Source organism: Amia ocellicauda, chromosome 1 (assembly GCF_036373705.1).
Source record: "Amia ocellicauda isolate fAmiCal2 chromosome 1, fAmiCal2.hap1, whole genome shotgun sequence".
Classification (NCBI taxonomy): domain Eukaryota; kingdom Metazoa; phylum Chordata; class Actinopteri; order Amiiformes; family Amiidae; genus Amia; species Amia ocellicauda.
This window is the reverse complement of record NC_089850.1, coordinates 22,789,586-22,861,674: the sequence shown is the minus strand read 5'-3', so window position 1 is coordinate 22,861,674 and position 72,089 is coordinate 22,789,586. Positions and strand designations below refer to the sequence as shown.

General features: G+C 42.2%; 2 long non-coding RNA genes across 2 annotated transcripts; one reads left to right on the top strand and one right to left on the bottom strand.

Moving 5' to 3' along the window:
* Positions 1-36,183: 36,183 nt before the first annotated feature.
* Positions 36,184-37,463, bottom strand: LOC136759870 (uncharacterized). Its single transcript, XR_010820121.1, has 2 exons — positions 37,113-37,463; positions 36,184-36,901 (listed from the first exon to the last, which is right to left on the bottom strand). It is a non-coding gene; the product is annotated as an uncharacterized LOC136759870 (long non-coding RNA).
* A 29,969-nt stretch (positions 37,464-67,432) lies between these two features.
* Positions 67,433-69,270, top strand: LOC136759865 (uncharacterized). The gene is made up of 3 exons (XR_010820119.1): positions 67,433-68,329; positions 68,643-68,840; positions 69,058-69,270. It is a non-coding gene; the product is annotated as an uncharacterized LOC136759865 (long non-coding RNA).
* Positions 69,271-72,089: the final 2,819 nt, after the last annotated feature.

Sequence of the window (72,089 nt, the reverse complement as noted above, 5' to 3'; positions counted from 1 at the left end):
TCTTGAACATGACAATGAGTTCACTGTACTAAACTGGCCCCCACAGTCACCAGATCTCAACCCAATAGAGCATCTTTGGGATGTGGTGGAACGGGAGCTTCGTGCCCTGGATGTGCATCCCACAAATCTCCATCAACTGCAAGATGCTATCCTATCAATATGGGCCAACATTTCTAAAGAATGCTTTCAGCACCTTGTTGAATAAATGCCACGTAGAATTAAGGCAGTTCTGAAGGCGAAAGGGGGTCAAACACAGTATTAGTATGGTGTTCCTAATAATCCTTTAGGTGAGTGTATATGGGATATCTCATTCCCACCATTATACATTCTTTAAAACTGCCTGGGAAACCTACATCACACCTACACATGAGATAAATATCAGAGACCGCTTGATTCTTTATGATTTTGTTTCCTAATTTTGGAGTGGCTTGAAACACTCAATAATTCAAAACAATTGCACCCATTCTAGAAGCCACAGAAAACCACACTGCCGAGGCCTTGTCCAATATCACCACTGAAATGATCGCCATCCGAACTGTAACCCTCCAGAATCCAATGGCTCTGGACTACCTGCTGGCTGTGCAGGGAGGAACATGAGCTCTCATAGGCTAGGAATGCTGCACCTATATACCAGACAATTCGGAGCACATCCTGAACCTAGCAGCTCACATCCGCAGTGAAGCCACAAAGCTTCAGAACCCTGGGGAGGATTGGGGGGTGTTTGGGTGGTTAAAAAGGATAATGGGACATTGGCGATATTTGATGTTTCAAGGGATTGTGTTATAATAGTAATAATAATAATAGTAATCTGTGCTTTGCTGATATGCCTGAAATGCATTATAATTAGTGCTATAAAATCCCTCACTTCCCTGTCTACCTCCACTGTCTCTGACTGCCAGTCTGTCCCTCTCATGTCAAGAAGTCTGCATGAGGAGGACATCGACTACCTTTAAAATCACACTAACAAAAATATATACACCGATCAGCCACAACATTATGACCACTGACAGGTGAATTGAATAACACTGATAATTTCTGTTAAACCGTCTCGGAAATAAGTGGAGAAGTCGCGGAGATAAAGCAAATAGAACTTTAATCAAGCCGCTCGGAAGCGTCACGTCAGGAATAATTCCTTCAGTGAGACTTAATGTTTACAAACATGAGTACAACCATTTCTAGGGTTTACAAAGAATGGTGTGAAAAGGGAAAAACATCCAGTATGCGGCAGTCCTGTGGGCGAAAATGCCTTGTTGATGCTAGAGGTCAGAGGAGAATGGGCCGACTGATTCAAGCTGATAGAAGAGCAACTTTGACTGAAATAACCACTCGTTACAACCGAGGTATGCAGCAAAGCATTTGTGGTGGTTAAAAGGGATAATGGGACATTGGCGATATTTGATGTTTCAAGGGATTGTGTTATAATAGTAATAATAATAATAGTAATCTGTGCTTTGCTGATATGCCTGAAATGCATAATAATTAGTGCTATAAAATCCCTCACTTCCCTGTCTACCTCCACTGTCTCTGACTGCCAGTCTGTCCCTCTTAAGTCAAGAAGTCTGCATGAGGAGGACATCGACTACCTTTAAAATCACACTAACAAAAATATATACACCGATCAGCCACAACATTATGACCACTGACAGGTGAATTGAATAACACTGATAATTTCTGTAGAACCATCTCGGAAATAAGTGGAGAAGTCGCGGAGATAAAGCAAATAGAACTTTAATCAAGCCGCTCGGAAGCGCCACGTCAGGAATAATTCCTTCAGTGAGACTTAATGTTTACAAACATGAGTACAGCTTTATAGGAAAAATGACGTAACATCTTATGGCCGTTCATCCAATGAGAAGATACAGGTCCGGGTCCGTTTTACGATCTGTCCTCCCGTGAAGAGGTGATGGATCCAAAGCAGATGTCCGTCTTTGATGTGCACTAGGAAGATGCGATCCCATGGTCGTCATTTACCTAGTGTCAATCGCTCATTAACAGAAACAATTTCTGCCTATCTTGAGAAACGATTAAGTCATAAACAAATTCTCAGCAGACATCTGTAGGCTATTTCAGCACTGTGTAATCTTTCATTACTGACAGGAGTCTCTAACAAATCGACCTTGTTGACCCTTTACTTGTCCTGCTAAATCTAATCTGCTCAGTCTGTATACAAACTACTTCTAATGCTAGTATTAATATAAAACATTATATAATTATCACAAAACACTTTCTTCAACATCCTATACAGAGTCTTCAATCTCGTTATCATGGCACCTGTCAGTGGGTGGGATATATTAGGTATAAAGTTAACATTTTGTCCTCAAAGTTGATGTGTTAGATGCAGGAAAAATGGGCAAGCGTAAGGATCTGAGCGACTTTGACAAGGGCCAAATTGTGATGGCTAGACGACTGAGTCAGAGCATCTCCAAAACTGCAGCTCTTGTGGGGTGTTCCCGGTCTGCAGTGGTCAGTACCTATCAAAAGTGGTCCAAGGAAGGAAAAGCGGTGAACCGACGACAGGGTCATGGGCGGCCAAGGCTTACTGATGCATGTGGGGAGTGAAGGCTGGCCTGTGTGGTCCCATCCAACAGACGAGCTACTGTAGCTCAAATTGCTGAAAAAGTGAATGCTGGTTCTGATAGAAAGGTGTCAGAACACACAGTGCATCGCAGTTTGTTGCGTAGGGGGCTGCGTAGCCACAGACCAGTCAGAGTGCCCATGCCGACCCCCGTCCACTGCCGAAAGCTCCTACAATGGGCACGTGAGCATCAGAACTGGATTACAGAGCAATGGAAGAAGGTGGCCTGGTCTGATGAATCACGAGTTCAAGGTGTTGACTTGGCCTCCGAATTCCCTAGATCTCAATCCAATCGAGCATCTATGGGATGTGCTGGACAAACAAGTCCGATCCATGGAGGCCCCACCTCACAACTTACAGGACTTAAAGGATCTGCTGCTAACGTCTTGGTGCCAGATACCACAGCACACCTTCAGAGGTCTAGTGGAGTCCATGCCACGACGGGTCATGGCTGTTTTGGCGGCAAAAGGGGGACCTACACAATGTTAGGCAGGTGGTCATAATATTATGGCTGATCGGTGTATATATTCCCCTAGCGGCACTTAATACCAGTGGGATGCCACAGCACATTGTGAGTCATCAATGGAATGACAGCACTGAGTACAATATCACTCTGCCTCAGAGCATAAGGTGGTGTCCACGTAGGGGATGAATGCACACAGCCGCATACAGCCATCCGCACAAATTAGATTCTTACTTCTTGCATAAGGTCATATTTTCCTTTTACCTTTTCTGCGGTTCCTCTACCGCTTGCTCTCGCAGGACCGACAGGAGGGCCTGAAAGACCTGCGGTCTTGTCAGAAATTTAAATACAATAAATTACATATCAGCTCTGCATAAATATTCTATCTATATATATTTATTTGAATGGAATATATAACATGTTGTTGTATAGTTCTGTCTGTCTGTCTCTCTCCCCCTTGCACACCCAGTTTTCTGATTCTATGTGTAAAACACATGCAACAACTCTTCCCTCCCCCTGCACACCCTCTTTTCAGAGAACCATACAGCTCCATCAAGCAACACAAAACTAGACCCCCTAATGACTGAAATTTTATCACCGGAAATCCTGTACAAATCCAGCAGTCAGGCACTTCTACCCTGTCTGAGTAACGTAATTCAGTAACATCTCTAAATGATATTCTGTATAAATTCTATGAAGTTCTTATCTGGGTGTTTGACTTTAAGTCTTCCTTTTTACAATTTTACACATTTTTTGCAAATAAGTGTCTCTTGTAGTACAAGTGAGAGAAACACTTCTGATTTTCCAATTCTTCAAAAGACCCTTTTCGAACATTCAAATTAAGAGTAAAAAATGCAAGTCTTCATTAATCACGCGCAGTAGATAGAAACGGGTGATATTGTACAGATATGCGAGACACTAGCTGTACATCAAATGTTCAGTTTTGCAAACTGCTTTATAAGACTCATTGTCTATATCTAAGTAATTTACAATTGTGTTAAATTATACACAGTGCACTGAAATACATGACATTATATCGATGTGATAGATTTGACTATTTTGCTACAAATGTTGAAATTTGAGATATGCTTTATAAAATGTAATTTCTATATCCAAGTCAATTCCAGTTGTAACAAAACATACACAGAAAACAGAAATTGGTTCTGCATTATATTCATTTTTCACAATCCTTAATTAATTGTGTAAAATAGTTTGTGGGCTTATTGCATATATCAGAGGCATTTTATTACTCCTAGGTTTCCTCAAAAGGAGTTTAAGTGGCTCTGTATGGGTTGGGGGTCTGAGCTCAGGCATCTCCAGAAGCCTCTTAATGCCCTTCTCTGTTTCAACAGCCAAGTTTAGGCATTTGGTCTACCATTTTAAGTGTATGCAGTCTGTTGATAACATAAAGGTTTTTTTTTTTTAAAACATATAGTGAAGGTCAAATCAAAAGCTAGGACATAACAGCATAACAGGGCGTAGTCATCTAGGGTTTAAAACTGCATTACAGATTCTCATTCACCCATTCTGCCGAGACCAGCCTGTCGAGACCAAAAGGTTAAAAGCTGCAAGGAATCCGGCCCCGCACATTCACAGCCGCTCTATTATCTTAACACCATGACACAGATCCTTCAGAGTTGACTGGAAAGTAAAATGTAACACTAAAACAGTAAAAATGCAGGGTGTCTGTCTAGTTAGTTAGACAGTTGTATTAATTCTCAGCATTAACACTGTTAAGGCTGTACAGAAACATGTGAGAACTGTAAGGTCTTGATGTTTTTATTTTTGTTTTATAAAGTATTATCATTTATATACAGGATCAGTAAACTAAAGGAAAATAAAATAAAATGTTTGTGCTTTAAAAGATTAATTTCAGTTTACATTTTTATTACAAATAACTTAAAGAGGACCTAAACTGATGACCACCCACCACCTGTTCAGGAAGAAAGGTTTCTGTGAGTGTAAAGTGGCATTTAAGTGGGGTTTAAAATTAAATGACTATGAGATTTAACAGATTAGTAATTGTAACAATAAGTAGCATCTTAATGGTTAGCTTGAATTCATGGCGATACAGTTAATGAACGGACATGGCTATTAAGCCTGGTTGAACATTATTCAAAATACAACACCAGGCATTGTCTGGAGTGTTTCACAACATTTCTCAGGCTTTTAGAAGAATGAGCTATCATCACACATTACACATCATAGTAAACTTACTTACCCAATCATCTATCTGCATTACCCCTTAAATTAAAAGTTCAGCCTCAACAATATAAGTTTTTATGGTCTCTCAAGAAGTATGGTGCCATATGTATTGCTTTTTAACAACATGTTTAATTAAAACTTAATGATTTGTTGTTTAATTCAGCTCATGTATTTTAAACAATATGACCACCAATTTTAAACTGTTGGGATATATAGGGCTTTTGGGCCCGATGTAAAAGCTATTTTTTAAGCGGGATTTGACTTACCAGTAAAATACATGCTAAAGACAAAGGTTAATTTTAACAAAGATCAAAAATTTATTTTTATTTTTTATTTTGTATTATTCAACCTTAATCAGATGCATTATTAGTAGGCAGCACTGTGGAGTAGTGGTTAGTGCTCTGGACTCATACCTGGAAGGTTGTGGGTTCAAGTTGTGGGTAGGCAGTGCTATTGTACCCTTGAGCCAAGGTACTTCACTTAGATTGCTCCAGTAAAATACCCAGCTGTATAAATGGGTACAAATAATGTAAGTGTGATTTCCTCAAGGACCAAAGGAAAGTATCCAAGTGCAGGCTTAGATATGAAGCAGATAATCCAATAAGGGCAAAACAAGAGACTGTGACGGTAAGTTGCCCTGGATAAGAGCATCTGCTAAATGACAAATAATGTAATTATTATAAATCATGATGCTGAATAACAACACATCAGAGGGTACACATCAGAAATAAAGGTTTACAAAGATTTTCAGTCCGGGTGACCACAGCCCAGGTGGAAGTGATCTAACTGTGTCTGTGTGTTAAAAAGTCACAAAACATGATTGTGAAAACTCTGTCTCATTACATAAGCTTAACCTACGATTTATTTATTATTTTTTTTGTTTTAAAGTTTTCTTTGTGGTTTAGCATCCTGAAAAAGGTCTGTACATGCATATCAGATCAGGGGTTTGATATGAGAGAGCTCTGAACACAGCGATCGGTAATAAGCATCAGTCGCGGATAGGGCCCCAACCCCAAGTCTAGCCGCCTATCAAAACCCCTTCAGAGGGCAGAGCAGGCGCCTCTAAGAGCACCTCTGGTTTGTATCACAGACCAAGGCCCTAGGCAATAAGGAGTGCATTTTTGTTTAGCTGTATTATTGGCTATATACGTAATTTAAAATATCCTTAGTGTCAAATATTAGTATTTTGCACTTTATTATTTCAAAGGGATCTTGTGTAATGGGTGTTTGGGGTTGTCTTTCCACCTCTATACAAACAAAACATGTATTTAGTTATTTCAACTACAGGGGGCCTATTTATAGCTTCAAACACCTTAAACATGTTTACATATTTCAACCATCATGTTTATATTGAGGTATCCACAGAAAGATCTAGCTTAGGCACATTTATTCCTTTGAACCCATAAACAGGTTCTGAAAACGAATAACACCATACGATGTATGGATAGAATAGAGCAGAGTCTCTTCAGAAGCAGCTGGATCACTGTGGTACCATTACAAAATCAAATAAGAAGTAGGACTCAATGTGCTGTGTGCTAAATCATCCCAATCGTATAACACAATCACACTATTAGTACACTTTTTTGTGGAGTAACATACTCTATGAAATTAAAACAGAGGTTAAATAAATCACTACAGTTCTCTTTGTTTCTCACATATTTTCCTTTAACTGAAACAATTGTCTCCATATGAAACATGTCAGCTGCTGGCATTTGATGCACACAGTAATCAACATGAATTGGAAGGAATTGATGATGATTATTGTTTAGACGGGCATGGCAACTAACTTCACAACTTTTAAAGTCCAAGCCACTGCAAATCTAGGCAGACAGGCCTACACAGACAGCTCTCCCATACTAACAGGATAATATAAAATCTCATTGATGACTTTTAGTTCTACTCATAAAATGAAGCCTGAGGTCAGGTGAAATCCGGTGTTACAGAGGTTGGGTAAAAATGTACTACATATTGGATCATTAAAAAATACAACCTACACATTAACCCTGTTGTTTACCCATACAATGGGGACTGGACATGGTGTTCATCTCCCCCCAAGAATGAATTAACTTACAACAATAAATTGGAATAGTTAATTAGCAAAAATAGACAAGATCTTGCAACCATGGAGAGGTAAAAAAATAACAATGTATGGTAAAATTACACTTCTAAATTCTTTAATATTATCAGAGTTTACTTATTTTATTATGTCATTGCCTACTCCAGGTGAATCTTTCTTTAAATATGAGCAGAACATATTTTTTTAAAGTGGAACAGTAAACCTGATAGAATTCAATGGGCTGATCTGTACAACAAAGCTGAGTCTGGAGGCTGAAATTACTGAATCTTAAAGCACAAAATCTTACACTAAAAGCTTCAGTAACACAAACATTATTTCATAACCGAGATAGGTTCTCCAGCACATTAAAAAGAAAGGCCCAGCCCTTATTTAAAAATGGCCTGCTTGCCTTTATACAGACTGCAAATGACCATTTTCAGTGCATTTGAAGAGTTTTTTGTTAAGTTATCTCCTTTTTGTAAACAGAGTTGGTTGCCTTGAACTGCACTGTGTTTTTGCACCGTGGATAAGGGCGTCTGCTAAGAAATTAATAATAATAATTTCAATTTCACCTGCCCAAAAAGCCAGAACAGATATCACAACACATTATATGGTTCAACTCAAATATACTAATACATACAGTGAGGGAAAAAAGTATTTGATCCCCTGCTGATTTTGTACATTTGCCCACTGACAAAGAAATGATCAGTCTATAATTTTAATGGTAGGTGTATTTTAACAGTAAGAAACAGAATAACAACAACACAATCTAGAAAAACACATTTCAAAAAAGTTATAAATTGATTAGCAAGTTAATGAGGGAAATAAGTATTTGATCCCCTATCAATCAGCAAGATTTCTGGCTCCCAGGTGTCTTTTATACAGGTAACGAGCTGAGATTAGGAGCACTCTCTTAAAGGGAGTGCTCCTAATCTCAGCTCGTTACCTGTGTAAAAGACACCTGTCCACAGAATTAATTAATCAATCAATCAGATTCCAAACTCTCCACCATGGCCAAGACCAAAGAGCTGTCCAAGGATGTCAGGGAGAAGATTGTAGACCTACACAAGGCTGGAATGGGCTAAAAGACCATCGCCAAGCAGCTTGGTGAGAAGGTGACAACAGTTGGTGTGATTATTCGCAAATGGAAGAAACACAAAATAACTGTCAGTCTCCCTCGGTCTGGGGCTCCATGCAAGATCTCACCTCGTGGAGTTTCAATGATCATGAGGAATCAGCCCAGAGGATCTTGTTAATGATCTCAAGGCAGCTGGGACCATAGTCACTAAGAAAACAATTGGTAACACACTATGCCGTGAAGGACTGAAATCCTGCAGTGCCCGCAAGGTCCCCCTGCTCAAGAATCTGAAGTTTGCCAATGAACATCTGAATAATTCAGAGGAGAACTGGGTGAAAGTGTTGTGGTCAGATGAGACCAAAATCAAGCTCTTTGGCATCAACTCAACTTGTTTGGAGGAGGAGGAATGCTGCCTATGACCCCAAGAACACCATCCCCACCGTCAAACATGGAGGTGGAAACATTATGCTTTGGGGGTGTTTTTCTGCTAAGGGGACAGGACAACTGCACCGCATCAAAGGGACGATGGACGGGGCCATGTACCATCAAATCTTGGGTGAGAACCTCCTTCCCTCAGCCAGGGCATTGAAAATGGGTCTTGGATGGGTATTCCAGCATGACAATGACCCAAAACGTTAACACATCGATGCACTTCAACATAAATTTGTGACCATTGTTATGTTTTGATAAATTTGACATATCGACTAGATCCATCTTCCATTGTGAGTCTATGTCAGTCACATAGACGCGATTTCTTTTAAAGTTAACTCTGAGTGGTTTATGTAGGGTATAGGCATCTTGTGCCCTTAGCCATTCTGAAACAACCTCATCCTTAGCCTTAACCGCGGCTTCAGTTAGTCCTCTTTGAAAACCTTTCTTACCAGCCAAACCACTGACCTTGGCTGGGTTGTAGAACAGATCCTTCATCTGGGGAGCTTGCCGAGTCATTCTGTCAGATCACACGACACAATGAGCAAAGTTATTTATACATGTTTTTTTAATTCCATTTCAAGTGAACAAACACCTCTTTTTAGACAATTGAGAAAAGTATAACATACACAACAATTTCTTCTATGGTCCAAACAAAAATAAATCAGATGATTGGTTACTTGTTCTATATCGACAACAACATGTTTTTTTATCTTGTAGGCACACACATCGGTTACATACACAAATAAAACAACAATATGGGCTATTTTAAAAGTAAACAAAGGTTTGTTAAACATAATCAGTAAAAGTTCATACAGATGATGATGAAAAGGACTAACATCCTTCTGGGCGCCCTCCACAATCTCACTCCAGTTTTCGTACCCCCTAGTATCTGTTACGGCGGCCATTAACTTTTCCAGGTTTGAAAGTTGGTCATCATCTACGGTTAAATCTGTAGAGAAAAGGCTCGCATTGGCTACTTTTTTGTCAAGAACGTGGTGTAATAGAGCTCTCAGGCTATCCACCGAGTGTTGATGGCAGAGCCAGTTGCAGAAGCAGTCCAGAACATTTCCCATCTTCCAGGTCCCTCAGTTCAGGTCAGAGTCTGAATCGGTGGCATAGAGATCAAATTCTTTGCAGGTCTCAGCTTCAACTTCTTTACGGAAGAAATACTCTTTTAGCTTCCTGGCGTTTTTTCTACTCGGCTCATCCAGGTCATTGAACAGCTGATTAAGTTTCTCTTTTATATACGGCTCATTTTTCAACTCCAGCAAAATCTCATCTATGATTTTCTGGACTTGCCCGGGGGTGGCCCGCAGGTGGGAGTAAGATAGTGCCTTGATTAGCACCAGCTTCAGCCACGGTTTGTTCATAATAGGCATCTGGGTCAAACAGACAGCTGTGCCTCAACTGGCTGGGGTGATTCACTTCACAACCCTGACAGACTGATTTCCAGGTTCGGGTGATGAGAGCTGGCAGAATATACACCAGGGCGCTTTTAACAACTCTGCTTACATCGACCCGGATGCCGGGCATAAAGCCATCATCTTCATCACGCCCCTGGGGCGGTTCACTGCTCATTGGGTCGCTTGGCGGGCTGTGGGTTGTTTCTACAGCTGCTGGAACGCCCCCTATCTGAGACGAGTCCGCGATAGATAGATAGATAGATAGCAAACGCAGAACCGTTCAGGATCTCCTGAGCCTGTGCATCCCAGAGACTAGCTTTGACGTCCATCACAAAGTGTCCTGTTTCGTCTTGCGGAATCGGGGGTTGAGGTCCCAGAGGGTGGCCGCAGTCAGAGGTTTCAGGCATGTATACAAAATCGGGTGAATAGAACCAAGGGTGATCCTGGGATTGGAGAGGGGTGTAGAGCCTGTCGACATCCATAGCTTTTGGGTAAGACATTCTCTTTAAACATTGATCGGGGGGTGATGCGCTTTTTACACTGTCTCTTCACCACGTCACGATAACCCGCCCTCTTAGATGAGAGTGGCCCCTGTGGCTCCGGACCCACTACCAAACCCCCGAGCATTCATTTTAAACTCAGACTTCATGTTATGCATTTCGTGAGAGAGAGAGAGAGAGAGGGAGAGAGCGAGAGAGAGAGTTAAAATAAATGAAAAAAAACTTTCCCCCAAAGCACTTTACTTAGAGGGCTAGAGTAATTTAATGAGTTCTAAAGATTAAGAAAATAATGTGGTATATCGTAACACTTGTAAGCCAGGATAAGGGACTGTTAAGAAATTGAACAATATCTTAAGTTTAAATCTTATGAACTTTTAAGACAGTTAGAAGGCCTTTACCAGAAGGTGTTTAAATAAAAAAAGAATGAATTCACTACAAGATAAATAGAGAGAGAGAGAGAGAGAGATAACTATTACTGAAACAATGGAGCTATTCTAACTTAATAGGGGGGTCACAACCCCCAGGACCTGAAACATTCAAACTCTGAACATTCACACTCTCTGGCAAGAACCTGCCTGAGAGGCCTGCAGAACTAATCAGTGTGGGTGGAGGGAGGGGGACTAGGGGCGAGAGAAGGACAGTAGGATAAGAGAGGTCATCGGGGTCATCGTGGGGGGTTAGGGCGCTATGGGTGTACACTTCCGTCAGGATATGACGTAGGTATAATAAACAAGTGACGTAACATGCCATAAAATATCTGGAAACACCTATGGAGCCCCCATTCTACTTGCAGTCAAGTCACAGATGTGCAATAATCATTTCTTTTGACAAAAATAGGAAACTAATATAATTCAATTATATTAATGAAAATAAGTAATATTAAGCTTCTGCTGGATTACAGTAAGAAACAGATAATATCCGATTTCTCCTTTCTCCTCTCACAGGGCAGCATTAGGTCAGTCTGGGTCAGTCAGTGGTGTGTCTCTCTCTCTCTGTCCCTCCTCCTGCTCTTTCTTGTTGTTGTCTCGTTGAAGAATGAAGAGAAATAAACTACTCTTTGTTTTCCTTTTATAAGGTTTCCTTCCAACCAATCGCATTTTTCCACCACCATGACTTGGGTGCTTTATGCTAATGTAATTTAGAAGTCTGGGGGCTCTTTGGAATTTGGCTAGGAGCCAATCAGAAGACAGGTACCCTTTTGGTCTCTGGACATATAGATAAGGTTACCAGGGGCTACCAGTGGCTACCAGGGAACTAGCTAAAAGGAAGGAAGTTTGTTTCCTCTACCAAACCAGATGGTATAGAATTTCCCATAGAAAAATATATTCTAACAAATAATATCTTACAATGCTTTAAATTTATAAAGTAAACAATATACCAAGTTCTTCTCCCTGTAGCACCCCAGTATCACACAGACCCAGTTGATAGCAGTATTTAAAAACAAAATACCCCTTTCTTTTGTTACAAAAGAAACAAGCCGAGAGTCAGGAGTCTGAATGACATGTTGGCTGTGAGGGTAAGAGCCGAAAAACAAAGCTAAGTATTCTGGATATACTGGATAGGATACTTGGATCACTTAGTTATTAATGGACACCAACCAAGCACGATGGGTCGAATGGCCTCCTGTCGTTTGTAAACAAAATTCTGTTCATATCCATGCTTCAGTTAAATTGACAAGCCTTCTGCAGCTATGTGAGTCCGGCCCCCAAAACCTGTCTTCCACTTGCGCTGAACCCTAACAACCAATTCAAGGCGGGGGATTACTTGGATGAAAGCGAGAGAGAATTAATACATTGACATATGCAATTAAGGATTAATTGATACTTACTTCACAGGGTTGGTGAGACAGGGTCCCTCTGTAGTGATTGGTGCTTTGGATTCTGGACTCGGGCAGCATTAGGAGAGAGAGAAGTGCATTGAAAGGTTGAGAAAAGAATGTGAGCAGTCTATCTTCATTGCATGGTTGAGAAGTGTACTTACCTGTGGTGAAGTGTGTTCTTTGCCTGAGGCTTGCCCAGACAGCACACTGATTCCAGCCCAGTACTGTCCTAATTCTGTCAGCGAGTTGGCCCGATGCCGGTTTCTGCAAATTGGCTCGGTGTCAAATTGTATTACAGCCCTGAATCAGCCCGGACCCGGTCACTGGCATCAGGACAGGTCTCGTTGGTCCGATTCTAGAATGTAAAACATAAGCTACTTTTACAACAGTATGTTCACCAAGGATTAAAAAAAAAAAAAAACATTTTTACCGCATAAAGTATACCTAGGAAACCCACCAAAACCATGCAGTGCAACTCAAATTTTGTTAACCACTACATAAGAACATAAAGTTTACAAATGAGAGGAGGGCATTCGACCCATCGTGCTCGTTTGGTGTCCATTCATAACTAAGTGATTCAAGGATCCTATCCAGTCTATTTTTAAATGTTCCCAAACCTTCAGCTTCTACCACATCGCTGGGGAGTTTGTTCCAGATTGTGATTACTCTCTGTGTGAAGAAGTGTCTCCTGTTTTTCTGTTTTGAATGTCTTGAAGACCAATTTCCATTTGTGTCCCCGGGTTCATGTGTCCCTGCTGATCTGGAAAAGCTCCCTGGTTTCATGTGGTTGATGCCTTTCATGATTTTGAAGACTTGAATCAAGTCCCCACGTAGTCTCCTCTGTTCCAGGGTGAAAAGGTTCAGTTCCCTCAATCTCTCCGAGTAGGACATTCCCTTCAGACCTGGAATAAGTCTGGTTGCTCTCCTCTGAACTGCCTCTAGAGCAGCGATATCTTTCTTGAAGTGTGGAGCCCAGAACTGTACACAGTATCCAGATGAGCTCTAACTAGTGCATTGTACAGTCTGAACATCACTGCCCTTGTTCTCAATTCTACACTTTTGACAATATACCCTAACACTCTGTTTGCCTTTTTTATTGCTTCCCCACATTGTTTGGATGGAGAAAGTGAGTCCACATAAACTCCTAGGTCTTTCTCATGCGTTACTTCATCTAGTTCTATTTCTCCCATATTGTAATTATAGTGGACATTTTTGTTACCTGCATGTATTACCTTGCACTTGTCCACATTGAATTTCATCTGCCAGGTGTCTGGCCACAACTGAATATTATCTAAGTCCCTTTGAATAGCCTGTGCTGCCAAGATTGTATCTGCTGAGCCACCTATTTTAGTATCATCTGCAAATGTGACAAGTTTGCTAACTATCCCAGAGTCCAGATCATTAATATAGATTAGAAAAAGCAAAGGCTCTACTACTGATCCCTGTGGAACTCCACTAATAACCTCACTCCAGTTAGAAGCAACTCCTCTAATCGACACCCTCTGTTTCCTATACATCAACCAGTTCATAATCCATCTACTTACATTACCCTGAATGCCTACAGCTTCCAATTTGAGGATCAGTCTTTGGTATCAAAGGCTTTTTGAAAATCTGAATATATCATATTATATGCTTTCACATGATCTACAGCTGCAGTTGCATGTTCGAAAAACTCCAATAAATTAGTAAACATGATCTGCCTTATCTAAACCCATGTTGACTATCTCCAAGAATATGGTTTTCATTAAGATGCTCCTCTATTTTCTGTCTAATCATTGTTTCCAACATTTTACAGGTGATGCAGGTGAGACTGATTGGTCTGTAATTTCCTGGCTCAGTTTTGTCCCCTTTCTTGTGGATTGGTATGACATTTGCTGTCTTCCAGTCAGTTGGCACATCCCCTGTTCTAAGTGTCATTTGGAATATTTGAGTTAGTGGCCTAAAAATATTCCCCTCATTTCTTTAAGTAAGTGGAAGTGGAAATATACCATCTCGCACAGGTGATTTGTTTGTTTTTAATTCTGCTAGTCCCTTTAGTACCTCCTCCTCATTTATCCTGATCTCTCTTAGGGTTTGACTGGACTGATTGTTAACCTGTGGCATGTTATCCGTTTTTTCTTCTGTAAAAACCTCTGTGAAATACTCATTTACAACATTTGCCACATCTTGCTCATTTTCCAAGATACTTCCATTTTCACCTGTTTTAGCAGTTTCACCTCCTCCTTTATTGACCCCTTGCTGTTGTAGTATTGAAAAAAGCTCTTTGCATTAGTTTTAGCTCCAAGAGCTATGTTTCTTTCTATTTCCCTTTTTGCTTTCTTGATCTCTTTCTTAAGATCGCTTTGCAGCTCAACATATTCTTTGTATTTTGTTTAATCTATATCCCTTCTGTATGCGCTATACAACATTGTCTTTCTCTTGATATTTTTTTTGCATACTTCTATTAAACCATTTTGCCCAATGTTTTTTGGTCCTCAATTTGCTAAGTGTTGGTACCAATTTCTCCTGAGCCTCAAGTACAATATTCTTAAAATATTCATCCATCCATTTTCAACTGAATCTGTAGCCAGTGTGCTCCATTCTACCTCTTCTAAGTTGTTTTAGATGTGCTCCTTATTTTTTTTTTAAATGCCTCAAAGCTCACCATGTTGTGATCACAGTTTGCCATTGGTTCTCTAACTAGGTGTCCCTCTGACTCTATCTTGGTCATTTGAAAAGATCAAGTCAATGCATGCACTCTCCCTGGTTGGTTCCCTGACAAATTGAGTTAGAAAGCAGTCATTTACCATCTCAACCATTTCTATTTCTGCTTCTGTAGTCCCAACTGGGCTTTCCCAGTCTATGTTTGGGAAATTGAAATCCCCCATTATAACAACCATATCCTTGCTACATGCAGTCCTGATTACACTGTACAATGCAGCATCTTTCTGAATAGTTGAGTTGGGTGGTCTGTAACACACTCCTACCACTAATCCTCCTGACCACAAAGATTCTGTTTCGTTACTAGGATCTAATTTGAGTTTTTCTGCCTCAATGTCATTTCTGACATATAATGCTACCCCACCCCCTCTTCAATTTTGCCTGTCTCTCCTAAACTGTGTGTATCCTTTCAACTTGTATTCATCCCCATCGTTTCCTGAAAGCCATGTTTCCGTCAATCCTACAACATCATAGTCACCCACCAGCACTGTGACTTCTAAGTCTAACATCTTGTTCCTTATACTCCTGGCATTGAGGTACAAACACTTCAGGACTTTACTACTAGCAGTTTCCCTTTATTTTCTTTCCTTAGTGGAACATCTCCCATTGTCAGAACTCCCTACCCCCCTTGGTCCCTAGTTTAAAAGATTGTCAATTACTCTGCACATATGCTCTCCCAATGCATTAGCCCCCCTTCTGTTTATATGTAGACCATATGGATTGTACAGGTCCAATCTATCCCAGAAGAAAGACCAATGCTCCATAAACCTAAAACCCTCTTCCCTACACCAGGAGTTCAACCACGTGTTAAACTTTCTAATCTCAGCCTGTCTCCCTGGCCATGCACGTGGTACCGGAAGTATTTCAGAGAAAACTATCGTGGAAGTTCTGCTCTTTAGTTTTGTTCCTAACTCTTTAAATTTGTCTTGCAGAACCTCTGTCCTACCTTTTCCTATGTCATTGTTTCCAATGTGGACCATAACCAGTGGATTCCCGACCATCTTTGGCCAGTAGCCCGTCTACTAGTTTAAGGAGATCTGCAACCTGAGCACCAAGCAGGCAAGATACCATGCGGGTCTCCTCATCACTATAATCTTGGATGAGTTCATCCTGGAAGGCAATCATTCTGCAATCCTGACACTGTAGTGGCCACATGCTTCTAAATGTTTTTTTTTTCTTTTTTGTTTGTTTTGTTTTTTGGTTATTGGTTCCCGATCCCTAGTCAACTGCTCAACTTTGTCACTGAGAAACAGCGCAGCTCTAAGTTGCTTTTGTCTACCTGCCCCCAATTCACCTAACTGTCCCCACGTGGCTCCTCCTGCAACAGAATTCTTGCAAGTCCTTGACTAAATCACCTTTTTACAACCTATTTATTTTCAACCAACTCAGCAGCTGAACTGAATTGACTTCAATTAAGGCAAAGTTAAAACAAAATGAGGAATGCTAAGACTTGTCTGAAACTAGTCAATCAACTAGATGGCTGCCTGTCACCTGTACTCTCCTGTGTCTGTCTGTGGCAACTTGTTCCTTGTTTTGTCATGATTGGGATACATGCTCACATTTGCACTTTTGCCAGAAACCAAGCAAGACTATTAAAAATAATGGAAGACAGAACATTTAAACTTGAAGACAGTGAACCCTTGCTCCTTGATCCTTTGCAATACGGCTTCTGCACAGCTCACTCTACTGAGACGGCTCTCCTGGCAGTCAATGACTCCCTCAGCTGTGCTCGGGCGGCCTCCCTCTCCTCAGTCCTCATCCTCCTTGATCTCTCTGCAGCATTTGACACCGTCGATCACTCCATCCTCCTCTCCTGCCTCGCTCACCTTGGAATCTCTGTGACTGCTCTCACCTGGTTCTCCTCCTACCTCAGCGACCGGACCTACCAAGTGACATGGCGAGGTTCCTCATCCACCCCCCAGCCTCTCCTCACAGGCGTACCCCAAGGCTCCATCCTGGGCCCCCTCCTGTTCTCTCTCTACACTTGCTCCCTGGGCCCCCTCATCACATCCCTTAGGTTTCTCCTACCACTTCTATGCTGATGATGCCTAGATCTTCCAGTCTTTTCCCTCTTCTGACCATCACATCCCCTCTCACATCTCTTCCTGTTTGTCTGCTATCTCTGCCTGGATGCACTCCCCTTGGAATCCACCATACTCTCTCCTTCTTCTTCTGCTAAAAATCTAGAAGTCACCCTCGATCCTGCACTCTCCTACACCCAGCACATCACCATGCTGACATGCACCTGTAGATTCTTCCTGATCAACATACGCCAAATCCAACCCTTCCTCACCGACTACTGGAACACTGGCCTCTGCTGAAATCTGATTGACCCCTTGAGTGCCACCCCCAGTCACTCTAAAATGTTTGTATAATTCATAGTCAGTTCCCCATGTTCATATTCTGGACAATCGGGTACATTAGTTTATTTTACCAAAGTTGTCCTTTTTGTGAATAGGCTGTGAAGACTAAATCCCACAGAGCCCCGATACCATACTTGCCTAGTGGTGGTGGTGTGTGGTGTTTCTGGCTGTGGGGGCAGGCTAAAATATTTTAGCACCCTTTTAGTTAAGATCCTTATTATTTTTTCCTTATTTTGGCTTTTGTGTATCATTGGGGTAGGGGTTTTATAGTGCCCGGGCTGAGCCATGCCTATGCAGGGGAAACCGTCCTCGTTAAATCAGAGTGGTGTAGGCGATTGTGTTCACACACTATTGCCAACCTTAGCATGTGACATTAGTATTTTCTTCAAATAAATATTTTCTCTCTTGCCTCCCATGCTACTAATTTTATTTTAAAACCAGATTCCCTATCAGAAAGTTCTAACATCCTCTTCTCAAATTCAGGAAGAGCTTACTGGAGAACTACCCAACTTGGTGCTGTGGGCCCTGCTCTCCCTGTATTTGAGATGCTTGCACTGGCACTCTCCACCTCAGGACCCCTGTTTACTAGTGTTTTCAGGCCTGATGGATCTTCACTCTCTGCTGGGAAGGAAGAAATGTTTTCCTGTCTGTTGCCTTGAAGTGTTGGTGTTACCTGTCACGGGTGGTCTTCTGACAGCAAGCACCACAGCTATGCCACACCAGTATTTTAAAGAGGAGGGGCACTCACATTAACCTCTATTCCCAATTCCCCCAAGCAGGTTCGGACACAGATCTCAGTACACCCACCATAGACACTAGGGAATTGGTACAAATCAATTCTATTTTTTACAGAATACACACAGGGCAGGAAGTCCATTTGAAAAACAATAGAAGTTATTCAAATCAACTTTAATATAATGCGGTCGAATAAAAGTATTGTGGTGACTGTGGAATATTGGGGTTTTACCAGTTTAACAAAGTTCTTAGGAGAATGTCAAAGGACAAAAGGCTTAAGGGGGGCAGGGAAAAAGGAGGAATGAAAAGGAGTAAAATGATGGTGTTTGCAGTTTGCAGTTACTAAATACAACGGTTGTGAGTAGCATACTTTACACTGGTGATGAGGATAAAACTGTTCGGTAGCTACTAAAAAAAAAATCTGCTTACGGTAAAATCGAGGAATATAATGCAGAACAAGAGGACTGGGTTCAGTATACGAAGAGACTGTCTCAATATTTCATTGCTAATGATATCACCGAAACGGAGAAGCAACAAGCAATTTTCCTTAGTGTATGCGGGGCAAAAACTTACAGCCTTCTGAGAAGTTTAGTGGCTCCATTTAAACCAAGTGAAAAAACCTTTGACGAGCTAGTGGCAGCTCTTACAGCACATTATAACCCGAAAAATGTATCCATAGTACATGCATTTTAATTTGATAACTACTCTCACAAGCCAAGGGTATCAGTAGCTGCTTTCGTGGCTGAACTCTTGCACTTTCAGAGCATTGCGAGTTCGGAGACACATTGAATGACTGACTGAGAGACAGACTAGTATGTGGAATTAATGATGAACGCATACAACACCAATTTCTGTAAGAATCTACTTTGGATTATAAAAAAGCATTGGATATTGCGCAAGGAATGGAAATCGCTGAAAAAAATACATCAGGTCTGCAGACAACAAGCGGCATGAAACAGGAAAATGCAGGTACTGTTAATCAGGAAATCAGGAAAACAGACAAGTACTTCGCAAGGGGGTAGGCATCCCAGGCAATTGCCTGGGACCCCAGGCTGGGAGGGGGGCCCAAATGGGAGGAAACTCCATCAACCACCCCCACCCCCCCCCCCACCCGCTCTCATGGGAGAAAATACCAACACCAGTAGTAATATAGGGCACTGTTTCGAAAGGGGGGCTGCGGAGGATTTGACCTTTGACCTGAACTTGAGTTGAATTCGGGGGGGCCTTCCTAGGGGGTGGGGGGGGCCTTCCTAGGGGGTGCGGGGTGCTTGTACCGCGTCACAGAATAATTACCATATTGATGGGTTCCGAAGGAATGTGCAGGGTGGTGGGGGTCTTCAACTGTTTTTCAAACCCTCCAAAAGATTTGTCTTTAAGCCAGACTGATTCTTTAGTAAAATAGCTATGTTTCTCTATACGTGTGAAGCTCCAAAAGAGCGCTATGTATACCCTTCAGATTCTTTAGAAAACATAGATATTTTTCCCTACGTGAGTGAAGCTCCAAAAGAGTTCTATTAAAGCCCTCCCGATTCTTTAGTAACATAGATACTTCTACTTAAGCAAGATCCGCGAGGCTGTCTCTTCAACAGGGCCAAAGCTGTTACCTCTTTCAAATGGACAAGGGTTATGTCAGTCTGGAGCTTTTTGAGCAAGTGGGGGTGGGGAGGAGCTGTCTACGTCTTTAGTAACCTCGGATCGGTGAAGAATTAGTATATTTGGGGGCGGAGTTGACAGGGCACTGAAGAAATAGCCTATCACGTTAGAGTTTGGTCTGAATAATTTAAATATGTGGGGGGGGCTAACAGGGCACCAGAGGAATGTACAAGGGGGTGGGGGGTCTTCAACTGTTTTTCAAGCCCTCCAAAAGATTTGTATTTAAGCCAGACTGATTCTTTAGTAAAATAGATATTTTTCTCTTTACACGTGTGAAGTGATTCTGGGACTTCAGCATGTCCGACTGTATTTACGAGAAAACACCCGAGAGGAAAACCCGGGCTAGGGTTCCTTCACGATATGACGTGAGGCTCAACCGAATCTGGGTTCTGGAGGATGATGAGACAAGGCGTGGATACCGTTTTAAAATGGACAAGAGATATGTCGGTCTGGAGCTTTTTGAGTTAAGAGCTGGTGAGGAGATGTCTACGCCTTTTGTAACAAGAATTGAGTACACTTACGAGGATTGGATGCATGTAAAGGACTGGACAAGGGAAGGCGTTGAAACAGGGGAATAGAGATCGTCTATCGTCACTACTGGGAAAGCGCTCTATCTGTGAATCATAGTAGAACTGTAATGACTCTAACTATGACAGGGTACAACAGAATAGTGTTTAGGAAAACACGCTATGCCAAACAAATTAGCTTTTTTTACGATGCTGAACCTATTTTTATGGATCCTGAGGATGAAAATGAATATGTTACCGAAAATGATTTCTACGCCCAGGATTGGTCGAAAATGAAAATGGTCATAAAAGAAATTAATGAGGGTTTTGAGGTCTTGAGGAAATATGTAGAGTTTGACTCTGTTAAAAATAGACTTTATTTCAACAGCGAGGACGGGCAAAAATGTGGCGGGGGTTGGTTGCATGCTGCCAAAGACATCGACAAGGACTTTGTCGACATTACCCCCACGCCCCCACCCGTCTAACTGTGATGTAATACATGACGTAGTAAAAATATTGTATAAAAGTAGCCACCCCCCTTGCTCTTGGTTTAGATTAAAAGAGCATGTCTGTTACGAGACTCTACAGTCCTCTTACGAACGAGGACCTCCCTTGGTCCTACAATCCTGACATTTTATACCAGCCTGAGCGCTCTTACCGCGGCTACCCGCCCTACCTCAAGACGAAACAGCCCGCTGTTCAATGGAAGTAACGACTAACAACACCGACTCCCCGGCTCAAGAGACCCCGAACATCGCTGCTTTTGCGGCGGCGTCTCAGGAGAGATGTACTATGGCTCTAGAAACACCTCAACCTGCGCTGAGCGAACCAATGATCATCAAACCTGCCGGGGGGCGTGACAAAGGCGACGGTTTTAGACCAGAGGTCCGTGCTGAAGTAAGTAGAATTATTAAGAACGCCCTGGTGTATATACTGAATGCTCTCATCGATCGAGCCCTGAAAGAAGTCTGCCTGGGGTGTGAAGTGAATCATCCTAGCCAGATGAGACACAGCTGTCTGTTTGAACCAGAAACATATTATTTCCATTTCTATTTCAAGGATATTTACAAAAAACTGAACAAACCTTGGTTGAAACCAGTGCTAGTCAAAGCATTATCTTATCATCATCTGCATGTTTGTCCCATGCAGGTCCAGAAAATTATAGATGAAATTTTGTTGGAGCTGAAAAAGGAGCCGTACATCAGAGAGAAACTCAACCAGCTGTTCGACGAGTTGGATGAGAGCAGCAGAAAAACCTCCGGCAAGCTGAAGGAATATTTCTTCCGTAAAGAAAGTAAAGCAGAGTACAAGGACAAGGAATTTGATCTGTACGAAACCGACTCAGAGGCTGAAAGCAACTGAAAGCACCTGAAGATGGGGAATGTTCAGGATTGTTTCTGTAACCAGATTTGTCGCCAACAAACCGCGACAAATCTGAGGGCCCTATTGTACAAAGTATTGGAAAAGAAAGTGGCCGACGAGTGCCTTTTCTCTACAGATTTGACTGTCGACGATGCTCAACTTTCAAACCTGGAGCATTTAATGGATGATGTGAAAAAGACTGAGGGGTATGAAAACTGGGCGGCTATGATCGCTGTTGCAAGGAACGATGTTAGACCATTTCATCAACATTTATATAATCTTTTACAAGTCATGTTTAATGAACGGTTGTTTATTTTTAAAATAGCACATATTATTGTTTTATACATGTATGTAATCGATGTGTGTACTTATAAAATAAAAGCCGGTGTAGTAGTGGATATAGAGCAAGTAACCAATCAGTTGATATCTTTTTGTTTAAATAATGGGAAAAATTGCTGTATGTGTTATACTTTTCTCAATTGCTTAAAAATGGGTTTGTACTCTGAAAATGAATAAAAGAGCCATTTTCGAAATACTTTGGTCATTGTTTTTGTGTGCTCTTACAGAATGTCTCGACAAGCTCCTAGGATGAAGGATTTGTACTACAACCCCGCCAAAGTAGGGAGTTTGGGGGATCGGAAGGGATTCCGGAGAGGGTTGTCAGAGCAGGGTATTAAGGCAGATAAGATAAGTGTGGCCGAGTGGTTGTCTGCGCAAGATGCTTACACCCTACATAAACCGGCTAGAATTAACTTTAAAAGAAATCGTGTGTATGTTTCAGACATAGATTCACAATGGCAGGTGGATCTAGTGGATATGTCAAATTTATCAAAACATAATAAAGGGCACACATTCATGTTGACGTGTATAGATATATTATCAAAATATGCGTTGGTGCGAGTGTTGAGGAATAAAACCGGCGTTGTTGTTACGCAGGCCTTTAAAGATATACTCTTGCAGGGGCGCTGTCCAAAAAAACTAGTCTGATAAAGGTAAAGAGTTTCTCAATAGAGAATTCCAGAATCTTTTGAAAAGACACAAAATACATCATTTCACCACAGGAAACGAGCTTAAGGCGTCGATTGTGGAGAGATTTAACAGAACTATAAAGACAAAAATGTGGAGATACTTCACAGCTAACAATACTCGAACGTATCTCGATAGAGTTCAAGAGTTTGTGAATGCTTACAACCACAGTTATCATTAAAATGAGACCTGTAGATGTGGATAAGAGTAATTCTTTTAAGGTCTTTAAAAATGTCTATGGTCCATTTAAAGCCTCAAAGAAACAGGTTTACAAGTTCAAAGTAGGAGATGTTGTAAGAGTTTCAAAGCTACGGAGACCCTTTGTAAAAGGTTATGAGCAAACTTTTTTGGATGAATATTTCACCATTACCGAACATGTGCCTCGAACCCCGCCGGTGTACAGGTTAAAAGACTACGACAGGGAGTCTATAGAAGGTACTTTTTATGAGGAGGAGTTACAAAATATTGTAGTGGGGAATAATAGCATATTCAGAGTAGAAAAGATTTTAGGGAAAAAAACTGAAAACAGGAAAAAATATCTGCTGGTAAAATGGGTGGGGTGGCCTGAAAAGTTCAATAGCTGGGTTTTGGATAGTGCGGTGCGGGATATACAGCCGGTATACAAGTGAAAGCTCATGGGGGATCTTTCATTATGGGTCATGAAGATGGAAGAGGTAGGATTCTATGTGACGCTGCCTAGTAACGCGTCCCTCGACATTTATCCTAACAACACCATTTCTAGTTTTACAGTCAAATTTGTAAAACCTATAGAACTGCGGGGGCCCTGGGAGGTGGGGTTGTCGGAAATACAGTACCCCCACACTTGGGCTGTAGTACATGATCTTTTCAATTTTGGACGTCGGAGTTAAAAAACAGTGGACTTTCACATTACAAGACGGTTATTATGAAAATATTGAAAAATTATTAGAAGAGATGAACAAACAGATCTCTGGAGGGAAACAACCTGTCAGATTACATTACAGTTCGATTAAAAATAAAGTTTACATGGAGTCCGCATCTACGATAAGAATTAAAACCAGCGGTAACCTAGGCCGGATTTTAGGGTTTTACGCCAACAAGGAGGATGAATTTAAGGATATAATAACTCCATACCCTGCGGATATCCGCGGAGGATTTTACACCCTTTATATCTACACGGACATAATTTCACACCAGAGGGTGGGGGATAGTTACGTCCCCCTTTTAAGAAATGTACATATTAAGGGTAAAAACAACGATGTGGTCACAATTACTTATGACAAGCCACACTACGTACCTGTCTCCAAGACTCATTTTGACAATATTACGATCGAAGTGAAATCGGATCAGAATATTTACCCTTCCGTTTTGGTAAGGTTATAAGCAAACTACATTTTCGACCTGTGAAACATTGTGTACACGGCTAAAATGACTATCATGAGGGGTTATGTCGATCCTAAAGACTATGTGAACTATTACAAAATGCAGGCCGGTAACGGTTTGCCAGGGTTCGCTGGGGCTAATGTGATGTATGGGAGTGGAATAGGTGGTCTCTTTCGAGGACTTTTCAGGATGGCTATGCCTCTTCTCAGGAGAGGTTTTGATATAGTGAAACCGCATCTTAAATCAGCCGCCAAACACATCGTAAGCGATGTGATCAGCAGCGCTATGGCCAGATCCAACAACAACGATAATCAGGAGGGTTCAGGTCTAATGGTCCTGGCCAGAGGCTCTCGTAAAAGACGACGCCCACCCGGAGGGCAGAGAGTGGTAGCTAACAAAAGACAGAGACTTACTTATTCAGCGACAGACCGTAGCAGAACTCGTAAGAGTAGGCAGCCAAAAAAGAAGAAGAAGAAGAAGAAGAAGACAGTTAAAAGAAAACCTAAAAGAAAGTCAAGAACCTGTTCGGGATATATATTTTAATAATGGCTTTTGTACACAACATGTCGGAAGAATGTGTGAAATCGGAACTGGATCTGTTTACGGTCCCTTACACACAAACGAGTATCGATAAAAGCATCTATGTGGAGATTCCGCCTCTTTCTGCCATTTCAGAATCCGCCCCTCTGGAAATTTTCATAACCGGTAATGGTGAAGATTATTTAGATTTGAATAATACCCTTATTTTACTCACTTGTAAAATTGTGACTGAAGAAGGACAGGTTATCGAGAGGGAGGCCAAAGTGGGGGTTATCAACTACCCGGTGGCCACCATCTTCTCGCAAGTGGATGTAACCCTGGGGGATAGACTGATAAGTCAAAGCAGTAATACATACCCCTATAGAGCACTGATGGAGTGTATTCTTAATTATAGCGAGGAGACTCTAAACAAACAGTTCAGCCCCGGGCTGTTTGCCAAAGACACACCGGCCGCCATGGATGTCAAGGATCCACCAATGCGGGTCTGAAAAAAAGAGCAACATTTTCTACAGCAAGTAAAACAATTTTGACCAATTTTGGTCATGTTCATTCAGACATATTTTTTCAAGAGAAACTGATGCTCAATTGGGTTGATATTAAGATAAAAATGATTTGGAACAAAAATGAATTTTGTATGATGATGAAAAATATAAACTCATTATTTTATCGGCCTCTCTGTTTGTTAAAAAGGTGTCTGTTTCACCGGCTGTTAAACTAGGCCACGCTCAGGCTCTAATGACCACTAACGCCAAGTACCCCATTGAAAGAGTCTATATGAAAGTGCACAGCATCGCGGCAGGAACTCACATTATGAATCAGGATAACCTCTTCCTCGGACAGCTCCCAAAACATGTCATTATCGGGCTGGTGGATAATTTTAACGCATTTACAGGGTCATATACAAAGAATCCATTTAATTTTAAACATTATAATGCAGAATTTATAGCTTTGTACGTTGATGGCACGCAGGTCCCCGCCAAACCTTTTCAACCCGATTTTGAAAATGGTTGCGCGGTCCGTGAATATTACAGTCTAGTTCTCGCTACAGGGAGACATCTGAAGGACCAGCCTCTGCTGATAAACCGCGCTGAATAAATCAACGGCTACACTTTGTACGCCTTCAACCTAACCCCCGATGAAGAGTGCGGGCAACATTTCTCCCTGGTGAAAACAGGAAACATAAGACTGGAAATATGTTTTAAGCAACCCCTAGCCGGTACTGTAAATATGGTTGTGTACGCCGTGTTTGACAATATTATAGAAGTGAATCAGAGAAGGAATGTGCTCTATGATTATTATTAACCATGAACACCAGAGAGCTCACGGCTGTCATGAACTGTAACCCCTACACTAAGAAGCTGTTTCACGGAGTCTATGCCTGCGATCAATTACCTGAATTGAAGCTAAAGAACTTACCCGCCATGTTTATAATTAACACTCACCCTGAAACCATGCCTGGAGAGCACTGGCTGGCTATTTATCTGACGGAAGATCATCGCGGCAAATTTTTTGATTCTTACGGAAACCCTCCAGATTTTATTCATTTTCCAGCTACGATCAACAACTTTTTAATAAACAATTGTAAAGAACCGGTTTATAACTGTCGCCAAGTGCAAAGTCTACAGACTACAACCTGCGGTCAACACTGTGTGTTTTTCTTATATCATAGAGCTAAAGGTCTCCCCTACACAAATGTTATGACGCTGTATGGCCCTGATTTAGGAAAAAACAATAAAACTGTGTCCTGGTTTGTTCAAACATTGTGTCCTAATAATAACTATGTTAAATACCTAACATGTATACAGAATGTCTGTTCTTGTAAATATTTTAAAAAATGTCATGCATGTTAAATAAAAGAAAAGCTTTAATACAAAAGCATTTTTATTTGACATAATCCTATATAATCATTACATTATACAATGTTAAAAAAAAACATTACAGAATAAGAATATATCATGTTGTAAAAATGGTGTAATACATGTCAAAATATGGATATACAACGTAATAAAAGTATCAAATGTTACATACAAAGACCGTTAATAAGGTATCCATCTATGTTTTGATGCAGGTTTCATTCTTTTCTTTCTGGCGGGGGGTTCAACCCAATCACTCTCACCGGCCTTATAGAGGCAGATTTTGTTACGGGTGGTTTGGTTAGGGATTGTTGATTGAGGCATGTTCAGACACGCCAAAGCTTGGAGGAAATCTCTCCACCCCGTAGGCCTCCTACTATCCAGAATCTTATTAGAACTCGTTACATTCTTGAACAGATCAAACATGTGCGATCCTTTAATCACCCGACCTTTAAAAATAAATTCACCTTGGTTATTCCAGGAGGTCACCCGAGGGGTGTTAAACATTTTATGTAGAATATATTTTGCATTTCTTTGACTTCTTACAGGCATGCTTTTCAATACATCTGATAAAACCACATCTGCCTCTACAGGGTGTTCTTCTTCTTCTGTTTCAATAACCGCACTACTTTCAGAAAGCTGCTCTTTCTCCGAAGGCAACATTAAAGTTAGAGTACTCTGGCTTTTTGCACCCTGTTTAACGATACTCAGATATCTCTGTAAGGCGGCTGTATAAAGCTGTACTTTTTCATTCTTTTTTTTTTTAAATCGCATCGCGATAATATAGACTTCATTTCAGAGTCTAGATTATTTTCCACAGTCTGTCGGAGGGATTCTGGAGGCGGCAGGGTTTTTGTTAGTTTGTCAAGTTGTTCTTGAGGTACCTAAAACATTTTTTGGGTGTATTCCATCGCTACTATACAGATCTGGAAGCTAGAAGGTTGGTTAAGAAAGGCAAGGCTATGCTCAAGAGGGGGCCGATAAAACCACCTTTCTGGTTAATAGCCTTTCTCTTCTTTTTAACGGATAACTTCTTGTTAGTTCACCCAGTTGAAAAGCTGTTAAAGGTATATTGCCCCATAGAACGTTTAAGGCGATTTCACATAAAGTTTCTATCAGATCAGAAGGGGCGGCCAACAACACAGCTTTCCTCTGACGAGGATTACCCTCATATAATATCTTTAAAAGCGGTAGGTTTCTACTTATCCTAGCCGACATTCTATTTTTTATTTCTTCTCTTTAGCACGTAGACTACAGGCCAATCTGGGGGCAGCAAACCCGCTCTGAGTCGATAGTCTTCGGGAGTTTGCGCTTTTAAATCCACTAGCAAGTATCCATAAGCGTTTTTAGTCGCGTCTTCGAACGATTCCAAAAAGAATTTAGATTGTCTGGGGTACATTTGCCGGGCCAAAGTGTTCACCTGCAGCTTTTCTCTAGGATTTTTGAAAAGAATAATATAATTAGCATTTAAATTGATCGTTCGACTCTTTTTACCTTGAAAAAATAAATTTTGAACTAGATAGACGATGCTCAAATTTCTATGGTGTGTATATTTTGTAAAAGCTTTCTCCACTTCGCTATTGTCACTAGCCGTTTCCATGAGATCGTCTATCACTATTAAATTGCATTTGTCACTGGGTAACAAATCATCATCACAAAGCGATGCGGGGACACCTTCCACAAATTTAAGATTTTTAATTTTAACCATTAGCTCATCGTACAGAGGTTGCCAACATGAGTAACACCAAACTATGTTATCAAGAGTTTGTGTTATAGCCATTGCAGAATTCTCTAAAAGCCTTTTAAGAAAAAAACTTTTACCAGAATTGGAAGGACCTGATATAATACATGAAAAGGGGTGTTGAAGTCTGTTATCGAATCCCCCGTCAATATCCATAGGGTAGCGTATTATAGTCTGGCAAAATAACTCTTTTGTTGTACACTACCCAAAACCTTTTCTGTAGTGGCCTGTTTTCGAGAGTGTACACCTTATTATTTCGGACGATCTGATTTCCGGAAGTAATCACCTCTTGAGGTTGAATTCCTTGATCTAGGCCTGCAACATAATTTTGAACCAAAGTAGTTAGAGACTTGATATTGATCAGTTTCTTGTTAGTGTGATTCAAAGTTATACCTTTCACCTTCATACAGCTCTTTCCTGAAGCTGTTTTATAAGCATATGTCTTTGGACCCCCAGAAACAAACTCTACGATGTGATGGGGTCTAGCTCATTTGTTAACTCGCCCAGATAATCTCCAAGCGGCGGCATCCAATCGCCCGGTCTGCTGACAAAGACTACAGAGTCCGTATCGTGATATAAAGTTCGCTCCTGCAGACGCTCCATTAAACTATACAACTCTAATCTAGCATAAGCTGTTGTAAAAACAGCTATAAAAATGTTGACATTCCCTGGCTTGGTCGGGAAATCTTGAGGTTGTCGCCACTGAACCTGAGCTACTCTGTCAGTTACAAAGCTAAAGTGTGACACATCATACTCTTTGGAAAACAGAAATTGAAGAAACTGCGACAGATCTTTAATCAAGGTAGTGTTTATTCTATTAGTCCGCTCTCCAAATTCGCGTTCACACGCTTGAAAAAATGTCTTTGACAATCCGTAGGGTGGCGCTCGAGGATAAGTAATCTAAGTTTGTTCATGAAAATATCGGGCTTATTAGATTTATTTAACCTTAATATCTTTAAATGTTCTGTAAATTACACGTATCTATCGTATGTTGTACATCATGTACAACGCTTGTTGTTGACATATGTTTAATAAAGTTTTCTGTAGGTCTTTCCATTTATTTTCATATATAATATATATATATATATCCCTACGTGTTTAAAACTGTGTAAAGAATATATTTATATAATCAGTCGAGCCTAAACATTGTGACATCAACATTAAATACACACGTTTAAAATGAAATAAATAAAGTTGTCTTTTCTAGGTTTGTATACATCTCTTATTATATTTTATTACATTTTAGAACCAAAATACCTATTTAGACAAGGGGGCTTATTAAGTGCTCTCTCTCTCTCTCTCTCTCTCTCTACGCGTGATTGATGTTACAACATCCCCCACCACTGCCACACGTGTTATCTTTTAACACATAGCGGCTGTATGTACCACCAGATTCCTAAATGTTTTGTGGTAACCATCATTCATTAATTAAATAGTTATCATGTTTCTATATCTTCATACGGCCTAATGGTTAAGAATAACTCTTATATTTTGATTATAGTTACAGGTTTCCAACATTGTTTCGGGTAGGATTCTTTATCACATTATTGTATTAAGTTAAACTTTTTTTTTTTTTAATACAAGCGTCTAGATAACAGCTCGTTCTCATCAGAATCTGAGCCCTTGAGATAAGCGTTCCAGCCTGCACTCGGTATATGTGTAAACACACACACACACACACACACACACACACAGAGAATGTTCTGAGATCGTATTGAGTGTATTTACTTAATCTTAACGCGTGAATGGTTTATATTACATAATAATTTGATGTTTGATTACTAATATTATTACAAATGCTGCTTTTATTGAGTTGTATTGAAATGTCCCAGTTTCTACATATACACTCACCTAAAGGATTATTAGGAACACCTGTTCAATTTCTCATTCATGCAATTATCTAACCAACCAATCACATGGCAGTTGCTTCAGTGCATTTAGGGGTGTGGTCCTGGTCAAGACAATCTCCTGAACTCCAAACTGAATGTCTGAATGGGAAAGAAAGGTGATTTAAGCAATTTTGAGCGTGGCATGGTTGTTGGTGCCAGACGGGCCGGTCTGAGTATTTCACAATCTGCTCAGTTACTGGGATTTTCACGCACAACCATTTCTAGGGTTTACAAAGAATGGTGTGAAAAGGGAAAAACATCCAGTATGCGGCAGTCCTGTGGGCGAAAATGCCTTGTTGATGCTAGAGGTCAGAGGAGAATGGGCCGACTGATTCAAGCTGATAGAAGAGCAACTTTGACTGAAATAACCACTCGTTACAACCAAGGTATGCAGCAAAGCATTTGTGAAGCCACAACACGTACAACCTTGAGGCGGATGGGCTACAACAGCAGAAGACCCCACCGGGTACCACTCATCTCCACTACAAATAGGAAAAAGAGGCTACAATTTGCACAAGCTCACCAAAATTGGACAGTTGAAGACTGGAAAAATGTTGCCTGGTCTGATGAGTCTCGATTTCTGTTGAGACATTCAGATGGTAGAGTCAGAATTTGGCGTAAACAGAATGAGAACATGGATCCATCATGCCTTGTTACCACTGTGCAGGCTGGTGGTGGTGGTGTAATGGTGTGGGGGATGTTTTCTTGGCACACTTTAGGCCCCTTAGTGCCAATTGGGCATCGTTTAAATGCCACGGCCTACCTGAGCATTGTTTCTGACCATGTCCATCCCTTTATGACCACCATGTACCCATCCTCTGATGGCTACTTCCAGCAGGATAATGCACCATGTCACAAAGGTCGAATCATTTCAAATTGGTTTCTTGAACATGACAATGAGTTCACTGTACTAAACTGGCCCCCACAGTCACCAGATCTCAACCCAATAGAGCATCTTTGGGATGTGGTGGAACGGGAGCTTCGTGCCCTGGATGTGCATCCCACAAATCTCCATCAACTGCAAGATGCTATCCTATCAATATGGGCCAACATTTCTAAAGAATGCTTTCAGCACCTTGTTGAATCAATGCCACGTAGAATTAAGGCAGTTCTGAAGGCGAAAGGGGGTCAAACACAGTATTAGTATGGTGTTCCTAATAATCCTTTAGGTGAGTGTATAGTCTATGCTTCTTATATAACATATATATTCTATAACTCTTCTATATTTAAGGATTTCTTAACTTAGTAACGTTACATTGCTTTTACATCACACACACACACACACCTTTAAAACTTCATAATTGAATTTATTCAATCTTTACATTGTACCTGTTCTTTAAATAATACGTTTGATATATATTCTGAAATGTAAGAAAATATTGGTCTTGGGTTGGTGTAGTATTTACTGAGATTATGCTGATTACTGAAAGTTTTAATTTACATTTTCTGTATTACATTTCTTTTCATTTTGCTCATATTCAGGATTTTCTAAAGTTCAGTCCATCTTGTGTCTCTCAAGCTGTCCACAGCCCCCACCGCTTCTACAGATCGCTATCTCTCAACACATTCCATTATCCGGGGCTAGGGGGGCCCATCGCCTCAAATGTAAACAGAGCCGCTTCTTAAATTGAAAACAGACCCCACCTGTCACCAGTGCCCTGTTAGCTCCGCCCCCAAATATTTAAATTCTTCAGACCAAACTCTAACGTAATAGGCTATTTCTTCAGTGCCCTGTCAACTCCGCCCCCAAATATACTAATTCTTCACCGATCCGAGGTTACTAAAGACGTAGACAGCTCCTCCCCACCCCCACTTGCTCAAAAAGCTCCAGACTGACATAACCCTTGTCCATTTGAAAGAGGTAACAGCTTTGGCCCTGTTGAAGAGACAGCCTCGCGGATCTCGCTTAAGTAAAAGTATCTATGTTACTAAAGAATCGGGAGGGCTTTAATAGAACTCTTTTGGAGCTTCACTCGCATAGGGAAAAATAGCTATTCTACTAAATAAATCAGGAGGACTTAAATACAACTCTTTTGGAGCTTCACTACTGTAGGGAAAAATATCTATGTTTTCTAAAGAATCTGAAGGGTATATATATAGCGCTCTTTTGGAGCTTCACACGTATAGAGAAAAATAGCTATTTTACTAAAGAATCAGTCTGGCTTAAAGACAAATCTTTTGGTGGGTTTGAAAAACAGTTGAAGACCCCCACCACCCTGCACATTCCTTCGGAACCCATCAATATGGTAATTATTCTGTGACGCGGTACAAGCACCCTGCACCCCCCTAGGAAGGCCCCCACCCCCTAGGAAGGGCCCCCCCACCCCCTAGGAAGCCCCCCCCACCCAGAGTTCAACTCAAGTTTGGGTCAAAGGTCAAATCCCCCGCAGCCCCCCCTTTCGAAAAAGTGCCCTATATTACTACTAACACCGTCAGGAATTATTTTTACTGGGGCCCCCACATACACTAGAATCGCCACTGGGGAGGAGTCTACACACTTAGTAGAGGAAAGTGAAGTGTATACAATGTTCAATGTGAGAAGCCAACAACAGAGGGAAAAGCCTTGGAGGTTATTTTTATTGACCAGGAAATCACTAAGGAGATTGATACAGGTGTTTCAGTATCAATAATTGGTGAAGCTACCTTTAGCAGAAAATGTCCCTTGGATAGCACACCTGCGTTTAACACATCGGATGTGGTTCTGCGCAGTTATACAGGAGAACAATACTGGGGTCCATTAGCATTGTGGTTGAATTCCAAGGACAAGAGATACATTAACCACTCACTGTAGTAAAGGGGGAAGGCCTCAGTTTGCTGGGTTGGGACTGTTTAAAGTAGTTGAAATTAAACTGGGCAGAGTTATTCTGGACACTAGGTACAGGGTACCAAGCGCTATTGCAGAAACGGTTGCAGAAACAGGTCAGATGGCAGTGGGGTCGGGAACAGACAAAGGCTTTGCTTCAGTCCTCAGATGTACTGGTGCATTATGATTGTAGAAAAGCCCTGTTGTTATCCTGTGATGCTTCTCCATATGGATTGGGAGCGGTATTGGCACACAGGATGGTTCAGAGCGACCCATCAGCTATGCATCATGCACCAGCAGAGAACATGTTTTCCCAACTGGAGAAGGAAGGGGTTGCTGTGATTTTTGGTGTGAAGCGGTTCCATTGCTATCTACTGGACCGGCATTTTACAATAAATTCAGATCACATGCCCCTCCAAAGCTTGTTTAATGAAAATAAACCAATACCCCCAATGGCCTTAGCCATAATTCAGTACTGGGCCCTAACATTGGCTGCATATGATTAGTTTTCAATATAAACCAGTGGGGGACCTTGGCAATGCTAATGCACTGAGCAGACTACCCTTACCGGAATGCCCATTAAAAGTGCCCATGCCAACCAAAACAGTCATTTTAATGGAATGGCTTTCAATGTCCCCATTAGATGCAAAACAAGTCAGCCTGGCTACTGAAAGAGACCCTGTGTTATCAAAAATACGCAGGCTACTTACAAATGGTTGGGCGGGGGTGCCAAATAAAGAAACCAGGCCTTATGATTGAAGGAAAGAAGAAATAAGCCTCATGGAGGGATGTCTTATGTGGGGAGCTTGTGTCATTATTCCACCTACAATGAGACCGCAAGTTTTAAAATTGCTGCAAGAGGCACATCCAGGTATAGTGCACATGAAGTGTTTGGCATGGAGCTATGTGTAGTGGCCTAAAATGGATCAGCAGTTTTATTCATGAACTTCAAATCCAACATTTGCATAGCACAAATTGAAATATGACCATAAAACATTAATATTATTTCTATTAATAACAACGCACATTTTTCTAAACTCACACACTGCAGTCAAAACATAAATAACTATATAGCCTACAATAAGCAAAAAGCTCATAAACGGCATACAATAAGATAATGAAACAAGTGTGAACGTAAATATTGGAATAATGCTCAAAAGCAATTTTATAGTTCAAAAATAAGTATTGCATTTATCAAAACATAATTGTACACTAAAGTCAACATTTTCAACACCGTAAACTTTGTTTTCAGCATACAGTGCTTGTATTCACTGTAGCTTTGTATTTCAATAAAATATTTACTATATATTTAGCCTGCATACCTGACAGCTTGGTACAGTCTGAATATATAGCATCGCAATAAATTAATATATAGCATCGCAATAAATGCTCCTCCGCTGATAATGTCCATGAATCATTATTTTGGTGGATGTGCCTGTGCTATTGCACTCTGTACTGTGCATAGCAATTGCGTATTGATCAGTAGAGTAAAAGCACTCTGTGCCATTTGTACCTGGCGTTTCACTCGCAGTGTTTTCACACCACTGGCACAAACCCACGAATGATCTGTCATTGCCAGTATCACTGATTCCCCTGAATCAGTCATGTTCATATACACAGCATGTCCAAAACTTGCTCTCTTCAAACTTCGTTTCCAATTCATGTTTATTTGTGGGTAATCACTGTATCCACTCAATCTGACTACAGCTGTAAGAAAACACCTGTAATGCTGTACAATGCGTGTGTTTAAGCACATGAAAGACTGTAGACAGGTAGAGATCGCCACTTGAGTGGCGGACTGACTGTATTTGTAAAGGGTAGGCAGGATTGTGCGTTATATTTGATTTATTATGTATTTAAATGACCAGTCAAAATAACCCAATTTTGTCTATTCTAGGTAAATGTGTTTATAACTTATTTATTTTCACGTTTAGCCAGCTAAAACACTGTAGGCATGTTTAATACATATATTTAGGAAAAGTCACGAACGGGTATGCGCAGTGTATTTAGGAACACAGAGTAATTCAAATTTTAATAACCAAATCGGTCAAATTGACCGGATCAGCGCTTCTAGTGTTAAAGAACATGGAAAAGGGAAATATGGAGTCAAAACTGAGTACAGTTATACCATACAGTTTCAAAAGTACAGTTACACCCCAAGCCACCACTGGTAAATCACCAGCCGAGCCCTCTACCCAGATGAAAGAACCAGGGTTGAACGGAAACAAGAGCTACAGAAGGAATATCATGACAGACATGCCAGACAATGGTCCTATACAGTGGGGGACAGAATGTTTGCTCACAATTTTGGCACAGGACCGCCGTGGTTACTAGGTATCTTAATCAAAAAGACAGGATCAGTATCATACGTGGTACAATTGCATGATGGCAGAGCCTGCCGGAGACATGTGGACCATATCAGGTGGTGTTCATCTAAAATACTCGAGTCAAACATGCCACAGCCTGAAGGAGAGGACACAGTTGCTGATCAACCCCAGTTGAGCCAGGAAGGCCTGGGAGATTCAAAGACAAATGCACAGGATCAGCTGGTAACACAGAAGAACAGGGGAGTGTCAACAACAGTCCAGAGCATCGGGACAGTATGACGGAAGTCCAAACTGAAGACAGTCTTTTTGCACCGCTCTAGCCGCACTCCGAAGCCTCGGGTACTGATGGATAGTTAAACGTTAAAACATTATAGTTAAAGGTAGTTAAAGGAAGAGAGGGCAGAATAATCCCTCATAATTGCCTGGAGGTACAGGGTAGTCCACCCCTGTCCTTAGAGTAAGAGAGTGAGTTGTTTGCGTTTTTGTTTTATATGTAAAAAAAAAAAAATAGAATGGGAGATTAATTAAAGGGAGAGGAATGTGGAATATTGGGGTTTTACCACTTTAACACAGTTCTTAGGAGAACGTCAAATGACAAAAGGCTTAAGGGGGGTGGGGAAAAAGGAGGAACGAAAAGGAGTAAAAAGATGGCATTTGTAGTACAGCATGTTCCAATGGCGAGTTAAATAAAAGCCAGTTTGCAGTTACTAAATACAACAGTTATGAGTAGCATACTTTACAGCAACCTTGCCTGTTTTGGTCGCTGTGGAAATTAAGTCACTCGAAGCAGAGTTTTCCAAAACAAAACTGTCATTTATTAAATCTTCTCTCAGAGGTACTTCCACTTTCCCCCTTTTTCCATTCAGATTATAACACATACAGGTCTGACTCCTTAGTAAACTCCAACTTGACTCCCTGAGCGGCGTGGCACCACACCTCTATATATCCCCGTCAGGTGACTCCCACATGTCCAATTATCACTCTCCAGCTATACCACCCGGAAACAGGGGAGCCACACAAACACTGTTAACCCACTAACATCCCTCCCTAGCCCAACACAATAACACCACACATGCAACACACATACACACTCATGCACACCCACACAGACAAACAGGGTCCCCGAACTGACCCGCCCACCCACAATACACATTTTTACTGCCTTTGACTGCCCTACTGGCATAGACACACACAGTATTATAAAAAATCCTGAAATATCCTAAAACTATTTTCCCTAATCTAACAATAACAAAGATAACTAAAAACGAATCTAATAAAACCTATGCTTCATTTGTCGATTAGTATAACACAGAACAAATCCTGCAATTATTTGGTTGCTCATGTCTGTGGAATCTTCTCCCTGTGGAGTTCTGCTTAGGGAAATCCGTTTATTGTCTCTCTCTTTCAGCCCTACAGTCCAGCAGGTCAGCACTCTTTCCCTCCAGGTATGCTCGAAACACCTTCACTGGGACCAGGGGTTGAGGCTCCTGCACCACCACTCCCAATAGATCTGCAGGTAAATGTTGCAGTTACTGATGTGCTATTACTGTGATTCAATTCAGCTGAATATTTCCTTTCCTTTCTGGTTTATTTCAGATCTCCAGGCTAGTGCACCAAATGGCAGGTTACAGCAGGGACTGCAGGGCAGCAGGTAATACAGTATAATCAACAGATTCTTAATAAACAATGCATGTTATGCTCTCATAGCATTTATCATATACTTATGTCAGGTTATGGAGTCTGTCTCCCCATCTCTGGCACTGCTTGTCTTCGGATACATCCTTATCCCCCTTAGCAGTCTCTGACACACTCCACGCTGGGATCTTCCGTCCGCGGCTTTGAAAATCGCCTTAATACGAGTCCACAAAATCTTTCTCAAAAGACTCAGCCTTCTGTGTCTCTCCACACTCCTCCTTGTAACTAACATGAATCCCACGATTGAATCCCTCCTCTCTGGCTCAGGCAGTCTTTTAATTCCCCTCACCCCTCATTAGAGCTGGGAGCTCGGGTGATAGAGATTTGATTTGAGCAGCGATTCTCTTTGATCTGAGGCAGGTGTGCAACATTTGGCAATTTAGCTAAATTAAAAAGGAAAACAATGTGATTAAACAGCAAGCAGTGAATAATAATGAACCAATAAACCAATCAATTAAAACCACACGTGAATAGTGATAATCAATGAGAACAATGGCAATAATAATAATAATAAATAAAATCACATCAATCAACGCGGGTACTCATCACAAATGTGGCTATAATGATCTGCATTTAAATAATAATCAGAGGAAGATCTACAGCGGCATAGCGAGGGGGGAAAGGGAAAAGTTTGATTAAGTTGTTTATATCTGTAACCGTTTTATATACATATACATCCAAGTCGTACCTATTGCGCTCCGTTCGTTCTTGAATTTGAACGGAGAGGAAGATCGGGGATTGCAGTTTGAGGGGAAGTGTAAATGCGTGTTGAAATGTTATTGAAGGTTTAGTGATTCCTTGGTTTGAATACAATGCTAATATCACTGTGTATTTGTCCAGTGCTAACTGGTATAAAGTAATTACATGCATTTGTTTGTGTAATTGAAGTAAGCGCTATGCAGTATCTTTGTGTGCGTGCGTGTGCGTGCGTGTGTTGGCACTCATGGCAGCTGCGTGATGTCACCTTATAGGACAGGCAGCAGCGCACTAAACACTCTTATGAAGGTATCACCTACATAACATGAAAGTAAGGTTTTCTTTTCTGTGTTTAAAGTATTAAGAGATGTTGTGATATGATAAATATGTAATTGTGGAAAATTAATTTTGATAACTTTATTTAAAGTGTTTGTTTGTATGTTTATTTCTGGCCAGAAAATATCTGTTTGTTTATTTAGAGTGATGGTGAACCCAAAGTGGGAGGACCTGCACAGGAGGACTATGCACTATGTCACTTTTTAAATATCTCCAATTCAAAGGAAGTCCATTTTTTAGGACAAGACTATTTATTTTGTTGTTGTTATTTTCTACTGCGTTCATCTTCCTGTGTGGAGTGCTGCACTGTTTGTAAGAACTCTTTGCACATTAACAAAGGATTTATTGGACGGCTTTTATTCCATCCACCTTGCCTTCAGATCTCTCTACCTTTTCCACAAAGGAAAAAAAAGAAACCACTTTATAAATAAAATTATAATACAGAGCCTTGTCACCCCACGTGACATTACCGTTTGCTGCATGTGAAATGTGGTCAATGTTTTAGACAGTGGATGAAGCTACAGTATGTTGTGAAACGGTGTGTTGTGAACCTGTGTTGTAGAGATGTGGTTGTAGAATGGTATAATTCCTCATATGCCATCTCTTGAAAGGCATGTTAGAATCTGTGGGTGTGAAAGGATGGGCCTGTTGTCCTTGTGATGATGTTGCTGTCACAGTGGAGGAGAGTGAGTGAGTGGATCTGGGGAGACAATGGAGGGCACTGGATTTCCTAGAAAAAAATGTCACTGTTGGTAATATGGTAGATATGTAGAAAGAGTGATTGTATTAGAAAAATTAGGCTATCAGCAGAACTGTTTCTCGTTCTCTCCTGACCTTCTCCAGGACCACTGGGAGAAGGGGGAATGGTGGGAACATGTAAAGGAGACAGCGCGGCCACATGTGGGCTAATGCATCGATCCCTAGGGTTCCTGAGGGGTCTTGGATGGAGAACCATAGTGGGCAGAGTGTGGAGTGTGCCGAGGCAGAGATCCACGTCCGCCCTGCCGAACCAGCTCCACAGTTGCTGTACCACAGATGGGTGGAGGCGCCATTCCAAGACTGGGGGGCCTCCACGAGAGAGGAGGTCCGCTATTGTGTTGGCTAGGCTCCGTCCATCTGTCTCGGACTCCACGTCCATCGCAGACTGCTCCCCAACCCTGCTTGGAGGCATCTGTCATCATAACTGCTCGGTGGTAGACTGGCCACATGGGCACACCGAGGGTCAAATTGTGAGGGCTCCACCACCAACGGAGCGCCTTCCAGCACGCCGGAGTGACTGTGACTCGGCGTGCATAATCGCGGTGAAGATTCATCTGTAAAGACTCGAACCACCGCGGCAGCATCCTCAATCGGAGGAGGTTGAGGAGGAGGGTCTGTGATGCTATCGCTAGGAGGCCCAGCAGCCTCTGGCAAGGGGACACCCTGAGGTGAGCTCTCAGTCAGAAGAGGGAGAGACACACGTGTATAGAGACAACTCTTTCTGGCGCCAGCGCATAATTGAAGACATGGAGCCCCTGGCAACACAAGGGGTTCGAACAGGCTGAAGGCTGCCTGCAAGGCTGGGCCAAGGGTGTAACCAGGTAGACCCTGGCTCGCTGCAGGGACTGTTCCCTCTCCTGGGAATTTCCTGTCAGCATCTCCTTCATGGAGGGGCCTAAAGTAAAGCCCGGCGATATGGGCGCATCTACTCGTCTTGCCTGTGACAGCCAGAGCTGGCGGTGTGCAGCCACAATAGCTGCCAAGGAGTGTCCAGTTGCCCTTGCGCTGTGATGCATCAAATTGACCAGCAGGTCGGCCGCCACCGCTGTCTCTCTTTGAACCTGGAGTGTGAGGGGGCAGGGTCAGAGGGCCAGAGGATCTGCAAGCAGTCCACGGCCCTCTGGATCACTGTCCAAAACTTCCGGTCCTGACTTACAGGAACAGGGGAAGTGTTTTTGCTCAATGGAGTAGGGGGGACAAGGCTGGTTCCCCCTCCATGAGCTCCGCCTCTGACTTCAAACCCACGAGTAACAGGTGGTCCTCCTCCCAGATTACCTGTCTGCTGTCCTTGTCCATAGACAGGGCAGAGAGGCTCTCGTCAACATCCCATGGTACATGGGCCAGCAGTGGAGACTTGAGATGTGGGGGGGTCAGGGTCTTGGCTGCTGTTTGCGCTGCCTGTGCAGACAGGAGGGCGCAGGTGTGGTCCATCCAGCTATTCAGGGCAAGGATTGCCTCATCTCTGCCTCATCTCTGCCTAGCGGCGCGTACTGCAGGGACGTCAGGCAGGGGGGGCAGGCTCCAGTGGGGGGGAGCAGTTGCTATGGCATTAACATGCAAATCAATGTATAACTTTTTTGAAATGCGTTTTTCAGGATTTTTTTGTTGTTATTCTGTCTCTCACTGTTAAAATACACCTACCATTAAAATTATAGACTGATCATTTCTTTGTCAGTGGGCAAACGTACAAAATCAGCAGGGGACCAAATACTTTTTTCCCCTCACTGTAGGTCATGTTGTGATAAACAAACTATATACACTGTGGGGTGCAGAAGTCAGCTCTCATGCAACACATGAACAGTTGACACCTGCTGATTAGCAGAGCAATGACAGCTCTGCAATGTTGTAACAAATTAAATATGTACACAGCGATACACGAGAGGCAGCTCGAGTGCCCGCCGCTATGGACAGCATCAGTGGTTCACTGCTCTACTAGCTCACAGCTAGAGCGGGGTCACAGACCTGGTGTCCAATAAACTATCCACACAGCGAGCTAGCGAGAATCAGCTTGAGTGCCATGCATTGGGGACAGCGGCAACAGCCCTCTGTTCCACTAGCCCAGCTAGGACACGGCCACAGACCAGCCTTCTGCACAATGTATATACTGGACACGCGGGCAAGCCAGCTGAGGAGTCGCTTAAGTCACCACAGTTAAGTATCGCTTTTTTCTCTCGTGTTTCCTAGTTTAGTTAAGAGTTACATTGATTGTTTACGTGGTTACTTGTTTAGCTATGAATTATATATCTTGCAACTGTATTGTAGTAAGAGCAGCGACTGTTTGTTAGTTAATTTAGCAACTTACTTAGCACACTCGACACACACTTTCTGTAAACCAGAAGCGTTAAACTGCAGACTGTAATTATTTAGCATTTATTTAGCATTAATTTAGCATTACTACGAGCTATTGTTCAGTGTAACTGCAGAGGGCCATCCTGACCAGCCTTGTGTCATTCAACGCAACACAGGTGTGCACTGTCCTAATTAGTTACAGGTGTCGTATTTAACCACCCCCCACACCTCTGTGCCAGCAGTCAGCGCCAGCAGCCTTCAGTGTCCCCCTTCCGAAGGGCCCCATCTCCAAAGGGCAGGGACTCGAGCTGCGGGGACTCCAGCGAGGAGACGCTGCTCAGCAACAACAGACAACCATGACGATCTCTCCGATTCCCGTCCTGCTCTCTCCGTCTTTTCGGCATGCACCTGTGCGCCATTGTTTCCCTAATCCCTCCAACCTCATCTCTCTGCCTCTCCCCTCCTCCTCCCTCCCCTCTATTCCACTCTCTGGGGGCCTGTGGAACTGACACTCAGCTTCCAACAAGGCCGACATGGCCGAGACATGGATCTCCCCAGAAAACTCTACCACCCCTGCTGCATTATCCTCTCTGTTCGTCCTGTCTCACTCCCCTCGTTTTACTGGGCAGGGAGGAGGAACAGGGCTCCTGCTCTCCCCTTCTCTCCTCTTCTCTGTCCCCCCCTCTCTCTCCTCTATCTCAACCCACAGCTTTGAATTCCATGCAGTGGAAATCACCTCTCCCTCTAACCTCTTCCTTCTAGTTCTCTACCGTCCACCTGGTCCACTCACCTCCTTCCTGGATGAACTCGACTTTCTTCTCTCCTCCCTCCCCTCGCTGTCCTCACCTACCATCCTCCTGGGAGACTTCAACATCCACCTCTCCAACCCTTCCCACTGTGCCGGATTTCTTCCTCTCCTTCACTTTTTCAACTTCTCTCTCTCCCCATCTCCCCCCACTCACAGGGCAGGCCCCCAGCTAGACCTCATCTTCTCTAGAGGCTGCTCCCCTTCAATGCTCTCCGTGACACCCATGGACATCTCGGACCACCACTGCATTTCCTTCTCTCTTTCCCTCCCCTCCCTCCCCACTCCACCCACTCCCTCTGTCACCTTCCACCGTAATCTCCGCTCTGTCTCCCCCTCCACCCTTGCCTCCACTGCCCTCACCCTCTTACCTTCCATTGACTGTTTTTCCCATCTATCTGTCAACTGTGCTACCTCCTCTTTGTTCTCCTCCCTCACCTCCTCCCTTGACTCCCTCTGTCCTCTCATGTCTCGTCCTGCCCGTCCCTCCCCTCCTCAGCCTTGGCTCTCTGCTGTTCTCCGCTCAACCCAAACTAGTCTGCGCGCCGCCGAACAGAAGTGGAAAAGGACCAAACTCCCAGCTGCCCTCGAAGTCTACCACTCTCTACTGTCCACATTCTCCTCCTCACTCACCTCAGCCAAGAAGTCTTACTTCCAATCTCTCTTCAAATCCACTGTCAACAACCCCCACAAACTCTTCTTCACTTTCTCCTCCCTGCTTGCCCCCCCCTCCACCTCCCTCATCTCTCACTGCTGATGATTTCGCCTCCTTCTTCTCCTCCAAGATTGCAGACATCCACAGGCTCAACAATACTCCACCCTCCTCTCCCATTATACCCAAACCTCCCACCAATCAAGCTTCCTTTTCTTCATTCTCACCTCTCTAAGATGCTGAAGTTTCTGCTCTCCTCCTACGTCACAAACCTACAACGTGTGCCCTGGACCCTCTCCCTTCTCGCCTCTTCCAAGCGACCGCTCCTGATCTTCTCCCTTTCATCTCTTCCCTCCTCAACTCCTCACTCCTCTCTGGCTGTTTCCCCTCTACATTTAAACAAGCTGCTGTCATCCCACTGCTCAAGAAACCAACCCTTGACGCTACCTCTCCTCAGAACTATCGCCCTGTCTCCCTACTCCCCTTCCTCTCAAAGACTCTTGAGCGGGGGGTCCACGGGACTGCTCCCACCTGGTTCTCCTCCTACCTCAGTGACTGGTCCTACCAAGTGACATGGTGAGGCTCCTCATCCACCCCCCAACCTCTCCTCACAGGCGTTCCCCAAGGCTCCGTCCTGGGCCCCCTCCTGTTCTCTCTCTACACTCACTCCCTGGGCCCCCTCATCGCATCCCATGGTTTCTCCTACCACTACTACACTGATGATGCCCAGATCTTCCTGTCTTTTCCCTCTTCCGACCCTCTCATCCCCTCTCGCATCTCTTCCTGCTTGTCTGCTATTTCCACCTGGATGCACTCACACCACCTCAAGCTCAACCTCTCCAAATCGGATCTCCTGTTTTTCCCCCACTCTTCCTCACCTTCTGCTGACCTCCCCATCTCGATCCCCTTGGAATCCACCACATCTCTCCTTCTTCTTCCGCTAAAAATCTAGGAGTCACCCTCGATCCCGCGCTATCCTACACCCAGCACATCACCACGCTGGCACGCACCTGCAGATTCTTCCTGAGCAACATACGCCGGATCCACCCCTTCCTCACTGACTACTCGACTCAGCTGCTTGTCCAGTCACTGGTCCTCTCCCGCCTGGACTACTGCAACTCCCTCCTGGCCGGCCTGCCTGCATCTACTACCCGCCGCTCCAGCTCATCCAGAACTCTGCGGCTCGTTTGGTATTCTCTCTGCCACAATTCGCACACGCTACTCCACTGCTCTGCTCCCTCCACTTGCTCCGGATACCGGCACGCATTCAGTTCAAGACATTGACCCTCACCTACAGCTGTCTCGACCACACTGCACCAAGTTACATTCGGACACTCGTCTCTCCATACATTCCCTCCAGACCACTGCGCTCCTCCAGCGCCAGAAGACTAACTCTACCTCCTCTCCACTCTCCTTCCTCCAGAGCCCGCTCCTTCTCATCCCTGGCCCCTAAATGGTGGAACGACCTGCCCACCGAAGTCAAAACAGCAGAGTCCTTGACCTCATTGCGGCGCTTACTCAAGACGCATCTTTTCCAACAGTACTTGTAATATTAGTCCTCTATCCCTGCTAGATAGCACTTCACAGTTTTATTATGCTTCTTGTGTTTTTGATTTGTTTTCCTCCTTGCTCCCATTCCCGTAGCCCTTGACTGTGACCCTACATCTTCACAGCACCTAGCTTTTACCGTCCAGCATGTAGGACCTCACTTATTGTACATGCCTGTGTAAATTGTAAATTTGAATTTGTAAAATGTATTATATTTTGAATTTCTATGTTTTAGTTAAATTGAATTTGTAATGATTGATGCCTTTTACTTAACTGTATTTTTGTACTTTGTTTTGCACTTATGTTGTAATACGCCCTGGATAAGGGCGTCTGCCAAGAAATAATAATAATAATAATAATAATAATAATAATAATAATAATAATAATAATAATAATAATAATGAGATAGGATAATGCTTAATGAGCCCCAGAAGGAGCCAGAGGGAGACAAAGGTAAATAACTTTAATGCCCGGCTATCTACTCTGAACAGTAATGTCCATCTAGCAGGCAGTGATGCCTTGGCTCAGATTGTGCCCACTCCTTGATTTGATACACCATGGTGTCACCCCATTAACACTTTTATTTTCAGGTTGGTGACCACCAGCATGAAGATCATCAATCATTTTGAATTGTTATAGGGAAAGAGACCACTGAGAGGTCTCGAAGGGAATGAAGTGCTAGCAACCTCTCTTCCCAATGAATTCCTAGCAAAATACAGACCCTGATCCCATTCACCTTTTTGCCTGCAGTTATATGTGTCCATGTGTGGCTCCCAGCCAGTACTATAGTGAACACATCTCAATGCCTATGGAAGGACAGCTTTTCAACCTTCTGCCTCAGGCGCAGTGGACATGATCAGGCCTAACTAAACTTCAGGAACTACCGCTCATCATAGAAGTGCTTTATAATGAATGTAATAACTGTGTAATGTTTCTATATAATCTTTGAATGTTTCATGTCTTATGCATGAGACGCTATGCAAATGGTTGGCGAGCGTTCTGAACCGATTCCATCAAATACAGCTCAATGCAGACTGTCACGAGTCACAAGCACAACAGGTGGGTACAGAAGGGAGTATGCAGAATGGATAGCACACACTTCAGATCTGGGATTCTGTGAGTTGGCAGAAGCAGAAACAAAACATTAGATGCACTCACACTACAATATACACAATAGCTCACACCATATATCACTACATGAGACATGCTGACCACAAGCCTGTCGAGACTTGGCTTGAGATCTACTTGTTAGTTCTGTGCCTGAGAGATTGTGCCTCTCCACACTACACAAGGGTCAATCCTATTATCCAGCATTATATTATTCATCATTCTAGAATGATACGCTAAGACTCAACATCGTTTCACCTCTTCCCCTGAGACAATCGCATTTCACTCACTGAGGCCCAGTTTAGTGCCGTGGCCTACTGGAAGCAGCTCAGTCCAACACTGTGGGTATAGTCGAGAACTCCAGGTTGCACACCTGATTAGACGGGGGTCACACTCATGCCCACTGCCGATTTGCTGCCATGAGTCTCCCTCATGATGAGAGGGTAGGGCAGTAGTAGTTGTGACCTAGTGCCTAGTGGTGTGTTGTGTCCCCTGTCACACAGTACCTCTAAGGAGGTCTACATTGCCAATGAATTCATGGATGAATTCATCAAGGGAATCTACATATTCCCCCACACAGACTGCTATCATAACTCCATCTCCGAGACCAACACGAGTGTTAGGAGGGTATGGCATAGGAAGTACAGAATACTCTGAACGAAAGAAGGGCGAAGGACATGAACATTGACATTAATTGTCAGAGGGCCAGAATAATGTTGAACACTGTTACAATCACTGCGAGTGCATGGGTAGTAGTGTGGAAAAAGAGGATATCACGGCACTAAAGGAGGGACTAGTTTGTCTGGGGTGTAGCAGTTGCTTTCACATTTATACTGATAATCAATATAGGCATGTGTTTCTGTTTAGGACAAGCATTTGAAGACTACATTTCATGGTTTACATGCACACATGTACTTACATTCTGTCTGCTCCTGGTTCCCTGCTGAAGAGGTGAAAGAGATGTATTTTTATCTCCAAGGATTAGCAAATGCGTCTTGCTCCTCCTGTAAGAGAGATCCATATTTTAGTAGGGGTTTAGATTTGTTTGTGGCTCTTCCATTACTAAGAAGTGCCTAGAATTATTGTTTAAAATGTTACTAGGTGATTGAGTATGCTCTGTGTATGTTGTCTTTTTCATACTGCTCAGGCAGTAATATTATCTGCCTTTCTTCCCTCCCTTCCTTCTTCTATCTCCCTGTCTTAGTTTGTTTTTGTACACAGGGTACTCTGCTGATGAGGCTTTGTGTCCTTCAGGACTTTCCAGTCTGCCATGTTTTTAATTTCTTTACTAATGTTTTCATTTCTTGAGATAACTAGCTTTGCTTGACCGAACGAAAACCCACTTGATTTCTTATTAGAATTTCGGAAACCTAACTTCGGATTTGACTGTTGAATTACCATAGACACTTAGAACTCCACTTTCAAGTTTTCTTATTCTGCAACTATCATGTTATTGAATGCTGTAATCAATTACATGTTTGGAAGGACTGCCCTATGGCCTCTGTTGGGAGAGTCTGTTGGAGGGATTCCCAAATAACAGTCCCCTGGGTGTGTGAGGCCTCTTGATTATGGCTAATATGACATGTTGAATATTTGTATGAGAACTCCTCCCATCTTTATCTCTGCTGATGCTACATTGTGTTTCCATTCCACTGATGATCATTTATGATTTCTCCCTAAACTTTCATAATGCTTTAGGTTTAAACCCACAGGAGCAGTTCACAATGGCTGTGTATTGCTTTAGAACTCCTAGCTACATGTTGTCATTTCCAGACAGCCTTTATGACTACAACAACTGACTGTTGCACTAAACTGTCTTTTATGGCTTGTTCGTGTTCCATTCTCTGAGGGCGACACACCCTTTTCCGTCATCACTGCGCTTTATCCACAGGATGCCAAGGAGGCTAAACAGGTGTCTACTACACATATGGTGCTGCTGGACTTCATTCCCCAAGGCTCCGTCCTGGGCCCGCTCCTGTTCTCTCTCTACACTCACTCCCTGGGCCCCCTCATTGCATCCCATGGTTTCTCCTACCACTTCTACGCTGATGATGCCCAGATCTTCCTGTCTTTTCCCTCTTCCAACCCTCTCATACCCTCTCGCATCTCTTCCTGCTTGTTTGCTATTTCTGCCTGGATGCACTCACACCACCTCAAGCTCAACCTCTCCAAATCGGATCTCCTGTTTTTCCCCCACTCTTCCTCACCTTCTGCTGACCTCCCCATCTCGATCCCCTTGGAATCCACCACACTCTCTCCTTCTTCTTCCGCTAAAAATCTATGAGTCACCCTCGATCCTGTGTTCTCCTACACCCAGCACATCACCACGCTGACACGCACCTGCAGATTCTTCCTGAGCAACATACGCCGGATCCGTCCCTTCCTCACCGACTACTCGACTCAGCTGCTTGTCCAGTCACTGGTCCTCTCCAACCTGGACTACTGCAACTCCCTCCTGGCCAGCCTCCCTGCATCTACTACCCGCCGCTCCAGCTCATCCAGAACTCTGCGGCTCGTTTGGTATTCTCTCTGCCACAATTCGCACACGCTACTCCACTGCTCTGCTCCCTCCACTTGCTCCCGATACCGGCACGCATTCAGTTCAAGACATTGACCCTCACCTACAGCTGTCTCGACCACACTGCAGCAAGTTACATTCAGACACTCGTCTCTCCATACATCCCCTCCAGACCACTGTGCTCCTCCAGCGCCAGAAGACTAACTCTACCTCCTCTTCACTCTCCTTCCTCCAGAGCCCGCTCCTTCTCATCCCTGGCACCTAAATGGTGGAACGACCTGCCCACCGAAGTCAAAACAGCAGAGTCCTTGACCTCTTTCCGGCACTTACTCAAGACACATCTTTTCCGACAGTACTTGTAATATTAGTCCTTTTATCTCCGCTAGATAGCACTTCACAGTTTTATTATGCTTCTTGTGTTTTCGATTTGTTTTCCTCTTTGCTCCCTTTCCCGGCCAACTGATGTGCCCTACAAAACACAAACAGTGTGTCTTCCGGTGAATGACACCCTGCTCACTGGAGACCCGGGTGCATCCTGCATGGTCTGGTGACCGCAGTTCGGTGGCATGGGCCATTAGCGACGAACATTGCACCTGTTGCCTGGCACATAGACTTACATTACAGACTCTTTCTGATTCCTTGCTCAAAACCTGGGTGGAAATATAGCATGGACAATATGAGGTGCAGCTGGGATCTGCACAGGTCAAAGACCTCCTATTAGTTCGAGCACTGTTTGCATGTTCTTTGTCTCTTGTAGAGTTTCTGCTTTCTGTCAATGTTGTTATTTCCAATGTCTTATTTTCTCTGCACCAAGAATCCGGACAGTTATACCAGGTTGTCAGAAATACAGATATAACTACACCCTATTATAACCCTTAAACACACATTTTCCATTATTATATGATGGCCTTTAATCACCACCAATAGTGCAACCCTGATACCCAGAGGAACAGAGTCTGATAAGAACCAGTTTTCTCCAGCAATTTGGGCTTGATACATCGTACAAACCCCCCTTATATTAAACATTATGTATGCTTTAATTCTCCCCAGTTTAACCATATGTGGCAGGGAGGGGGTTAATTGTCCTTCCCTGCCTGCTCATGGACTGCAGGTGGCTGGAGTGATTGATCAATTAAGGTCAATCAACTCCAGCCAACTGCCTCAGCCTCCCTTTGGGGGTAGAGGGTGTTGGAGAGTTATTTGGGTGTGGGAACAAACCTGCCCAGATTTGTGTTGTGTTGTGTTGTTTGAGTGTGTATGTTACGTGTTTACACATTGAAGACCAGGTCCACTCTGTATATTATTCTTTGAGTTTTGTGTATCTTTTTGTTTGGCCATCGTGCCAGTTTATTTTGTTTATTTAATAAAGACTTACTTTGTACCTGCGGTCCGTCTCCAAGCCTCCATTACTGGCTACCCCGCCACACCATATATGGGTTTTCCTAACAAGTTGTCAGGAAGAAATTGAACTTGCACTCATAATGGGACAGACATGTGGGTCCTGTTATCTTTCTCTTCTGTCTGGTCTGCATAAAAGTGCCTGTAGTTTGTAACTTCTCCAAGACTGTTCTTAAGATTGCCTCTTGAACTTCTTCCTTGCAGCTGCTTGTAATTAAAACCTTTGACTGGAAATATATATCTCTCTCTGTATTTCTACGACTCTTCACTTGCCATACATACATACACACCTCATAGGTGGCAGACTGGGCTGGATGGGAGCTGAAAACACAGCACCATCCCACCTGCTCCTCAGATGGAAGAAATTATTGTAACTGACAAACATGATTCTTTTGGCTTCTTTATGCTTTGCTCTATTGCCAACAGGTGGGACTGAAGAGACTGTATTATGTTTTATCTTAATAATAGTATGCAGACTGAGCAAAGTAGATTGATTAAGCGAGCAACAGCCACTAAGGCAGTTGTTCAGGGCATACCCTCTAGACATTCTTGTCGATAATAAAAGGATCAAACAGCAGACAGAGAGGGCCCACAGTTGTTTGTTAAAAGTCTGTTTGTGGACCTAAATTGCTTCCCCAGATTGGTAGGAACTGTCTTTGTTAATGATTGATTGACAGTTGTTAAATGAAGACCCATGGGATCGAACCTCCCCGGTGTATATCAAAGAAAGCCACCTCTCCCCGGATTCCACACCTCCCCCAAGGAAGACAACCATGAACATTACAAGGGTCAGAAATCTAACCTCAAGACATCACTCTGGGAAACCTGTGACTGACCCTGCACACAGACCCACATGTCATGAATTGTATAAAAAGCTGTTAACTTCTGCTGTTCAGAGAGACTCTGCTGGAGAGCTTCCATGTCGGGCCCTTCCAGGCCTGGTATGTTAAAAAAATCCATGTTATCCTCTGTGTATCAAGACTGGGTTCTTCACACTAGAAATGCCCAACAGGGACTTCTGGTGATGTCATCGAGCTAATGGCTGCCTAAACCTGTAGCTCTCTGGTCTTAATTAGAAAACACCCAACAAAACCATCTAAATATTCAAAAACTACGACATAAACGAAGTTCCTAACGTTGGGAGGCAATGGAGACAAGATGCGGAGGACTTAAATCCACAAAACAACAAGACAGAGACGAATACAACGATGAGGAAAGCAGCCGCAGCAGCTCACCTGTAGCCCACCAGGGGACGGGTTGTGGCTCCAGCGACAAAACCGAGCCCCCTGGAGTGAGTCTTGAAAAAATATATACGCTGAACTAGTTGATTTCAGAAGAGATATCAACAAAAAGTTATCCGACATTACCGAAGGTATTAAACATACCAACAAAAGAATTGACGAAGCAGAGCAGCGCATTGTACAAACTGAGGCCTGTGCAGAGCGGACCGACAACACGCTGATACAGCTCCTTCAAAAACAGACACAGCTAGAGGCGAAGGTGACGGACTTAGAAGGGAGATCGAGGAGACAAAACCTAAGGATATACGGTGTACCAGAGGCACTTGAGGGAGACTCAATGGTATCTTTTGTTGACAAACTTCTTAAAAAGGAACTGGACCTTCCCAAAGACATGAATCTTGAAATTGAAAGAGCTCACCAATCCTTAGGTCCTAAACCCGCAGACCCCTCTACAAGACCAAGATCAATAATGATCAAATTCCTGAGATACAGAACCAAGGAAGAAATCTTGACAAAAGCATGGGGAAAAAGGGAAGTCTTCATCGAAAAGAAAAGGATATACTTTGATCACGACTATGCACCCGAGGTCCTGCAGATACGCAGGGAATACAAAGAAGTGAAGTCAATCCTAAAAGAAAACGGAATCAAATTCCAGACTACATTCCCAGTGAAACTCAGGATCTTCTTCGATTCTGGAGCACAACTTTACACATCGGCAGATGCTGCAGCAAGGGACTTATCAGACAGAGGTTTTGCTGTTAATGTCCGAACCAAGAAAGCTGGCACAACGGAAGATATAATCAGACGCAATGCCTGGCATTCGACAAAAATCGAATGAACAATACAAAACAGCACTCCAGGCCTTTCGACACTGCCCACCTACTGAAGACAGAGTTTCATGTTCGGACTGTGATGGACAGTGTTTTGGACAGTACAATTGAAGCAGATAACAATACTCTGGTGAGACTGTTCCTATATCTCCTTAATTTTGTTAGGTAAAATATATAATGAAGACTCATCCAAATGCTATACTCAGAATGTTTGTTTACATTATCTATGAACACACTACAGGTAAAGCAGGTCTGATTTTCTAGAAATATATAACATTCTCTGCATCGATATAAATATGAAGTTGTTCTTATTGAATATTATTGTATTAAGTACAGCTTGTACACAAAAAATAATACTAATGTTTTTTTTCTCCGCAACTTTAAACAAATGTAGTAATGCATAGACCGGGAGCGGTGACTAAGCATGCCATCTACTAGGGTCCTCTTCTCTTAAATAGAAGAGGATTTCCCTAGCTACCGCGAATTACTTCTGGGGTAAAAGGGGTTGATATACTTTTTGACCCCCTCTTTGAAGTCCTTATTATTAGTTCCTTTTTATTAATACTTGTTAGTTTTGTTCTTTTTTTTTTTTCTTGTCATGCCGGCATTTTTGAGTTCTCAGAGAGAGGAAGGCAGTGGTTCAGTGTGTAAAGAGATTTTGAAAAATAAAATAATATCCTACAATGTGAATGGGTTAAACAATCCTATAAAAAGGGGAAAGATCTTGGCAAAGGTTAGGAGATAGAGATGGCACGCAGTGTTCCGCCAGGAGACTCATCTTTCAGATTGTGAACATGACAAACTGATGCATATGGGGTACCAGAGAACATTTTACTCTTCCCATGCATCGGGACACAGACGTGGCGTTGCCATCCTGATACCGAATTATACCAACTTTGAATATCATTCAGAAATTAATGATAAAGAAGGTAGATTTATTCTAGTTAAAGGGAAACTATCAGGGTCTTTGGTTACTTTATTAAATATCTATGCCCCACCGGGAAGTGACAGAAATTTCTATAAAACATTTTTCGATTTAATAGCCTTAGAAACAGTGGGAGTATTAATATGCGGGGGTGATTTAAATATATATACTGTATGAACCCCAATCTGGACACCACAAAAAATAATTCAAAATTCCCCAAATCCTTGATCAAATATGTCAAGAGATCTATGGAAGAGTTGGGCATTCTAGATGTATGGAGAGAAAAAAAATTGTAAAGCAAAAATATTATGAATCTGGAACCAAATCCATAAAAATATTAGCAAGAAGATTACGTAAACAGCAGGCTAGAGTGACTATTCATAAAATACAAGACCCCAAAACTAAGCAACTGTGCTCCAAATTAGAAGAAATCAAAACAACCTTTGTAGAATATTATAAAACTTTATATGCACAACCTGAGAAATTGAACAAACAATATACTGATTCCTTGTTAAATTCCCTAAAACTACCTAATATAAATGTGGAACAAAACATAGAAATGACAAAAGCAATCTCTATTCAGGAATTTAATAAAGCTATATCAAATCTTAAATCAAATAAATCCCCAGGGGCTGATGGTTTTCCCACTGAATTTTACAAGGTGTTCAGAGATCAGGTGTCCTCTATGTTACTCTCCGCATGCAGGCGTGTATGGGAGGGGGGAGAATTTCCACCTTCCTGGAGGGATGCCATTATTTCTGTAATCCCTAAGGAAGGTAAGGATCAGACTAAATGTGGATCTTTTCACCCAATTTCCATTCTCTGTGTAGATTACAAGATATACACTTCAATTATAGCCAAGAGACTAGATACAGTTCTACCCCATCTAATAAATTTAGATCAAACCGGCTTTATTTTAAACAGACAAACACAGGACAACATTAGATGAACATTACATATAATGAGACATATACAATTAAAAAAGACAAGTGTGATATTGGTTAGTCTTGATGCAGAAAAAGCCTTTGACCGGGTTAGTTGGGATTTCCTATATCAAACACTAGAAAGATTTGGTTTTAGTCATACATTTGTTAAAGGAATTCAAACAATATATTCAGATCCACATTCACAAATTAAAATCAATGGCTACATTTCAGATAGATTCAAACTGCAGAGAGGTACAAGACAGGGCTGCCCTTTGTCCCCACTTTTATTTTCCTTATACATTGAACCACTTACACAATTGATAAGACAGACACCAGAAATTAAAGGTATACAATTAAATGGACAGTGCCATAAAATTGCACTTCATGCTGACAATGTCATGTTATATATGGAGCAACCAGCCGCATCTCTTGAGAAGGTATTGATTCTTCTGGAGGAATTCGGTAGGGTCTCGGGGTATAGACTAAACATGGAAAAAACTGAAATATTATCATACAATTTCAACCCTTCAGCCCAGTTAAAAGAAAAATGTAAACTGAAGTGGCAATCAATATCAATCAAAAACGTAGGTGTCCACTTACCAAAAGACCTCTCAAAATTATTTAATTTAAATTACAACCCACTGACCTCAAGAATTAAAGAGGATATTGCAAGGTGGAATTTACTCCCATTGTCTTTGAGTTCTAGAGTGGAGGCTGTTAAAATGAATGTATTGCCAAGACTGCTATATCTATTTCAAACGTTGCCTATAGAGGTGCCATTGGGGCAGTTTAATGAGTGGGATAGACTCATCTCAAGATGTATTTGGAATGGCAAAAAGCCAAGAATTAGATTTAAAACACTTCAGCTTTCTAAATAAAGGGGTAGATTGGCCCTTCCCTGTCTCCAGACCTATTACTGTGCTGCCCAACTGAGGCCTCTAGTGTGTTGGTGTAACTCGGGTTATGTGGCAAGATGGAAAGATATAGAGATCACAATAATACACGGAATTCCAATACAAATAAATACCTAAATAAATCTGAAGTCCCATGGGTCATTCTACCCTTTAAATTATGGTTTAAACTCTTAAAAATATACCACCTAGAGTCAGATGCAGCATTATTAAAGTGGATTATTGATTCAGATTTCCTCCCTGCTCAACATGACCATAGATTTAAATTATGGGCTGTAGGGGGACTTACTGCCATATGCACATTGATACAGCAGGGTCAAATGGAGAGTTTTGAAGAGCTAATGTGCAAGTTTAATCTAAAAAAACAGGATATTTTTAGATATCTTCAAGTGCAAGATTACTTAAGTAAACGTATAAAAACAAGGAGAACTAGATTAGAGAACAATGACATTCTTGATATATTCATTGCTGCCTATCAACAGAATAATCAGACAAAAATTGTATCAAAATTATATAACAGCATCCAGACCATGAAACAAGAAACAACAACATACACTCACCTAAAGGATTATTAGGAACACCTGTTCAATTTCTCATTAATGCAATTATCTAACCAACCAATCACATGACAGTTGCTTCAATGCATTTAGGGGTGTGGTCCTGGTCTAGACAATCTCCTGAACTCCAAACTGAATGTATGAATGGGAAAGAAAGGTGATTTAAGCAATTTTGAGCGTGGCATGGTTGTTGGTGCCAGACGGGCCGGTCTGAGTATTTCACAATCTGCTCAGTTACTGGGATTTTCACGCACAACCATTTCTAGGGTTTACAAAGAATGGTGTGAAAAGGGAAAAACATCCAGTATGCGGCAGTCCTGTGGGCGAAAATGCCTTGTTGATGCTAGAGGTCAGAGGAGAATGGGCCGACTGATTCAAGCTGATAGAAGAGCAACTTTGACTGAAATAACCACTCGTTACAACCGAGGTATGCAGCAAAGCATTTGTGAAGCCACAACACGTACAACCTTGAGGCAGATGGGCTACAACAGCAGAAGACCCCACCGGGTACCACTCATCTCCACTACAAATAGGAAAAAGAGGCTACAATTTGCACAAGCTCACCAAAATTGGACAGTTGAAGACTGGAAAAATGTTGCCTGGTCTGATGAGTCTCGATTTCTGTTGAGACATTCAGATGGTAGAGTCAGAATTTGGCGTAAACAGAATGAGAACATGGATCCATCATGCCTTGTTACCACTGTGCAGGCTGGTGGTGGTGGTGTAATGGTGTGGGGGATGTTTTCTTGGCACACTTTAGGCCCCTTAGTGCCAATTGGGCATCGTTTAAATGCCACGGCCTACCTGAGCATTGTTTCTGACCATGTCCATCCCTTTATGACCACCATGTACCCATCCTCTGATGGCTACTTCCAGCAGGATAATGCACCATGTCACAAAGGTCGAATCATTTCAAATTGGTTTCTTGAACATGACAATGAGTTCACTGTAGTAAACTGGCCCCCACAGTCACCAGATCTCAACCCAATAGAGCATCTTTGGGATGTGTTGGAACGGGAGCTTCGTGCCCTGGATGTGCATCCCACAAATCTCCATCAACTGCAAGATGCTGTCCTATCAATATGGGCCAACATTTCTAAAGAATGCTTTCAGCACCTTGTTGAATCAATGCCACGTAGAATTAAGGCAGTTCTGAAGGCGAAAGGGGGTCAAACACAGTATTAGTATGGTGTTCCTAATAATCCTTTAGGTGAGTGTATATTAAAAACAAATGGGAAATGGAAAACAAAATTATAATATCAGACGAAGAATGGGAAGGAATATGTGAATTTCAACGGAGATCCACTAATTCACAAATTTGGAAGGAATTTGTCTGGAAGAATATAACACGCTTCTTTATTAGTCCTAAACAAAAAGCGCACACATTTTTTGGTCTTGTCCAAAGTTGCAGTGCTTTTGGCAGTCCCTGAATACAACTTATAACCGTTTAATACCATCTGTTGTACCTTTTGAGTTTCTTTCAATGTATTTGGGAGGCTTCCCATGTGAAATAATTGAGAATGAAACACGATACATACTAGGTATTTTCTTGGTAGCTAGCAAAAAAGCTATCACAAGAAAATGGCTCTCACAGGACCCTCCAACGTATGAGCAGTGGATTGACATTGTAAATGAAATCTATTTGATGGAAAAATTAACCTTCTGTCTCAGACTACAATTAGACACATTTAAAAGGTATTGGGATAACTGGATTTGCTTAAAAAATACACCCCCTCCCCCCCCTTTCTTTCCCCACCCAATCTCTTCTTTACATAGTATGTAATAATCTTCTCTCTCTAATGCTGGCACAATGTACATAATTTTTTTCACGGTTGTTATTATAAAACAAAAAAAGTAAGCGAGAGCAATATGCAACAAACGATATGTAATGATTGTATATGTTGAACTCATTCTTGCAATAAATAAAAAGTACAGGGAGGTAGTTATAGTAGGAGATTCAATTCTTAGAGGTGCAGATCACACAGTGTATTCTAGTGATGAGACCCGCATGGTATCTTGCCTGCCTGGTGCTCAGGTTGCAGATCTCCCTAAACTATTAGATGGGCTGCTGGCGAAAACCAGGGTGGGAATCCACTGGTCATGGTCCACATTGGAACCAATGACAAAGGAAAAGGTAGGACAGAGGTTCTGCAAGACAAATTTAAAGAGTTGGGAATAAAACTAAAGAGCAGAACCTCCATGTTAGTTTTCTCTTAAATACTTCTGGTACCAAGTGCATGGCCAGGGAGACAGGCTAAGATCAGAAAGTTTAACACGTGGTTGAAATCTTGGTGTAGGGAAGAGGGTTTTCGGTTTATGGAGCATTGGTCGTTCTTCTGGGATAGATTGGACCTGTACATTCCAGATGGTCTACATCTAAACACAAGGGGGGCTAATGCATTGGGAGAACGTATGTGAAGTGAAATTGAGAATCTTTTAAACTAGGAACCAGGGGGGCAGGGAGCTCTGACAATGGGATATGTTCCTCTAAGGAAAGAAAACCAAGGGAAACTGCTAGTAGGAACATCCTGAAGTGTCTGTACCGCAATGCCAGGAGTATAAGGAACAAGATGTTAGACCTAGAAGTCACAGTCCTGGCATGTGACTATGATGTTGTAGGAGGGACAGAAACATGGCTTTCAGAAAATGATGGGGATGAATACAAGTTGAAAGGATACACACAGTTTTGGAAGTACAGGCAAAATCGAAGAGGTGGTGGGGTAGCAAATGTCAAAATGCCTCAATGTCAAAAATGACATAATCAGGACTGCATGTAGCAAGGATGTGGCTGTTATAATAGGGGATTTCAATTTCTCAAACATAGACTGGGAAAGCCCAGTCGAGACTACAGAAGCAGAAATAGACATGGTTACGATGGTAAATGACTGCTTTCTAACTCAATTTGTCAGGGAACCGCAAGCATTGACTTGATCTTTTCAAATGACCAAGATATAGTCAGTGGGTATCTAGGTAGAGACACAGAATGGCAAACTGTGATCACAATATAGTTAGCTTTGAGAAAAGCTTTCTTTAAAAAAAACAAGGACCAAGTCTAAAACAATGGTCTACAATTTTAGGAAAGCAAACCTTGAAGGTATGAGGCAGAACTTGTATGTTGTATAGCGCATACAAAAGGGATAGAGATTAAACATAATACAAATAATTTGTTGAGCTGCAAAGAGGTCTTAAGAAAGGGATCAGGAAAGCAAAGAGGGAAATAGAAAGAAACATAGCTCTTGGGGCTAAAGCTAATACAAATACCTTTTTTCAATACTACAACAGCAAGAGGTCAATAAAGGAGGAAGTGAAACAGATAAAGGGCAAAAATGGAGGTATCTTGGAAAACGAACAAGATGTGGCAAATATTCGAAATGAGTATTTCACAGAGGTTTTTACAAAAGAAAAAACAGATGACAATCAGTCCAGTCAAACCCTAAGAGAGATCAGGATAAATGAGGAGGAGGTACTAAAGGGACTAGCAGAATTAAAAACCAACAAATCACCTGGGCCAGATGGGATATTTCCAAAAGTACTTAAAGAAATGAAGGATCACAGTGGTCACAGTCTCACCTGCATCACTTGTAAAATGTTGGAAACAATTATTAGACAGAAAATAGAGGAGCATCTTAATGAAAACCATATTCTTGGAGATAGTCAACATGGGTTTAGACAAGGCAGATCATGTCTTATGTATTAGAATACTACTAATGTATTCAAATTTTTTGAACATGCAACTGCAGCTGTAGATCATGTGAAAGCATATTATATGATATACTTAGATTTTCAAAAAGCTTTTGATAAGGTTCCACACCAAAGAGGATCATCAAATTGGAAGCTGTAGGCATTCAGGGTAATGTAAGTAGATGGATTATGAACTGGTTGATGTATAGGAAACAGAGGGTGTTGATTAGAGGAGTCGCTTCTAACTAGAGTGAGGTTGTTAGTGGAGTTCCACAGGGATCAGTACTAGGGCCTTTGCTTTTTCTAATCAATATTAATGATCTGGACTCTGGGATAGTTAGCAAACTTGTCAAATTTGCAGATGACACTAAAATAGGTGGCTCAGGAGATACAATCTCGGCAGCACAGGCTATTCAAAGGGACTTAGATAATATTCAGTTGTGGGCCGACACCTGGCAGATGAAATTCAATGTGGACAAGTGCAAGGTATTACATGCAGGTAACAATATAATTATATTATGGGAGGAATAGAACTAGATGAAGTAACGCATGAGAAAGACCTAGGAGTCTATGTGGACTCCTCACTTTCTCCATCCAAACAATGTAGGGAAGCAATAAAAAAGGCAAACAGAATGTTTGGGTATATTGTCAAAAGTGTAGAATTTAAAACAAGGGAAGTAATGTTAAGAGTTTACAATGCACTAGTTAGACCTCATCTGGAATACTGTGTACAGTTCTGGGCTCCACACTTCAAGAAAGATATTGCTGCTCTAGAGGCAGTTCAGAGGAGAGCAACCAGACTTATTCCAGGTCTGAAGGGAATGTCCTACTTGGAGAGACTGAGGGAACTGAACCTTTTCACCCTGGAACAGAGGAGACTACGTGATGACTTGATTCAAGTCTTCAAAATCATGAAAGGCATCGACCACATCAAACCAGAGGAGCTTTTCCTGATCAGCAGGGACACATGCACCCGGGGACACAAATGGAAATTTGGGCTTCAAGGCATTCAAAACGGAAAACAGGAGAGACTTCTTCACACAGAGAGTTGTCACAATCAGGAACAAACTCCCCAGCAATGTGGTAGAAGCTGAAAATTTGGGAACATTTAAAGTCAGACTTGGATCCTTGGATCACTCATTTATTAATAGACACCAAACGAGTGTGATGGGTCGAATGGCTTCTACTTGTTTGTAAACTTTCTTATGTTCTAAATTACTTCAATTAAGGGTTCAATTAAGTAATTGAGAGCTCGGTTGAAACAAAAAACAGCGGGTAGTGGGTCCTCCAGGACAGGTTTGATAACCCCTGCTTTAAGTGAGTTTAATTGGTTTCTGAATTCTGTTTTTCTTTTCATATTATTTTGCAGGTGCTGTTAGGAAAAATACATTCACAGAGAATATTGGTCATGTAAATAGTCTATAATTTACATTTGTATTAAATCCAGCATTACATTGTTTTCTTTAGTGATGTATTTTATGTCTATAATGGTATGTAATGTTTTAGGCTTATTTAAGTGTTTATATATGTGTGTTTTTCTTAGTATATTTTTTATATTCTTAATATGAATGTGTGTGTGTTATTAAATAATGTTTTTTAATTGAAAAAGTAAAGCATACAAAATGTGAGGGTTTGTACAGGTACAGCTATTTTGTTTTTGTAATATTGTTTGTTGTTGTTATTAACAATGTGTTCAAACTTTTACTTGAGTATTTGTTATTTTTATGCTTTATATCACCCTAATATATGACTCAGTATGAATTGAGCTATATATTTTTTAAATGTCTAATTCTGTTTTGTTTTGTTTATTTCTACCAGGTTTGGCCCAAAAAAAGAGAATACTGTCTGATGAAAGATTAAGACTGGCAATTTAATATTACATATTTTATAACATTTTCATGAACCAATAACATCAACAAAACAGTATTCTGGATACATATAAGACTGAATAGTAAGTGAAATATACAAAAAAATAATACAGATGTTTTATTTTCATGTACACCAATTAATTGTTTCTTATATATGATTTTTATGTCAGCATTTATTAAAAGATCTTTAATTGCTTGATTATCATCTCTGCCCTTAACATTTCATTTACAAAACTGGTTTAATAGATGCCCTAAATGTTTTAAATATGTATGTGTATGTATGTATATGAATACCACATTTATATGGAATATTTAGAGAAATGCAAAGCTACTTAATAATAACAGAATGTCTGGATTACAAGTCTTATTCTTAATTCTATGTTGTTTTTGCGGGAACTTATTCTGAACAAGGGGTGCTGAAAATAAAGGGAGGGGTGCGACTTAACAGAATTGGGCCTGGCAGGAATGACTATGCGGAGTGATTGTACTCTGTCCGTGGTGCTCATTGCCAACCTTGATACGAAATACGAATATTCAAAAGGTATATGGACCAGACTCGAAAGACAAGAACATAACACATAGCCAAAGCCCAAACTCCTGCTCACTAGCACAGCTAGGAGCGGGCAACAGCAAGCTCTATTGTGCTGTAACATACAAAACGGGGCATGAAGAGCCAAGCTCCTGTGTCCTCACTTAACACAGGAGCTGCAAGTACAGCAAGCTCTACTGTGTCAACAAGACTAAATAAAGAAGCGGGGCAACAGGAGATCAGCTCATCCACCCTCGCTTACCACAGGAGCTGCCCCCTCTGGCCCGACCAGCACAGCAAGGAGTGGGCAACAGCAAGCTCTACTGTGTTGTAGCCAAGAAGTATACACAAAGCAGGGCAAGTGGACACCAGCTCCATGCCCTCTGCTTAATACATGGCTCAGTGAATTGTATACAATGGGGTAGTAGAGTGATACACATGCACTCCCGTGACAACATATGCCTCATTTCCACTGGCTTAAGTGTCCGTGCCATATATATATATATATACACATTGAGGGAAAAAAGTATTTGATCCCCTGCTGATTTTGTATGTTTGCCCACTGACAAAGAAATGATCAGTCTATAATTTTAATGGTAGGTGTATTTTAATAGTGAGAGACAGAATAACAACAAATAAATCCAGAAAAAGCATTTCAAAAAAGTTATAAATTGATTTGCATGTTAATGAGTGAAATAAGAATTTGACCCCTTCGACTTTGTTGGCACAAGAGGTCACAGAGGTCAGATGTTTCTTGTAGTTGGCCACCAGGTTTGCACACATCTCAGGAGGGATTTTGTCCCACTCCTCTTTGCAGATCCTCTCCATGTCATTAAGGTTTCAAGGCTGACGTTTGGCAACTCGAACCTTCAGCTCCCTCCACAGATTTTCTATGGGATTAAGGTCTGGAGACTGGCTAGGCCACTCCAGGACCTTAATGTGCTTCTTCTTGAGCCGCTCCTTTGTTGCCTTGGCTGTGTGTTTTGGGTCATTGTCATGCTGGAATACCCATCCACGACCCATTTTCAATGCCCTGGCTGAGGGAAGGAGGTTCTCACCAAATATTTGATGGTACATGGCCCGTCCATCGTCCCTTTGATGCGGTGCAGTTGTCCTGTCCCCTTAGCAGAAAACCACCCCCAAAGCATAATGTTTCCACCTCCATGTTTGACGGTGGGGATGGTGTTCTTGGACCTTGCGGGCGCTGCAGGATTTCAGTCCTTCACAGCGTAGTGTGTTACCAATTGTTTTCTTGGTGACTATGGTCCCAGCTGCCTTGAGATCATTAACAAGATCCTCCCGTGTAGTTCTGGGCTGATTCCTCACCGTTCTCATGATCATTGAAACTCCATGAGGTGAGATCTTGCATGGAGCCCCAGACCGAGGGAGACTGACAGTTATTTTGTGTTTCTTCCATTTGCGAATAATCGCACCAACTGTTGTCACCTTCTCACCAAGCTGCTTGGCGATGGTCTTTTAGCCCATTCCAGCCTTGTGTAGGTCTATAATCTTGTCCCTGACATCCTTGGACAGCTCTTTGGTCTTGGCCATGGTGGAGAGTTTGGAATCTGATTGATTGATTGCTTCTGTGGACAGGTGTCTTTTATACAGGTAACGAGCTGAGATTAGGAGCACTTCCTGAGATCCTGCTCTTAATCTCAGCTCGTTACCTGTATAAAAGACACCTGGGAGCCAAAAATCTTGATGATTGATAGGGGATCAAATACTTATTTGTATTGAAGGGTTCGCGAAATGCGTCTGCCACGAAGACTGGTTTACAACCCGCGTTATTTAAATATGGAGTCCGGGGTGGAAATCAGGCCATTTGGTTATACATACAGTTTCGATCGGATCCAGATAAGACAAGCACTTGTGAAGATGCCTGGCCAAACCTTCACAAACTTTGATGGTAAGTACATTTAAAGTAATCAAGAAATATAATTGCAAAGTGTTTAGGTACTCGCACACTCGTTCGGAAATGCTATATACTGTGTTACATATTTAAATATTAAAGAAAAATATTTGAAATGTTTTCTTATTTATCTTTTGCTTTGATAATTTAAACGTTTAAATTCTGCTTATAGGATTCGATGAATTTCAAACGTCTCGAGAGCCTTTTACACTAGGTATTATTTATTTATATCCTATATTTCATATTTTATACAATTATTTTAGGAACCCTGCGATGTTTCTAACAAGCCCCGTGTATCTGCAGGGTTACAGAGCGCCCCGGCCAATGTGCTCGACTTTTACCCGAACGAATCTGTTAATACAGGTAAGACTCATTTAATAATTAATGTACCGAACATGTTAATTACACGTGTTATGAACGGGTGTATATTTATTTATTCATTTATTTTCATAATCATATTTACTTTCAGAATTGTTCCCGACATTAGATGACGAACGACCCAGCACTTCAAACGCTGAGCCGTGTAGGTTATACTTTTCATTTTATACATGTAAAATCTCGCCAAGATGTGTAGTGTTAAATTACTGGTCTATACGGAGGCTGTATATTTTTTGTTTTCTATTTTTAATAATGTTTTTTCCAGAACAACCTGTGTCAAGTATTTACGGAAATGAAGAGAAGCAAAAACAACAGCGGCACACACAAGGGGAGTGTACTGCTAATATGTCTTTTTCTAACGCCATTTACTGTTTGTCGTGCAGCATGTTTACCATGATTAGATCCGCCGACCATAATGATAATTTTACTTGCACAAAATACGTAGTTAATAAGGAGCTGACAGAACGAGTACGCGTGTTGGAGGAGCACGTAGATACTTTTAGAAAAATAAAAGAGGCCGAAAATTGGCTAGACTAGTTTGTAGAAACCCGGATTCGTCCTCTGTAGCTAACGATAGGCCACACCGGCGGCTGCGCAGTCACAGCAGGATCGCTGGGTCTCGGTAAATCGAGGCTCTAGAAGCGCGATATGAAGAGCTAGAGCTCCGGCGCGCCGGTCTCCCATTCGGACCGTGAACACATTCGAACCCCTCGGCGGCGCGTCTGCTGAGAAGGGGCTCATTATTGGAGACTCCATAGTTAGAAATATTAAGATTGTGTCACCAGCAGTAGAAGTAAAATGCTTCCCGGGAGCCAGAGTCTCTGACATCGAAGCTAAATTGGACGAATTGCCAGGCGGCGAAGTTTCTACTCTGGTTATTCACGCTGCAATAACGATATTAGACATAGACAATCAGAGATCTTAAAAATAAATTTTACATCGCTATGCTAAACAGCGAAAAAACGATGTCAGAATATAATTGTCTCTGGCTGCAACCAACATTACACAGAGGGGATGAGGCCTTCAGCAGGCTGTCCTCTCTAAATACCTGGTTGACAAGCTGGTGTGCATCAAATAATTTCGTTCTTGTGAACAATTGGAATTGTTTTTGGGAAAGACCTGGCTTATACAGAAGAGATGGGCTCCATCCCATTTGGAGAGGAGCCCAAATGTTATCTGATAATATAGCTAGTTGTTTAAAATCGTGACTCCTCAGAGCACCGGTCAGGCTGCAGGCTCGCAGTCCTACACTGCAGTCTGCCTGTAACTCCCAGCATAGCCTGACCCCGATCCTAGATCCCTGCCTGGGGGCATCCAATAAAGTACATAGTCCTGAGATTAAATCTTATACAAACAAAATCAATAGTTATCCTATTAAAACAGTAATTTGTCATAGGCTTGGATGTATTCCTTCCTCTCAGGGCCCTCATTTCAACAATCTAATAAAAATTAAAACTACAAGACAGAAATTACCTGCTCACATTACTTCTCCCATGTATAAGCTTGCTGTCTTAAACATCCGCTCACTACCTAGCAAAGCAGCTTTAATAAATGACACCATAACTGACACACACATAGATGTGCTCACCTTGACTGAGACCTGGTTAAGACCAGACGACACTATTCCATTAGTAGAAGCCTCCCCTAATGACTACTCTTACTGCCAGAAGGCCCATACAACAGGCCGCGGGGGGGCGCTGGCCACCATCTACCACACAGACCTGCGCCTGTCTACTAAGCCATTAGACAGCTTCACATCTTCTGAAATTCACCAGGTAGAATTTAGGCTTAATCCACCTCTTCAGCTTATAGCTATTTATAGGCCACCAGGCCCCTATTCCTTTTTTATGACCGAATTTAGCAATCTCTTATCTGACTTAGCCAAACATTATGATAAACTCATTATTTTGGGGGACTTTAACATACATATTGACATTAAAGATGACCCCCCCACTGTTAGTTTCTTGTCCCTATTGGAGTCTAGGCTTCACTCAGCATGTGTCTGGACCCACACATCGTCACAATCACACTACATCTAGTTATTACCCGTGGGGTACAGATTCACAACCTAATTCACCCCAAAACCAGATTTCCGACCACTGCCTTATTACATTTGAGCTGCCTGGAGTAGAATTATACTGTAAGAGAATCTGGAATGCTTGGTTTTTCAGTCAATCTAAATAAATAGTTGAACTGAAAACTCATTGGTCAATTGGTTTCTCTTTTAAGATTCTTTTTAGAGGGAAGATGTGGTCAAGTCACAGATTTGCAATAATCATTTATTTTGACAAAAATAGGAAACTAATATCATTAAATTATATTACTGAAAATAAGTAATATTAAGCTTCTGATGGATTACAGTAAGAAACAGATAATACCCATTTTCTTCTTTCTCCTCACAGTACAGCTTATAGGCCAGTCTGGTCAGGCAGGAAGCGGTGTGTCTCTCTCTGTCTCTCCTCTCCAGCTTTGTCTTGTGTCTCGTTGCAGGATGAAGAAGTTAAGAGAACTCAAATTCTCTTTGTTTTCCCTTTTATAAGGTTTCCTTCCAACCAATAGCATTTTGCCACCACCATGACTTGGGTGCCTTATGCTAAAGTAATTTAGAAGTGGGGGTCATTTTGAATTTGGCTAGGAGCCAATCAGAGGACAGGTCCCTTTTTGGTCTCTGGTCATAAAGATAGGGTTACCAGGGCTACCAGGGAACTTAGATAAAAGGGAGGAGGTCTGTTTCCTCTACCAAACCAGATGGTATAGAATTTCCCATAGAAAAATATATTCTAACAAATAATATCTTACAATACACACAGGAGAGGAATATAGAAACTCGCTGCCTAAGTCCCACTGCTATTCATAAATTCACTACCCTGTTGCCAAATGCTAGCTTTATCAAAACAGGATCTGCATATATATACTATTAAATAATTTCAACAATACACTAAGCACTGCTTTAGATACAGTAGCCCCATTAAGGACACGACAAATTAAACCAACAAAACACTCACCATGGTTTGACGAGCACACTTGCTCACTTAAAACAGATAGAACAGGAAACATACACGGATACTATAGCCGACGCATGCAGTCCTTCACAGCCCCTGCCTACCATGGACTCGTTTAACGTAGTAAATCACCAGGAATTGGTCTCCTTAATTACTAAAATGAAAACTACAACCTGCGCACTAGACCCTATACCCACTAAACTGCAAAAACAATCTCTGCCATTAATTATTCACAGAATACACAATATTATGAATGTCTCTTTATCCTCAGGATCTGTTCCCGATTCATTTAAAATAGCTGTAATTAAACCACTTCTTAAGAAACCCAGTGCCGACCCTAACCAACTTAAACACTATCGACCTATCTCAAACCTTCCCTTCCTTTCTAAGGTTCTAGAGAAAGTAGTTGCAAACCAACTGCAAGCTTTTTTAACCAATAATCATCTTTATGAAGAACTTCAATCAGGCTTCCGTTCCGGCCATAGTACAGAAACGGCCCTGTTAAAAGTATTGAATGATGTGTTTCAGTCCTCCGATGTAGGGCACGCCAGTGCTATTATTTTATTATACTTAAGTGCGGCTTTTGACACAATCGACCACAAAATCTTGTTACACCGCTTAGAAAACCGTATTGGCCTATCTCTCAGTGTGCTTTCGTGGTTTAAATCATATCTGTCAAACAGACTCCCAATATGTACAGATTAACGAGAACCACTCAAATTTAACTGAGGTTAAGTACAGAATCCCACAGGGCTCAGTCCTCGGACCTATACATTTTTCATGCTCCCTTTAGGTGATATCATTCGATGACATAATATTAACTTTCACAGTTACGCAGATGACGCACAATTATATCTGTCAGTAAATCCTAACAACACCATAGACCTAGAAAAACGAATGTGCTGTCTGTCTGAGATTAAAAAAATGTCTTATGCTTAATTCTGACAAAACAGAAGTCATAATTTTAGGAGACAAAAATCGAACTGTTCTTCATGCACTAACAACACTGAGTAATGTTAACTTTAATTTCTCCCCTAAGGAGATGGCACGAAACCTGGGTGTCATCTGTGATCATAATCTATCTTTTCAATCACGCATTCAGAATGTGTCGATCTTCCTTCCTACAGCTTAGAAACATTGCTAGACTAAGACAATTCCTCTCGTTACTGGACAGTGAGAAATTGATAGACGCATTTGTTACATCTAGATTGGATTACTGCAATGCCATTCTGTCAGGCAGCACAAACAGAGCTATTTCTGCACTTCAGTTAGTCCAAAATGCTGCTGCAAGAATCCTAACTAAAACAAAAAAACATGAATACATCACTCCAGTATTGGCTGCCCGTGCACTACAGGATAGACTTTAAAGTTCTCTTATTAACATTTAAAGCACTAAAGGGACTGGGCGGTTACTTAGTGCTCCCTAAAATACACAAGAAAACTGCAGGTGGTAGAGCATTCAGTTATACGGCCCCGAAGCTGTGGAACGATCTTCCAGCCAATGTAAGAGATGCCCCCTCTGTCTTAGCCTTTAAATCACGTCTGAAGACTCATCTGTTTAGTCTCCGTTTTTCTAGCCCATAGTGCCGCCAGTGTGCCATGGACATGCAATTGCACAACTGTCTTTGGAAATGTCCTGCACTGCATGACCAGTATCTGAGCACGACTGCCCTCTTTTGTCTTCCAGCAACAGACTCTTCTGAGGGTCCAACGAGGCACCTCGTCCTCCACCATGGAAGTCTGATGAGGCACAACCCATCCCAGAAGCACCTCATCACGGAGGTTCTTCTTCCGCTAAAAATCTAGGAGTCACCCTCGATCCTGCGCTCTCCTACACCCAGCACATCACCACGCTAGCACGCATCTGCAGATTCTTCCTGAGCAACATACGCCGGATCCGTCCCTTCCTCACCGACTTCTTGACTCAGCTGCTCGTCCAGTCACTGGTCCTCTCCCGCCTGGACTACTGCAACTCCCTCCTAGCCGCCCGCTCCAGCTCATCCAGGACTCTGCGGCTCGTCTGATATGCTCTCTGCCCTGCTTTGCACACGCTACTCAATTGCTCTGCTCCCTCCACTGGCTCCCGATACCGGCACGCATTCAGTTCAAGACTTTGACACCTACTGCTGTCTTGACCACACTGCACCAAGCTACCTTCAGACACTCGTCTCTACATACATTCCCTCCAGACCACTGCGCTCCTCCAGTGCCAGACGACTAACTCTACCTCCTCTTCACTCTCCTTCCTCCAGAGCCCGCTCCTTCTCATCCCTGGCCCCTAAATGGTGGAACGACCTGCCCACCGAAGTCAAAACGGCAGAGTCCTTGACCTAATTCTGGCGCTTACTCAAGACGCATCTTTGTCGACAGTACTTGTAATTAGTCCTTTTATCCCTGCTAGATAGCACTTCACAGTTTTATTATGCTTCTTGCGTTCTTGATTGTTTTCCTCCTTGCTCCCTTTCCCGTAGCCCTTGACTGTGACCCTACATCTTGACAGCACTTAGCTTTCACCGTCCAGGATGTAGGACCTCACTTACTGTACTTGTGTAAATTGTAAATTGGAATTTGTAAAATGTATTATTTTGAATTGCTATGTTTTAGTTAAATTGAATTTGTAATGATTGATGCCTTGTACTTAACTGTATTTTTAATAAAATAATAATTAACATTACACCTCCACACCAGCAGGGTGAGGTACCCTTGGACCCTCACCATGATGGATGTCATCCTAACAAAATGGCTACCATCTTACCAGATGACCTGTGACCTTACAAATGGCTGACATCCAAAATGGCCAATATCATCTAAGATGGCCGACTGCCTAAGGCGGGATTTCCGGTCTATGGGACAGAGGGAGGGTGGGACTTCCGGCTGACAAAAAAGGTAAGTGATGCCGCCATCTAGACTACTAGCACCAATTCTTCCTAGGGAGCCACTTATCCTGCTCCCCAGAGACCACTCGGAGGTCTGGTGGATTTTAGTAACTTCTTTACGAATGTGATCTGTAAGTTCATGAATCTGTTCAGAAAACTTTGAGGCAGATGCATTAACAGTATTGCAAATACTCATATCTATTCTATAATGTTTCCATATGGTACAGTTATCTTCTGCAGTCAAGGGAACCGGGATCATGGGAATGCCTCCCTCAGTGTTATGGAGGCGCCCTTTTTCCAGGTTGCTATGGCACAGGTGATGGTCCCACAGGCAATGGGGAAGAGGATCCAGGTGAAGGTGGAGCATCCCTCTGGTCTCCACCAGGGTTATGCTGATCGCTTCGATTGGCAAGTTTGCAGTGGGAGGAGTGGACATTTGAGCCCTGTTAGTAGATAGTAGGGTTTTTTGGGCGCGGCCTATTTTGTTATGACGTATGCCCTAAGCTTATTAATATTCCTACGTCATAATTGGGGGGCGTGATTTTAGGTAGATTTATTTCCTTAATTATTCCTACGTCATATCCGTCAGAAAGTGTACACCCATAAAACCCTGAACAACAAGGCCGCCCATAAAGACCCCCACCCCTCTGAAGGCAACGCCCCGAAACTCTCCTCTCTATTTAAGAACCCGCGCTGCTTTTAGGCAATACCTCTTTAATTCTCAGCATCTGAAACATCCCGCTTCTTCAACATGTCCAGCGACATCAACATGAAACCCCGCAAGAAACAATCCCGGGCAAGGGTTCCTGTACTCACCAATTTGAAGATTGAACGCTCCTGGGTGTTGTTCTGGGGTGGTCGACGGGGTTACCGCTTTAAAAGGGATCCCAGCTATGTTGGAGTGGAGCTTTATGCTTTGGGAGAGAAGGAGGGTACGTTGGAACCTTTTGAGACGGTGATTGAATACTCTTATGAGGACTGGTTGAAGGTGATGGCATGGAGAGACCAGGGGCTTGTGGATAAGACTCTAGAAGGCTTGCATGAGGTTCCAAGAGAAGGCGAAACGGAGTCTCCGACTCAGAGTTTTGAAAGGTGTGAATGGGAAAGCTTGCAGAACTACGGTACAGTGGTGAAGAGTCTATCTCTAACTACTGATCGTAAGGTTTTGTTTAGCAGTACCCTGATTACAAACCCTATTGACGGGGTTGTGGAGGATCCAGAAAAACAGGTTACTGAAATTATGTTTGACGCCGTGGACTGGCCGTTCTTGAAAGAGGTCATAAACTTTATAAATGATGGTTTTGACATCTTGACCAAATGTTCACAACTGGATTCTGTTAGAAGGAGAATATGCTGGATTATGGATTATATATCCCCCTTGAATGACGACGACGATGATAAAACAGACGACCTGTGGGGGTTTGGAGGGGGGTCTGACGGCTCAGGGTCTATTCTCTTCTAAGAGGGCGGTGTGTCGTGACGTAGTGAAGAGATAGGATAAAAGGCGCAACAATTCATTCATGGTTTAAAATTAAAGAGAATGTCTTACCCGAAAGCTGCGGACGTCGACAGGCTCTACAGGCCTCTTCAAACCCGGGATCAACCCTGGTTCTATTCCCCAGATTTTGTATACACTCCGGAACCCTCTGACTGCGGTTACCCTCCAAGACCTCAGACCCCGGTCCCTCAGGATGAAACAACATGCGGGGCGATGGATGTCCAAATGAGTCTCGTGGATCCCCAGCCTCTGGAGCTCCTGGAGGGCCTCGATTTTGCCGAACTGTCTACCGTCTGTGCGTCTCAGGAGGGGGTCAGTCCAATGGATGTAGAAACACCCCACAAACCACCAGGCGACCCAATGAGCATCGGACTGTCTCGGGGGCGTGATGAAGACGCAGGATTTATGCCCGGGGTATGTGACCAAGTAAGCAGAGTGGTTAAAAGCACCCTGGTGTATATTCTGAGTGCTCTCATCGACCGAGCTCTGAAAGAAGTCTTGTCGGGGGTGTGAAGTGAATCACCCCAGTCAGTTGAGACACAGTTGTTTGTTTGAACCAGACCGTTACTATTTCCTGTTCTATTTCAACGTGTTTTACAGAAGACTGAACAAACCGTGGCTGAAACCGGCTCTAATCAAGGCTCTGTCTTACTCCCACATACATGTCACTGCGGGACAAGTCCAGAAAATCATAGATGAGATTTTGCTGGAGCTGAAAAAGGAGCCGTTTATAATAGAGAAACTTGGGCAGCTGCTCAATGACCTGGATGAGCCAAGTAGAAAAACCGCTGGCAAGCTAAAAGCTTATTTCTTCCGTAAAGAAGTTAAAGCTGGGGGCAGCGACGAAGAATTCGACATCTACGCCACTGATTCAGACTCTGACCTGAACTAAGGGACTTTGAACATGGGGAATGTTCTGGACTGCTGCTGCAACTGGTTCTGCCATCAACACTCTGCAGCTAACCTGAGAGCGCTATTACACCATGTGCTTGACAGAAAAGTAGCCAACGCGAGCCTTTTCTCTACAGATTTAACCATCGATGAGGATCAACTTTCAAACCTGGAAAAGTTAATGGTTGCTGTAACAAAGACCGGGGGGTACGAACACTGGGATGAAGCGCTCAAGGGGGCCAAGAATGATATTAGGCCATTTCATCAACATCTGTATGACCTTTTACTGAGCATGTTTAATACCCCTCTGTTTACTTTTAAAATAGGTCATATTGTTGTTTTATTTACATATGTAACTGAGGTGTGTGCCTACAAGATAAAGAAACAGGTATTTGTTGATATAGATCAAGTAACCAATCATATGATTTCTTTTTGTCTGGACCGTAGAAAAAATTGTTGTGTATGTTATACTTTTCTCAAATGTCTAAAAAGGGGTATCTGCTCTCCTGAAGTTGAATAAAAAACCTTGTATAAAAACTTTGGCGCATAGTGTGGGTCTGTGTGTTTATTTGCCAGAATGACTCGGCAAGCTCCCCAAATGCATGAACTATACTACAACCCAGCCAAGATTGGGGGTTTGGCGGGAAAGAAGGGTTTTCAAAGAGGACTCGCTGAGGCCGGTGTGAAGGTTAATGATGTGGTTGTTTCAGAATGGTTATGGGAACAAGACGCCTATACCTTACATAAACCTCTCAGGATTAACTTTAAAAGAAACCGCGTATATGCAACTGACATAGACTCACAATGGCAAATGGATCTAGTCGATATGTCAAATTTATCAAAACATAACAATGGTCACAAATTTATGTT